Genomic DNA, 72,089 nt, shown 5'->3' with positions numbered 1-72,089 from the left:
GATCTCATAATTGAATACAAGCTGTAACATTTTAAGAGTAATATTGTTTAACCCTTGGAACAACTGCCAAAATCCTGTCAAATATTTGTAATGTGGCTATTTTAATTATCCATTAGAGGTCTTTTTTAAGATTCATGCTCCAGATTTACAGTCTCCATAATGTTGGGGTTTGTGTAAGGAAGAAAACTCTCCAAAGCAAGAAAGCAAGCAAGCAAGCAACCAAAGCCTTAAAAAAAAAAAAAAAAAAGCCCACATGCTTTTCTTTCCTGGTAAATCATAAGACCATAAATAATTTAGCAAAGTTCATCGGCTTAGAATGGGCATATCCTGATTAACTTTGACCATTAAAAAGGACGATAGATAACATAGCCAATGAACCTGAGACGCTAAAACTTATATCATCTTAAAAAATGGAAAAATAGAAACAATACCAAATAAATAATTAGAAATCATTAGCAATTACATTATAAATGTAAGCAATATTAAAAAGAACTTTTGTTTCACATGTCATGCTGAAACCAGTGATGACAATACACCAATATTTTAATTATTGCTGAACAGTGTTTACACAGCATAATTTCTACATCTCACTTCACCCCATAAGCAAGGAGGCTGATAGAACTGCCTGCATTTTAATTCAGAAAAAAATGGACCAGAGAAATGGACCAAATGAAATCAACCAAACAAAAAACCCAACTGAATCAGCCACAGACTCTAGGGCCTGGTTCCTCTTTTAAGACGAATATTCTGATCAATGGATAGCAAAATCAACTTCTAGCTTGCCTAGTTTTCCTCTGGCATAAGCTAATAGGTCCTCTACTGTACTCTCCCCCAGTCTGTCCTCCTTCTTCAGTATTGCATGGTCTTTTGAGTAGGACATTCCAGATTTGAATCACCTGAGACTTCAGAAGAGTGATTAAACAAGACCTAGTAGGATTTTATATATTTTATATAAATATAATTTAGATAAAACAGTGGTTTACCTAAGGAAAAAAAGATAAACAGTAGCAGAAGCTAGAGGACACTAGGCACGTCTTAAACACACTCCTGCCTCATCTAGCAATCTTAACATACCTTAGCTGGGAAGCTGGCACCCAGCTTTATATTCTGAAACACTTCCTTTATGCATGCAGATGTCAAGAGAAATTTCACTCTGGAAGGAGAATATTTAGTGCATATGAGGTAGATTTTCTCATCACTTTCTGCTCTAACAGAGCCAGTCTCTTCAAGTCCCATTTTAACTAACACAGCAGGCACTCTGAATCTAATCATGTGTCTTTTAAGAATATACTGCATTATATTTTGTAAAAACAAGTTCCAATTAACTTTCACTTGCTTCATTTATAGGATAATTATGATTCTGTGATTTGGTATTTGTTTTCATATTTTGGCCCATGGGAAAAAATTGAAGTGTTTAAATTAAGGGAAAGAGAAATACAAACTTCACAAATTCATAATGATATAATGCAGTAGCTAAGTGAAGACATGATTAATTTATTAATTTAGCAACTATTCCTAGGCACTGAGACATCCCTGAGCGATCTGTGTGCTGGAATACTACAATGCCATGGATGACTAATTTCACTTACAAACGCTCAGATTATAATTGTAGTAGGTGGCTTGGAGCACAGTCTTTTCTAATTCACACAAAAAAACCCTTTTTTAATGCAAGCTGAAAGAAATTCTTGACTGTGAATATTACAGAGAAGTATCTCCACTGCTAAATTATGGTTTTCACTGAGTATGCCCTAAGGCTTGAGTAGTAAAAAAAATATTGTCTTCGGTGGCTAGTATGTCAATTCAGAGTGTGAAAGAGCTCTGCACTTCTGGAGTTCCTGTGTAGAGTAGCTGTGTTAATTACTCTGCTTTCCACTGTCCTTATGATGCTAGAAGAGTAGGCCCAGCACTGGCAAAAATTGCTATAGCCTGTAGAGCACGCTGGTTTAAAACAGGTGCTAACAAGACAGAATTGTATTGGGAAGTAGCCTTATTCTCATTTTTATCATGTCCAAAAGCATTGCAACAATTTGAGCTGTGAAACAAGCATTTTGCCCCAAACAAGCATGTACTAATCTAAACTTAAATGGAAATTCTCAATGAGAGGGCAGAAAATATATTCAGAAAATTAAGTGCCACATATATACTAAAAATGTACTTGCTGCTGTATGTGTAAATGTAACAGAAATAAAATAATCCATATGTGTGTAAATTCTATTATTTTTATCTAACAATTTTTGAGAGAAATCTAATCTGAACTGTTGCTTAAACAGCACCAGAGATTGGCAACCACAGCATGAAGAGAAGTTGACTATCAGGGAAACACAGCTCTCTCAGGAGTGCTTTTATTTCCTCATTACTGATCTACAGTTTCATTAAAACCAGCATGGCTTGGTAATAACTATCATTATGTCACCTGTCTTTGGGGTGACATGATCAAACTCAGGTTTTATTTTCCTCTGTTGCAGGTTGACCAAATCAGGTTAATTTTTCAGCTAGTATTGAAAAGAAGAACCAAGCAGTGCAGGCAATTTTACAGGTACTGAACAGTGCAGATATGCAGAGAGCAGAACGGTGAGAAATATTATTTTATAATTAAAAAATGGAAAATGTGGCTAAGATGTTTAAATTTTTTATTCACTGAATAAGAAGGTACTGAACAGAGCTATAGCAGCATGAATCAAAAATATTTCCTTTTAAAAATAATAAACTTTTAAACTTTTCCTTTCCTATTCAACTGCATGGCCTTGGTCTGAGTGGTAAGTGTGACGATTAGCACATAAATAGATAGAACTATCATATAAGAGACAAGGATCAGGTTTAAAATCCGTGTAAATATATAAATTTCACTTGACAGTGACCTGAAATTTCAGTTCTTACACTGAGAAAACATAGACAATAATTGCCAAGAATACAGCTATTTCTGTTTTTCCATTCCTAGTTATAGGCTAATGGCAGTGAGATGCCCTTGTGAAGCCACACTGAGGAGATATATATATATATATATATATATATCTTTTAAACACATTGCAATTTTTGAAAGTGTGGGTTAAATTTGGGTTTATTTTCCTTTTATCAGAAGTTTTCAGCTTTTTTATTTAGTTATTTTAATATCCCAAATTAAATTGTTTTAAATCCCTTAGATAATAGACGGCACTTTTCTACCAACACAGGACTCCAACCCTATCACTAAAGGACCATTAGGACAACTAGAAAATTAGTATCCCCATCAATAAAGACTCTAGTAGGTTAATAATTTTACCATATCACAGACAGAAGTGTCCTACTTAAAAGATACCAGGATTCCTTTTTTTCCCCTTTTGCAAGTTCTAAACATCAGTTAACCCTAGGGGACAATCAGATTCTTGCTTTGCCTATATTGTTTTGTTTCCATTAAATTTTGAAGTTAGGAATTTTTTTTTCAAGCATTTGCTTGTAGAGATAAAAACTTTATTGAGATGTCTATGAAGGCCCCTGTTGAGAACACATCTGAAACTGATTTTTGAAATGTAGCAAAGAGCCTAAAATCACCCTCAGCAGACTCTAAATTGGGCATGGTTGAGAGCTGTGGGAGGGAAAAACCTAACAGAAAGATCCTAGAGGATAATGAAACATTTTTACCTGAATCAGCTTTCATAACTGGTTTTATTGCCTGTAATATTTCTTGATTTTACAGTTTAGTCTTTATGTGTTATTTACTGAAATGTTCTGTATGGTACATATGTCATATCTTGCTGTAATTGCCCACACCTCACCATAAAGAATTCAGATTAATTCTGCTGGCATTTCAGAATGTAATGTCTATAGAAGATTAGCTTCATCTCCATACTACCATGATTCACAGGGAAGATGAAATTTTCTTGAAACATTTATTAGAATTAAATTCTCATGGTATCATTTTCTGATTTAAATGAAAAATTAGATGTTCATTCCCATTTATGGCTTGGTGAACCAAGATGCATTAGTGCTTAAATTCTTCCAACACCAATGTGAGTGGGACATCTACGTGGTTTTGTGGGGATGAGTTTCAGTTTCTGAGTAGAGCACAAAGATTTACTATTCTACACAGAATCTTAAGACACAAGTAATTAGATTCCCCAGAATCCCAGACTGATGCAATATCCTGTATAGACCAAGGTAGCTCAGGTGGATAAAGAGATAAGGAGAAGTCAAGTCCTTGGGTGCCCAAACCACATAGTATTTGTCATAGCATACAGAAGTTATGGAGTCTGTGTGGTATCTCAAAAAAAAAAGTGTCAAGCTTCAGACACTTGAGCAGAAGTATTGTATCAAGGACCAAAAAAAAAGGTGTGGAAATAACAAAATACTTTTGTATCTGGACTGAAATCTGTCACTGGGGTGCTTTACCACTACACATCATATCCTGGCTCATGTGAGGAAAGAGGCAGGTAACATGTCAGGGGCAGAGACATTTTTTGCTTTACATGTTCCTGCTAGATCCCACCCTTTTCTGGCCTGATCACACATTTCAATCCAGGACACTGGAGCATAGCCTCCTCTTTGAATGTATAAGGATCTGCCCTAACTAGTGGGCTGCCATCAGCACCAAAAAGCTTTCTTGCTTGGAATGAGCAGTCAGCAAGCTCAGGAGCTGACCAAGCATCCCTTGAAATAAGTGTAACTCCACTGGTGTCATTGAGTTTGGGATCAATAGCAGTTACCAGAAGTGTTGAGTGAGTAAAATCTGTGTGCTGCTTGTGTGCATGAATTGCATGTTAACATTTACACTGCAGTGAACAGAAATTATGATTAGAATGGAGGCCACAGTGTGGCTCAGATTATATGTTTTTGAAGGTTTCCTTATCGAGAAATCCTGAATCCTTTAAAACTATATACCTGGCTTCATAATTTCACAAAATCTATACTCTTATACCAAAAAGAAAATAAAGTATCATGAAATTTAAAAACAAATTTTTGCTCTTACAATTTTGTTTTTATTTTTGAGGAGCAAGATGCCTGTAATAAAGAATACTTGTCAATTGAGAAGTCTATTACAACTTTCTTGTACCTTGTTTCTCTACAGGTTACTGCTTCTTACTGCTTCACTAAAATAATTACATTTAAAAATATCCATTTTCTCCAGTACTCAGTGTCTGTGCAGGTAGGTCAGTGACTTACCTCTGTGCTATTGAATTTCAGCATAATGCTTCATTTACCTTCAACAACCCACGCACATACACAGAACGCCAGCTTATAGGCATTTTGTAGCACCACCCTTTGTTCTCCAAGCTTTTATCCAGAAAGAAAACTGACCCTACAAACTTTAGTTTATCATTTTCTTATGGTGCCTGGTGAGATAGAGCTCTTTGAGAAGGTAAAAATAGATGAGGGTAATTATCTGGGGAGATGGATATTGTGAGGAAGATTCAAAACTCATGAGTGGCAGATAAAGAGGTGTCAATATTTTTCTGTTTAGAAGAATTCTTTCTCACATACTTCACACAATTCCCTCACATAAAGTTCTAATAAACTTAAGACCATCATTTTTTCACTTTAATTGGAATTTTTCTTGAGGTAATATTTCATCTCAGTTTTTTTAAGGCCTAAAACTTCTGTCCTTATTTACTGTCTTTGAAATAGAAGTAAGGGGTAGAATTTTGACCCTGGTTGAATGGTTGGAAGCCAGAAGGGCTAAATTTCATGTTCCTAGATTTGCACTGAAAATGATGCCACAAAAACGGCAAAAATTTTTATAGAGTAGGCATGACTAACCATGAAAAAAATATAATGCACTCTAAAGTTTTCATAAATACCAATTTGTGCATTTCCTGTAATTATATTGGTATATTACCTGTAAATAATGCTCAATTTTTTCTTAAAATTTGCAAAAAGTTACTGTATGAAGTTATAGAACAACTTAACACTACAGTATTCTCCACAAAATCAAATAAATTTTATTTCTCCATTCTATTTATGTGAATCATCTGTCTTCCACTTAGAAATATTTGTTGATGGTATAGCAATCCTCATAAAACTTTATTTCCTTACTTTAGTCCTGGCACATTTGTTACCACATTAGGCACCATTATTAACTTCAATTTACAGACATCTCTTTGTATAAAAGTGCTGGTCAAATCACTTCATTGGCAAATCCTAGGAGCGTGTCCTTTTAACTTTAACTTCCTTTTTCCAGTAAGGGGGGGATGGGACTAGTACTAGTACTTTCTAGTACTTTTCCTGCCCTTTCTCACAATAAGCTAATGTTTACGAACACTTTTTAAATATTCTCTTTGGTCGTATTATTAGAAGAAAAGTTCTGGCAAGAACACCTTCTTTTCCACCAGAATTTAAGAGATATAACAAGAAATGGGGCAAAGAAGCCCCTGGACAAGCTCCAAAGGGATGACTCAAGGGTGGGTTGCTGGGGCAACTGATCTCCTATTGGATGTACCTGTTAGATATACTAATTAATCTGATAAAAACTGTAGAAAATCCTTTGTCATGCATGCGCAGAGCCATATTTGTGCCCCTGAAAGCTTTCATTGAAGAGTTTCTTTTTATATTATCACTCTTAAACCATTTGCAAAATTTTGTGTCTCTATTCCAGGAAACACTGACATTGTAGCAAATACTTCCCAGCAAGGACTATGGCCCATGGAGCACCCGTGCCAGACCATAGGTAAAGAGTGAGAAGGAAGGAGCAGCAGAGAGAAACTGCAGATCCTGACCTTCTGCACCACTGCTGCCCCTCTGAAGGGGTAGCAGAGGTGTTCAGAGTGATGTAGTGAACTGGATAGCTATTGGGAAGGGGAGAAGAGAGAAGTCTGAAGTAAATTTGAGGATAGGAAAGGGGAAAGAAAAGGTGTTTCTTTTTAAGAGTTTTAAAAGATTGTCTCTTTATTTAGTCTGTTTATTTTCCAGTAACCAAACTAGTAAGTAAATACTTATGCTACCCGGCTGAATGAAGTTAAATTTTCCAAGTCAAATCTAGTTTTCCCATGACAGTATAAAATCATAGAACATCAAGGGGTTGCAATGGCCCTTAAAGATCATCTAGTCCCAACATTCTCTGCCATAGATAGGGACATTTCCCACTAGTTGCTCAAGGCCTTTTCCAACCTGTCTTTGAACAGTCATAGGATTGGGGCATTCACAGCCTCTCTGAGCAACATGTTCCAGTGTCTAACCACCCTCAAAGTGCAAAATTTCTTCCATTAGGAAGAATACATCTAACCTAAATTGACACTCTTACAATTTGTATCCAATACTCCTTGTCCTGTCACCACAGTTCCAAACAAAGAGTTCTTCTCTAGCTGCCCTATAAGGGCCCCCTCCAGATGCTGGGAAGTGGTGTGAGGCCCCACACAACCTTTTCTTCTCCAGGCTGAACAAACCCAACTTTCTCAGCCTGTTTAAATAGGGGAAGTGCTCCAGTGTTCTAATCAGCTTCACCTCCCTCCTCTGGACTTGCTCCAAGAGTTCCATGTCCTTCTTATGTTGGGCATACCAGAACTTTACACAGTACTTCAGGTGGAGTCTCACAAAAGAGTCTATTCCTTAGTAAGTGATTTCATTTCTTTTATCTTGGCCCATGAGGTTTCCCAGCCTCATTTCTCCTACTCTCTCCCACCTCCTGTTGGTGGGTTGAAGCTCAACTTCCAGCTGGGGCTAACCCACTGCAGCTTCCAGTAAGAAAGCATTTTACTTCTTCCTCTCTTCATCCTATTGATGCACATAAATATATCAGTCTCAGAGCTCTTCATCATTTTCTCTTTCAATGTATAAAATGCATATGATACCTTAAGACAAATACCTGAAGTTAGAACAGGCATTTGAACAACAAAAAATATTTGTCCCCAAAATATACTACCCCAAACCCTGCCTGCCATTGCTCTTCATTGCTTAAAGGACAGTAGAGAAAATATAAATATAGATATAAATAAAAATATAACATAATATAATCATTCTCTTCATTGGCAAGGAGAAGCTCTTCCACTGTGGGTCTAATGAATTCAGAGGATCTATTAATAACTTGAAACAGTTATTGGGAAAGGCACCATGTCCCAGGCATGGATCTCATTAAGTAAAGAGGAGCTTGGCAGGATTTTTATATTTGCAGAAAAAGTGTAAGATATTTTGGCAGCCAGCTTAAAAGTTTACAAATATAAAGGGAATTAACACTGTTGGAGTGGGCATGAATGGCAGGGTTTAAGCCAAAGGGGGCTGCAGTGCTGACCTGGGTGAGTTGTGGTTTAAGCCCAGCCAGTAACCAGGAGCAATACAGCCACTCATTCCCACATTGGTGGGATGGAGAGAGCTGTAGGGAAAAAAATGAGGGAAATCTTATATGTTGAGATAAAGACAGTTTAATAGGTATATCAAAATACATTCACACAAGCAAAACAAGAAGATTCATTCCCATGAGCAGGCAGGTGTCCAGCCATCTTCCTGAAAAGATGGCTCCATCACATGTAACACTTACTTTGGAACATAAGCCCCATCACTCCAAATGTTACCCCCTTCTTCCTTCTTCCCCCTGTCTTATTTGCTGACCATGACTTCATACAGTATGAAACATCCCTTGGGTCGTTTAGGGTCAGCTGTCCCAGTTGTGTTTCCCCTCAGTTTCCCATGCACCCAAGCCTCCTTGCAAGCATGGCAGTACAAGAAGCAAAAAAGGCCTTGGCACAGTGCAGGAGCTGCTTAGCAATAACAAAATTACATCTGTACTTCAGTTATGCTGTTTTGAGCACAAATCCAAAACATAACTTACTACTATGTCATAAGTGGCATTTAAACTGAGTTTTAAACATAGCCCATTTACTAACAGACTATAGGCTCTGAAACTGTGTTCGAAGACAAATGAAAAAAAAAATTCACCTTAGGTATATTTCTAATTATATGAACCTCTCTGACAGTCTAAAAATAAACTTGTAATGCAGGAATCCACTGAAAAAATAGCAATGATGGTTTTCAGTTATTCTGAGGTTATACTTGAATCATCTTGTTCTGAAACTATATAAAATCATCAGAAATACTTATCTCATATCCTGCCTTTAGGAAGAAATTAACTTCACATAGCACAGGCTGAACAGATGCATATTTCTTAGAACATGCTGCATCATTCAGCTGTTATTTGTCTCTCTATCACAGAAATCACTCCCTGGTCACTTTGCAAGTAGACTTTTCTAGACACCGTTCTGAAAAAAAAAGTTCATAATCCTACTTATTATCTGCACTCAAGTCTAGTGTAGTAGTACTTAGCCGTCTGTACTAAGGTGTAATGGGTTTAGCCTTTAGGCTTGTTAATTTAATTTCACTTAATAGCATATGCAATTCTATACAATTCTTTAAGTCAATCAAAAGACACTTATTTATAATATCTGCCTCCTGGCCAGAGGAAAATACTACAACATGGCATCAGTCTCATGCTTGTCTCTACAGGCACAGCAGAGACACACAGACATGAACAACAAGAGCTTTAAATTAGCTGGCAGGAGAGTACTGATAAGACAAAACCCTAAGGTTACTTCACCTGTTTCTCCCTTAAGCCTTAAAACTTAAGTGGGAAACCAGTAGAATGTAACCCATAAGGATCTCCTACCCAACCTGCATTATACACATCTTAACATCTTTCCCTCTCTGAAGCAGTATTAAAATCATATTCTTGCACGTAGATAAAGACATTGACTATAGCCACCTATCTCACTAACTGTTTTAGACATTATTAAAAATCTGGTTATTTTTAACCCTCATTAAAAACACTTCTGAATATTATGGACATGAAATGGCAAACCAGTTCTTCCAAAGACATTGACTTAGCTACTCTGATTAGCTTGCAGTATTGTCTTTCATATAGTAAATTTATGCTTTTTTAAATAATGCAAATACAGGAATAAAATATTTTCCAAATATTTGCCTGGCTGTGTTTCGGGGTAGATTAGATGTAAATTGAATATATGTTAGAAAACCAATATCAGTGGGTCTACTAAGTGGTTACACAAGACTCATAACACTGACCCCAGCAGACAGAATTCTCATTATCAGTCTGATGCTAATATGCATGCAAGGACGACAACATTCCATTCTGCATTCATTTGTTATTTATCTTGTTAATTTAGATTGCAAACCCGTAAGGTTAAGGCTGTCTATCTCTTTATACATTATGGTAGAGTGGGATTTTTCTTGGGACAAGATGACTTGTAGAGGTATCTAGATAGGAGCCTTTAGCAATCCTCAGTGGCAAGAAAAATGGTGGATTCTGCACCTAGAATGGAATGGCATCAAGCACAAGTATAAATTCAGAGAAGTGTGGCTGGAGAGCTGCCCTGCAGAAAGGAATCTGGGAGTGCTGGATCTGGCTGTCAGTGGGAGTCAGCTCTGCGCCCTGGCAGCCCAGAGGGCAAACTACATCCTGGGGGGGCATCAAACACAGCATCACCACCTGGGCTAAAGAGGAGATGATCCTTCTGTATTTAAAGTTGGTGCAGCCTCACCTTGATCAGTGTTGTACAGTTCTGGGCCCCACAATTTAAGATGGATGTGAAAGTCCTCGAATGCATCCAGAGGAGGACAACAAAAGCAGTGAGTGGACTGGAAGAAATGTTTTGTAAGGAGCAGCTCAGGACTTTGAGCTCATCTAGTTTGCAGCAAAGGAAACTAAGGAACATGAAGAGGGAAGTTCTAAGCAATTCTCCCTGCTATCCAGTGCAGTGGATATGTGCTCTAGGATAAGTGGGAATGGGTCAAAGATGAGTGGGAGGTTCAGACCGGACATTAGGAAGCATTTCTTTTCCAAGAGGGTGGTAACCACTCAAACAGATTTCCTATAATGGTGGTTAAATCCCCAGACCTTTCAGTGTTTAAGAAACATTTGGACAGTGCCCTTAATAATATTCTTTTTTTATAGATTTTGGTCAGTCATGAAGTGGTCAGGCAGGTGATGATCACTGCAGGTCCCTGCCAACTCTTTTCTTTTCTTTTCTTTTCTTTTCTTTTCTTTTCTTTTCTTTATTCTATGCTTCATCTAATGCTAAGGTTCAGTTTGAAGACTGGTAGAGGGAATCAGCCTCTGGATATTTGTTGTGTCTCTTCATTGGTATGTAGGGTTGGGGAACATCTATAGCTTGCCTTAGACTAGATGGCAAGCATTAGGGGAGGAGAATGTCATCATCAGTAAGCAGGTTGGCTAAAGAGTCTGAATTCCTATGAATAATAATGGCTATTATAATTTCTAATTTTGGATCATGCTATCATATATGGCAATTCAGTTTCCATAAGGGTGTTTATTTCCAAATGTCTTATTATTATCTTGAACATTTCTTCAGTTTTTGTCTATATTTTTACTACTCTAATTTATCCAAATCTTTCTGTTCTGTCTCTCTTGGCTCTCTCTTACTCTGTCTCTCTTATGATCTGAAGCAAGCTGAATGATCCCTCATAAAAAGAACTGCCTTGCACAGTAATTACCATTACTTTATAACCTTTGCCAGCTTCACATTTCAGTCTCAACAGGTAATTAGATCCAAGCTCAGCAAACTTTAACATTTATATACGAGTTACTTTTAATGACAGGAGAAATCCAGCAACTATTACTTGTACTTCCTTTCTCTGTTTTAACATGAAAATACAGAAAATGTTTGAGAACTTTGAAAGAGGAAATTCAGCTGTGCCTGTGTTCAGCTGCTCCACAGAAATCAAACCTGTGGAGTTATGCCAGCTCAAACATCTGTCTCTGATTACAATTTTTTAAAAAATATTTTAGATATAATTTTTAATATAAACCATTCATAGTTTCTTCATGTTGCTTTCTTGTGTTTATACAATATGCTACTTAGAATCACTATGGAATTTCTAGTTATTGATCTGTAAATAATGTATAATTAGATTAATTATCTATGTGTCTCTGCAGTGAACTTGTAATTTCATAGAAAATTGTGAAAAAAAATTAAGGGTTTTGGAAGAGTTAGTTTATGGGTATGTGTGCTTTTTAGAGGGATTGTTATTGTTTGGGGGTTTTTGCCTGGGGTTTTCTTGCCTGCAGTTTTCTCTTCATTTCATAGCAATTTGTGATTTGAATGTGTGTTCTCAGACCACAACAGAGTGGCTTTGACAGTGTCATTTTATCTGTTCTGATCTTTCTGATCTTTCTCTCCTTTGTGTTCCTCCCTAACAATTTCAGATGATCTACCCAGAAAGGTATGTGAGAAACATGAGAAATACTGGCAATTTATGTTAGACAGAAAATCATTCCACTTATCTCATTAAGCTTTGATCCTGCAAATCAAATTCATGGGGCTGCACAGGACATCTGCCCAGTCATAACCCATTACGGGATCAGGATGAAAATACAGACTGAGAAAGACTGGCTGAGACCTGTCACTCAGTAAAAGAACTCAAGTGTTTTTCACAGAAAGCAGATGAAATATATTCTGCTTGATAAAATCAGAGAGCTGTCCATTCAGTTAGTCATTTAATAGGATGGAAAATGAGGCCCATGTAATTTTTTATTACAGGCATAGAAGAAAGACGCTATAATTACCTACCCTGGAAAATGAATTGCATTGTGAGGAGAAATAATTTCATTATTTTGAGACCTTCTGTGACTATCTCTGTATTAAAATATAAACCATTATGTATTATAAATGTCAAATTCCACAAGACAACAGTTTACTAAATGCAGAACTTAGATTTGTTGAAGTTAATTAAATCTAAGAAATCTAAAAATGCTCATGGAAGAGAGCCTGAGGTCTGCCATCTTTCTCTGAAAATTTACAAAAATATATTTTACTGCCTTGCTGGATGCATTTTCAACTTATATTTATTTTTTATTGCATATAATAAAGAATGCACATCTTTCAAATAACTAGAGAAAATAGAAAGTCATTCCTTTTTACTTGTCTTGCATTGCACAATGTGTAGAAATTAAGTCGCATTCCAAAATACCTTGGTTTTAGTGCTACATAAAACAAAATAATGTAGATTGGAAGCTTCTAGATAGCTGAAAGCAAGTGAATTACTAAGAGATGATAGAAGAGATTTCAACATGTCAGGCACAGCCTGTCTCATCAGGGAATAAATATCCAAACCCTTAGGCCTCCCCTACTGAAATCTGTCTTCAAATCAGATGTCAAAGTGTTTTTATGGTGCTATTCTGCCTGATAAAGGGTTTATTGCCATTAACAGGTCAAGATTCTATCATTCCTATTTATAGTGACCACACTTACAGACCAGTTCCATTGAATTTATTTTCACATCTAACAAAAACAAGATGGAAAACTCCACCAGAAATTAATAGACTGTTCTCAGTGGCAGTGCCTGAGCAATAAAATCTGGTTCACTGTTAACAGGCCCAGAAATGTACAGATTAAGGAGGAAATTGTTCAAAAGATCCTTAAGGAGCACATGGTACTAAGAAAGGACAAACTTTTTTTTTGGTGAGAGTCTTGTTCAACAGGAAATACAGGACTACAATAATGGGTTGTATTTTAGCAAATCTTGGGAGAAGAGTGGAAATTATATTTTCAGGGGAAAAAATTAAACAAAAAAGTAAAAAATAAAACATATTTGCTGAAAATAGGTGTTACAGAGAGGAAGAGAGGCATTGTAGCTTCTTATTAGATGAAAATGAAGAATAAAGATTTGTATAAGAAATACACTATGGATGGCACTTCAGATAGTATCAATGTCAATGGCAATTACAAAATTAATGAATATAATAGTTATTTACTTATTAAATTAGAAGTTCAACAAATAATACAGTCAGTTTTTAGGATGCAAACAACTTAATTAAACAAGAAGATATATAAAGAGTTTGGCAAGGGTTCCCCATGCCATAGTGCTTAGGACTGAAGCATGAGGAACACTTGAATTGTATCTTCACAGCCAAGTGACTTTTTTTCCCTCAAGTTTGCCTCTTCAGGCTTTAGGTATGAAAGGTCTTCAAGGCACCAAAGTCTATTATTTATGGAGTTTTGAACCAGAAAGGGGTTTTGAGTGTGAGGCTGTAATGGTCAATGGTAGATAGAGCATTTTTGTAATGTCTCATTTTTGGATGCTATTAAGGAGACATAATGTGGAGTAAAAAAATTAATGGAAAATCCACTTTATCCAGGTAGCTAAACATTAACAGTGTGGAAAAAATTATCAAAGTAGAAATGGAGCAGTGTGCTCTTCATCTAAAACACATCTAACTGTGTCCTGGTATGAATTAGCAAAATTACAACAAGCTGCTCAAGGCAAGTGATTATTCTCCTCCTCTCAGCTTTGTGGCATCACATCTGGAGGGTTGTGTCCATCTTGGGGCACCCTACTACAAGAGAGACTTTGACATTGAAGGTAAGTTCAGTGAGGAAGATTAGGTGACAGAAGCATATGGCATACAGTGAGAGGTTGAAAGATTTGGACCTGTTTAGCCTAGAGGAGAGGCAGAAAAGGCCATTCCTGCAACTGCCTCCTGGGAGGATGAAGTAAAGATAGAGGCAGACTCTTTTAGAGATGCACAACAAGGTGAGAGGCAACAGATTCATCTTTCAGTATGGGAAACTCCATCAGAAAACTACTCTCACTATCAGGGTAGTGCTAAATAAGAATAGACCAGTGTCTTAGGTTGGAAAGTCATGTGTCTGCTAAGGAAGGCAGAAGCCTCCCCTGAAATGGAAAATGTAAACCCCCTCCCTCTGAATAGCTGTAAATTTTAAATTAAGGGGCTCTCAGGCAAAAATATGGGAGCAGGAATAACAGTTCTTTATTAGGGAAGAAAAGTTTTAAAAAATATAAAATAAACAATGCAGTAAGCCAAAACAATACCGACAGAGTCAGAGCACAACCTGACATCCTGTTGGTCAGGGTCTTGGTAGCAGTCCAATTGGAATTGTGGCTGCAGTCCTCCTGAGTGTCAGGTGTGGTTCTGCTGGAGCAGGGATATAGGGATCCTATATGTAGTCTTCCTCTGAAGATCCAGTGGAAGAGGCAAGTGTTCCTCTGGGAAATCCAGTAGAGAACCTGTATTGGTGTTCCAGAATCTCATGATTGTATCCAGGTAGGAATGCTTGGGTCCTCCCTCTGGATGGAGCATCTCCCAATGGGATGCCATAGTTCTTATCAGTCATGCAGTGACTTTAATTAGCCTGTTGTCAGCAGATGTCTCCCCGGAGGGAGGGGTGGTTTGGAAGAGATAAGGAAAACTGCCTGCTTAACAAAAGACAGCTGCCACACAGATGGCAAATAGAATAAAATTTGCTTGACTATCCAGGACAGCCAGCCTTGGAGATAAAACTCAACTGGATAAGGCCATGGACAAGATGATAAAACAGTTTGGGACTGCCCTGAGTCGGGATTAAGACAGAAAAACTTCTGGAGGCCAGTTCTGATCTAAATTATATCTATGTGATGTTTCTGTGCAAGTGAAATCTGGGCTTGAAACTTTCAACCTGAAGTATTAATGAAACTAGATAGAATAAATACTAATGCCAGTCTTTTGCAAACACTAGGAACTTAGAACTGAGAGAATAAAAATTGTAGCAACTTTCACTTAAAAATCACATAATAGGATGAGAACCTGAGAAAGTCAAGAAAATATGTGGGAAGGTATTAGGAAACATGTAAATGCCATGAATTTGAAAATAGGTTGAAGAAAAATTAGTCATATAAAACAGACAACCTGGACTTATTCAAAACTTTATGAATAAGTCTGGGTTTTTTCTTCCTTGCACCAAAATAATTGCACAGTAGATAAAGGGAAAATATGTAGATTTAATAAATTTAGAACTTTGATGACTGCTGTGCAATAATCTCATCAGAAAACTAAGATATTTGAATCAGATGTAGGAGGAGTACATCTGAAAACTACAGTCAAATAAAGCTTTTTAATTATTCAACATCAAACAGTGAATTAACTGAACATGGCATCCCATAGAGGTCTGCCTTTGTCCCATTAGTATTTTCATTAATGATTTACATGATGAAAGAGCAAGAGGATTGTTAATTCTGCAGGGGCAGAGTGCAAGGAATCCAGAGAATATGATCGAAATTATCTTAATAAGCTGAAGAGCTGGATTGAACTCAGATAGACAAAACTCAGTAAAGGTAAATGTAAGAAAAACTGAACTGATATGTCAGTCACAGTTGAAGGGTGCACAAAAAAGGACAAAAACGAGGGAAATAAATGAATAGGCAGCAGTATAGGACGTTCAGGGGATTCCATTGGATCACAAACTAAATGTAGTAGTGTGATGCCTTTTCTTTCTAAAAGTACAGCTTTCATTCTGGAAAGACTTTTTCTGGTTTATTTATGATTGTTGAGGCCTTGGCTGAAGTAACAAACTTTACAGAACAAGTGTTACAAACGATAATAGTGAGCTGGAAGGAATCCACAGGAAAAAAGAAAGTGCTAAAATGTGGGGAATTATGACCTGCCTGCCTGCAAAGAAAGATTAAAATTGCTGGTTTCCTTTAGTCTTAGAAAAGAGACAGCTGAGCGTAGATATGACAAGCAATAGACCATGTAAAATGCCAGTGGGAAGGGGATGATAATAATTTTTTCTCTACTGACAAAGCTGAAAAAACAATGAGTTGTTAATCTAATCTGCAGAAAATGTGGGCTGGATATTAAGCAAAAATGTCAAAATGCTGCACTGCTGAAATTCAGAGACAGATGTTGTAAGAATTTTATGAATTTTCTTCCCTTTTGAATTTAAAAATGAACTAAATGTCTTGGAATTTAACTATAAAAACTTGATCCTACCTCCACATGGAGGCTAAAGTAGACTGGCAGTGGTATCCCTAATGCCTGAGACCCCGATGGGGCTTGTGACACAGTCCACATCTGCAGGGCAGCACATATTGGACAGTGATAGGTGGTGCTTGTACAGAGCCCACCAAGTCATCATAGGAGTTTCATTTGGTTGTTGACAAAGGAAAATGTTCTTCACTCCACCAAGGTTTATTTATTGTCCTAGTTGTCTCAATTTCTAAATTCTGTGTGTAACAAGTATAAAAAAGGCCTTCCCCCCACCCCCTTAATATTCAAATGAATTTAAACCTCTGCTTTGTGAGGCAAAACTCAGGGAAGCACAAAAATAATTTAGGAATGAATTACAAATATTGCATGGTTAGAAAATGAATCAAGAATATTTTTAATAGGAAAAAAGTAGACCAGTAGGCAAACTGACTCAAAATTAGCCCAGCAATTACTCTGATCAGTAGACAAGCCATTGAAGAATGGATTAATTACCCTAGCAGAAAATTAATTAAGTTAGGCAATGAGTCAGATAGGAATAATTTCTGAATTAATTGAGTATTCAGTCCTGTGACTTGTGTAAGAAAGAGCAAGGGTGAGAAGCTGAGAACACAATATATAGTCACTGATATAGCAAGTTAAGATATCAGATTATGAAAGGAAACAGAATTTATTTCTAGCAACACTAGTCGTTGAAACCACAGAGATGAAAATCTAGGAATAATTGATTTTTATTACACTGTCAAATTAAAAAAAAAACAATGAAACACCAATCCTCCAATATTTGGGGAAGCTAAAATACTTTGCCATTATTAAATTTCTGTTATTACACCCCATAAAAATATTTAGTCAGAATTTTAAAAGCTAAGACATTTTGAGTTTAAAAAGTGTTATTTTCCTCACTAAAAAAGATACAAAAGGAAAGTCAAGAGGAACTAATGACTGTGCAGTGCTTATAGCACTCTCTTGTGGTATCAAATCTTCTCCATTGTTCAGAGTTTGCTGGGTTTTTTTGTTGTGGAGAGGGGGAGGCAGACTTTTTTAGTTTATTTTGCTTTCTTGATGTCTTTGTTTGCTTGCTTTTCCCCCAAATATGAGATTTATAGACTGCAAATCCCAGAATAACACTCTACCTTCAAAATCCAGAATATTTATGCAGAATGTCTGTCAGTCAGACCTTCTGAATCTATTCTAGTTTCTGTAAATTATACAAATGTTTCTTGTGGTCAGAGGAATAATGGAAAAACACTTTTATAGCCTAATGCTTAGAGTACTGTTTATTAATGTAGAATGCCTGGTCTTAATTCATCATTGAAAATATTCTGCTTTTTGAGTGTAGAGGAGATATTCTACTGATTTTGCAGTTCTTCCTCTTTCGGGATATCTTTTACAATGGATAACCCTCCAGACAGTCTGTGGAAATCTTCAGAAAACCATCCAGATGCAGAGCAGGTACCTAGATCTGCCTGCAGCTTCTAGTTTCTTCTCTTGCAGGCACAGGCTTGTGTTCTCTGAACTGAGTCTAAAGGCACCACACAGAGCTGAGGTGCCTCTCACCTGCCCAGACCCTGCCCCACTGGAGCTCGGGGTGCTCCAGACCAGCCCGGGAAATGGCCGAGCCTCCAGAGGCAGGAGCCAGGGAAGCTGACTAACTGCAAGAAAAGGAAGGCAGCCTAGAAACAACACAATTATTGGGCTGCCACAAAAGTCTACATCCAGCCTGGGACCAGGTGATGAAATCAGACAGCTGTGTTCAGTTTGTGATGAAATTTGGAGATCTGTGTTCAGTTCAGACAGCTGGTTTTCAGCTTTTAGACACACTTGCATTCGGTGGACAGGGGCTTAAACAGCAAGGAGAACAAGCATGTTGCAGACTGTCTATTGTGGCAATTTGGAAGTCCTCTAGGACATATTGCAGTCTTATGCTATCTATTTAAATTAATAAGTGACAAGTGCCCAGAACCAATAGAAGAACATCACTGGTTTAAGACAGGACCCGTTAAAATGTTTGCATTAGACAGGAAAAATTCTTTTAATGATTATTTTTTTCATTTAATGTATCTTTTTTCCAGTAAGCATCTGTCAGTCACTTGTTAGTTGGATTGGAACAGGTCTGGGACTTGAGTCAAATTTCACTCCAAACTTAGTAACATAATGCTTCTCCACCAGTTAGACTGGTTTTCTGCAAATTCAAAATGCACTCAGTAGTAACTTTGTTTGTGGGTTGAATTTTACTACATTAAAATTAATCTGAGTTGCCCACATTTGAAAATATTCTCATTGCATGGGATAAATAATATTCTTACAGTGTTTAAGTCTTTTGAGTATGCATTTTAAAGATGTAACTTGAAGATTTTTAAATCTGCAGTTTAAAATTTAGTATTTTAATAAAGCTCACAAAAAGAATTTGTTCAAATATTAAGCTTTGGTTCTAAATTTTTATTCAGTTCAGCTGTTATGTCATCTGTAAGAATTCCTGGCATGTGTAAGGAGCCTAACTGATTCAATACCGTATGGAAAATGTTCTACTCTTCTGTAGGGATACTTCTTCAGAAGTGTGATAAAGGCACCAGTGGTATGCTCTCCCTATAAAAGAAAAGTATGAAGAAAAGGCATTCAGTTGTTACCATGGTGGCTACAGAGCAGGATCTCTGTAGACCCAGGCTGTATCAGTCCTTCTTTTCTGTTCAGTTATGACTTTGAACTGTTTCAAAACTTCAACAGACTAGTCAGGGATTGAACTGACATTTCTCATGAAAGGAAGAAACAACAAGACATTTTCTGTTCGCTGTTGAAAATTATATGCTAAACCCTAGTTAGCAAACACATTCTATGCTAATCTGAATTGCTGCCTCTGTCCTAAAAAATGAAAATTTTTGCTTTTGCAGTTCTGGAGAGAAAGTTGTTTTTGCAGCTTCTACTTGCTGTGTTTCAGTGTTGTCTGAAAGTTGGCAAAACACATCCCATATTCTACAATAGTTTCCTGTGAGTGATTTGACAGCTACATTCTTATTCCAACCTTAGAGGCCCTGTTGTTATTGTGGGGTTTTTTTTAAATTTCTACCCTCATTTTTCTCAGCATGTTTTATGTAATTGTTTCAATTTTTCTTTGATTATGAAATTTGATTATGCAGACACAACACAGAGATAACAACTGTAGACATTCATTCATATTTTTCTGTGATTACTTGCTATACAAATACATTGGTACCCACATCATCTTGTATGAATTATTCATGGCAGTCTCTGATGTACTTTATTTAGAAACACACATGTAAACAAAAGCAGAGGAAAACTGGAAGTAGATAAAAAGATACTCTTCCATCTCCTTCAGCTTCTGATTTTTTCCCCAGGTGTTTTTCAATGTCTGTTTGCCAATTCCAAACTGCTGCACTGCCATTTTTGTCCTTTGATGCATGAACCATAGTCCATGCAGGGGTCACAAAAAGCACATGCCTTAATGTTTCAGACTTCCTTAGACTCAAAATTGCCTTAGAATTTGTGTAAGAATTTGCTTTAATTTGAGGACTGTTTTTATCTCCTGGTAGGTCAGCATAGTTAATCTGGAAAATTTACTTTATAATATGTGTACATATATATATAGATAGATAATATTTTTTTTAAAATTAATTTGGCTTACTCTGTCAGGATTACAATGAGCAGATCTTTTTAAAATATATGTAATGAAACACCATGCTATTGACAAAATTCAGTAACTCAAATGTGATCCATATTAGTACTCTTGAAATGTTAAATTCAGTTTAAACACAAATCTTGCATCTTTTTAGTGTAGTAGACCATCACTACTAATTTCATTTCTGAAATAAAGCATACTACGTGGTTTTAAAAGATCGTGGAACTGATTAAAATGTACACATTTAGATCTCCGATAGTATACATGAGTTGTTCATTGCTTTGTTTTTCTTCATCTAGAATTACACAACAAGAAAAATTATGCATTTTAGAGAATTGTAAATTTCGGTGTTATTACCTTTTAATCCATATTCAATTACTCCAGTTTTTCAAGTGTGTACAATATTGAACAAAAACTCCTGAATCCTTTAGCTGTCTGAAAAACTTTGGAAACTGTTCCAGTAGTAAAAATTGCTCTGCAACCTTTTATGTGTGTGTCCATGCATTTAAAATCCTCTAGTTTAAATACTTGCACAGGTGTGTAGTACCATCAAACACAGCACAGGCATATTTACTTGCAGAATTCCTACAGGGTCCAAAAGCCACTGAAAATAATTGAAATACTCCTATTCCTCTCAGCAACCATTAGGTTGCACTCACAGTAATTATTACAATATTTATCTTCTGTCAAATTAAGCTACAAAGCAACAACAACCAGAGGTGTTGCTCATAATATGTACAGTCAATTGCAATTTAATATATGCCATGTTTATAATTTAGAAATAGAATTATACTTGTTAAATTGTTATTACAGGCATGCCATAAGGATATTTTTTGTATGGTTAAATACTAAAGTTTATTCATGTTTAATATGCACTGAAATAATTGCTATCTTCTGTCGTTAGTATATTTATTATGTTTCAGCCTCAGCAAATTCTCTCAAATTTAATTAGAATGAGAAAAAAATCTACCAATTCTTATGTGGCTGTCAAGATATAGTCCTTCACCAATCGTACTTCTCACAAAAAAAAACACGCAATAAAAAAAAATTCTGTTTGTGTTTTTTGGTACTTATCACTTTGCCTCACGAGTGACAACCCAGATGGGAGTTTGGAAAGATGTGACTTCAGGGTGGTACCACGACATGGCCCTGCATTACATGGGCAGGCACATGAAAGCCAGTAAGCTTTGCTTTCTCAGACTGACAAAAAAATTGCTGCCAGATTAGAAAACTTCTGCTCAGACAGCTGAACGCTTCTAGTTTGTCAGATAAAGCAGGAGCACCATTCACACACAAAGCAATACAAGACCAACCTCTGCTGAACAGAAAATATCCGTGTCAAACCCGTGTTGAGTGTCAGGAAGGTAGTTGTGTCTGTCAGCTTGCATGAAGCCTGAATTTGGAGTATCACAAACCCTTCCATTAAAAGAACTTTTTTATATCCTCTCAACAGTATGCTGCCTTTCCAATAATATTGCTCTGTTCTTAATAATGGGGTTTGTAAGTAAAATTAGCAACCTAATTGAAGCAACCTCTGAAGCTAATATTTTCCAGTATCTTTTAACAAATAATGGTTGAAATGTTTCTTATTTATTTTGGCAGATAAATAAAACCACCATAAATGTATGGAGAAATAGGGTTAGTGTGCCTAATAATGGGAATTCATCACAAATAATAGGAATTAATCTACCCTTATGATTAATATTTAATGTGAGCAATTTTGACTACTGATTAGCTCTATTAATAATTAATGCAATGTTATTGTGGATGATTAAGGCTATTTCTTTAATGGGATTCTCAAATCCCTTCTAAGACCTCAGTATTAGCTCTTTATGATATCTATCCATGTATTAGTTCCAGCAGCCTGTTACAGAAAGCTTTGTAATTACAATTCAACCAAACCTGGAATATCAACAAACAGAAATTGTATTCCAACTGCTGTATAAGAAACAGTTGCATAAGAATGCTTTAGGCAGCTGAATTTTTTTTTCTTTTTAGCTGGCAGAATTATTTTAAGAAATTTCCTATTTCCTACTTTAGTATATTTCTATTTTGAAGTAGTACAATCTCAGCTAAAATTAGTAAGCCTCCATGAAAAACAAAATAAAATTCAACAAGCAATATATTTAAATATGTGAAAATGACAGTGGTTTCCTCAAACATTCTAGCAGCTGCTATAATTGTAATTTCAGATTATCTCCATCAATATGTGGGGATGTAGTTTTGTGTCATCAGATAAGACAGAAAATAAATTCTGCCTGGTTCATGACAGAGTTGATAATTACCATAATTCATTAAATAATCTGTTTTAGGTCTTCATTGATCAAAATTTATTAGGCTGTTGTGGCGGGCTGAAGATTGCTGGCAGATAAGACCCTACCAAGCTGCTTGTTCACTCTCTTCAGCAGAATCAGAGAGAATGTAAGGGAGAAACAAGAGAACTCATGGGGTGAAATAAAGAGAGTTTAGCAGGTGAAGGGAAGCTTTTTCCACAAGAAAAACAAAACTACAGAATCCATTGACTACTTCCCATCATCAGCCAGATGCTTGACCAATTCCAAAAAAAATGAAGGGCTCCAGCATCCATAATTGTTGCTTGGGAAATTAAAGACCTTAATCCTTCAGTCCCTGCTTCATTCTTCTTACCCTGGATTTTTATTGCTGAATACAGCATCATATGGTATGGGATATTTTTTGATCACTGGGGGTCTGCTGTCCTGGCTGCATCCCTTCCCATCTTCTTACTCACCCCCAGCACACTCACTGGTGCAGGGAAGAAAGAGAGAAACACGTGACACTCTGCAAGCAGTACAACAGACACAACACTCATGTGCTATTAATGCCATTTTTCTCACAAATATACCTGTCACACCATCATACAGGCTGCTATGAAGAAAACTAAATCCATCCCAGCCAGACACAGCATACTTAAACTGAAACACTAACCTCACGTGTGTATGCTCAAAAGTCCAAAATCATTTCTGCGAAATTCCACATCTGTAACAGAGTCATTCTTTTTGTTCTGAGTTTATAGAAAAAGTATTTAACCATGAGTGGGGCTCCAATGTGCTGTTGCAGTGCAAATATATGACATTACATTTTATTTAAATCTCAGTACATTTGAAATAAAGAAATAAAAATTTCTTGGTACTAATCAGGAATGAAATTATGCTCTGAATGGCATAAGGTAAGGCTCTTTTTACAAAATTGCTTCCCTTCTAAACTGTTAGAGGTTTTTACATACTCTGGGTTGTTGCCAGTGACCACAGAGAACTAGCCCAAATTCAGTGTTTGATATCAGGAAAAGAGCCAGAGAAATAAATGAACAGTTATTTTAACACAGATGAGGTAGAAGACTTGCAGGAAAAGGTAAGAAATAAATGAAGCAGGAAATATACAGTCTTGTTTTACTTATTCCTTCTCCTGGCTATTGTTTCATGGTTTCTTACACCAGATTCTCAGTATCCAAGGTAAGAGAAAACTTGACATAATTGAAGGTAGGTAGTTGATCATTCAAAGGAGTTAAATCTCTGTAAAACAAATTTAACCTGAAGGTCTTGAAACTCACATTGTTTATCAGAGAAAAATGTAGAAATTACAGTGGATTTATCCATGAGTTTAATGACAGAAGCAGCTTTCTAATGGTTTCCAGCCTTTCAACATTTTAAGCATTTTCAGACTTATGTTACCATCCCCATTTTAGAATATAAGATTTTTTAAAACTCATTCTTCAATGTACTAATTAAATCCAGAATATATATACCTAAGACATATACATTTTCAGGTTAATTAAATACACTTAGAAGACATTTTACATTTTTATCCAAAAAAAGTGTTAAAATGGACAGTGTCAAAGTGTCTATCAGTGGAACCTCAAAGATATTATATGAAGCTTCATTATGAAGTCCAATGGTTCTCAAGAAACATTAAAAATAAATCTACAACTTAATAACATTACCTGTTACATATTTCTTTGCCACAACTTAAAATAATTCACATTTCTTTTTAAAGAGCTGGGTTAAAATCTAAGCTGAAATATTAAAGAAGGCATTAAATACATCTTGGGTTTATGCTCATTTAGGCACTTATTGCTGATTTTGATATTTTTCAATAGTCTAATTCTAATGAATACAGTTCTAGAGATAAAAGAACCTAATAAACTCTATAAGTAAATTTATATTGAGAATAATCAGGAGAAATAAAAACCAAAATAGGCATAATGTATTATCTTCAGACTGCATATGTTATTTCCAAAGTACATCCCAAATATTTTTCTCCCTTGAAAGGGTGGGAGAACAAAACCGAACAGGAAAGGAGATCAACAAACCGAGCACAATACGGGCAGAGTATTTACAGGAAATACATATATTTATTTGTTACAAAAGATTCATACAGATTGTGAAAGGAAGTTACAAAACTTACTAGTACCACAAGACAGCTGTAATTTCTCTTCTTAAAACGTAGAAGGATTTTCACATGTCCATTAAAACTACTTTGAAAGCATGAAGACAGTTTAGCAGTTTTACTTCATCTGAGCAATTGGCAGTCTTAAAGGCACATAACCACATAATTTAGAAGAATAATTGGGGGGCAGGGGGCAGGGAAGAGAAGGATGAATGGAAAAAAGAATTGAAATTTGCGTGCATACATCTATAATAATATCTGTTTTGGCACCCACAGATCTCATGCACAGCATGAGTTCAAATTCATACAGACATTAGCACTTAGGGAGTCCAGAGGAAAAGGTGAGGAATTGTAATAGGAACCTGCTTCCTGAGGGAAGCAGAGGCCCCTGTATGCAGACCAGACCCAACTGAGGGAAGTCTGCAGTCTCCCAAGGGCTCAGACAAGGAACATTACTTTAAAACTCCCCAGCCTAGCGAGGCCCTCTGATTACTAGCCATTATTGGTTGTTCAAACTGACATGGATGAAATAACAAAAACTGAGGGCAAACAAAAGAGACTTCAGAGCCTTGGGACAATTGGTACAGGGATCAGGAACACGGGTGATTTCCTTGATTGTTCTGGTAACAAGGAATAATATTTCTAGGAATAGGGAGATCTATCAGGTTGATGCATGGCTCTGAGGTTGGTATAGTGGAAAAATCTGGGGGTTGTTGACAATGGTCTGGGGATAATGTACTCAAACAGTTTCTCTACTGACACCTGAGCTTTAAACTAGCTTGGAAACGAGAAAGAGCCAAAGCCAGGCTGGCCAGTGATGACAGATGGGACGGTGTGCTAAAAACACACACTAATGGAATCCCTCAATATGCTTAGGAGGTGTTAGCTACAATGTACCCCACCCAGAATCTTTCTATACTGAGGCACATAAGGAACAAAGACAGCCCCTGGCTTTGGCGAAGTCCCAGAGATTCAAGATCATTGACAAAAGTGAAAACTGGTGGGATGAATCCTGGAGTGCCCTGCTGGATGTTACAGGCTCTTCAGGAGGGACAGGTAGGGCAGAAGAGGCTGGGGGTTGCCATTATGTGCAATAGAAGGGTTCAAATATATGAGGTTTACAATTGGCAATGTCACAGTTGAAAGCCTCTGTGTAAGAATCAAGGGACAAAAAATACAGATGTCATTACAGGAGTCTTCTGTAATTTAAATCATCTTTGAAACAGAAAAATAATTTTCTAGTGTTGGTAGTATTACTACAAAAAATGTCATTTGACAAAATAGCAAAATTGAAACTAGAATACTGACTGGAAAATAATCTGAATTGATGGTATCAAAGATGGGTCTGGCAAGAAGCCATGTAGGAAAATCCTCTACATGCCCTAAGATCTGTGCTCAAATACAATCTGCAGGAGATACAAGAGTGCAGACAGCTGAGATGTGGCCTGTTCAAGGATATTGTATCCTGATGGGTCACGAAGTTTAATCGGTTAGCATGTACACTGGAAGGATATGAAAGAGCAGTGCAAGGGACCCTTATTTCGTTAATTAATTAACCACTAGGCCAGCATTCTTTGGAGCCTTACTGCAGGTCTGGTGGCCATGTGAACATATGGATAGCAGATGTCCCACATATTGGTGTCAGTACTGTCCTTAAAAATATCCAGAGGAAATCACATCAGTTGGTTAAAAAACTTGCAGGGCCAAAACAGTGAAGGTCCTTCCAGTCAGGCAAATCTTCACCATAACACCCACAGTGGAACAGATCTGCAGGCAGATATAGAACGAATACATCTGAGAAGAAAAGAGGTCTCTCTATATACAACATTTGTTTAATGTCAGAGGCCAAGTCAGATAAATACAAACCAGCTCACATCCAAGTTCTACTTTTTTAGTAAAAACTTGAACCTTGGAAAAGAGAACAATTATAATACAATTTTAGTAAAAGCATATCGAGAAGAAAATCAGAAATAAACCACTTCATCTTTGAAGCTGGCAAAAAGGCTATTAACTTAAAGGGGGAAGATTGACAGATAGTATTAAAATTAAAAACTATTTTTCATTTTTCTTTTATAGACTGTCTTCAGAAGATGAATGTTCCAGATATATTAATGACTATGAAGGCTAAGTCCATGAGTTTTTCTACAGAGTAAAAGTCCTTTTAAAGTCACATGATACAAATTGCTAAACTATATTTATTAAATATGGCACCAATTCAACTACTGTAGTATTATAAGCATTCCATCAAGTTATCTTCAGCCTGTTTATGTAAACTGAAAATAAACACAATTATATATAGTAGAAAAAGATTATATCTTTTTGACAGCTACATTTAGATTTCATCCTCCATTTAGCTCCAAGTCCATGTAAAACTCCTGCCAATGACCTTCATAAAATGAAATTTTTTGTTCCTCTGTTTATTAGCCAGTGGTTCTAAATAAAAACATTTTTAATATATGCAGATAGAGCTCATAATGATTTAGAACATTGGTTTTTGCATTAGTAAATGCCTTGCTACCTCTAATTGTACTTAAATTCTTTCTTGGGAAATAATAGTAATACAACTTTCAAGTACTTGTACAGCAGGTAGCTAAAACATTTAAAGGTGGCCATGCTGACCGTTTTTAAAACACCTCCTTCCTTTAAAAACAAAGGTGACATATAGATAATATTTAACATAGAAATCAAAGGAGTGTAATTCCCTACAGAATTAGGAATCATAAGTGAAAGTTCTTTTTGTTGTCCCCCCAAAATGCTGCCTTATCATCATCAAGGACCATATTTCAGAGCAAGAAAAGCTTATATCCATGAGTGATGCAGTCTCAAGTTGTGTGATCATGTAAAAAAGCAAGAGTGTCTTTTAGCTGACATTGCCGTATGCTGAATCAAGAATCTGCTGTCCTTGTAAACCTTCTGAAACCCTGAAAATGCGAGAAGTTCAGATGAGTAACTTGCAGTCAGTAACAAGATGTTTTTACTCTACAGCAATGCAGTAGAGATGCATTGCCTGCAGACATACTGTAGCCACATCAAGACCTGAAAAATCAAAGTGAGAAAAAAGGTATTTTGCCAAGCCCACTTACCCAGCATTTTGCTTCATGTAGTCTGCTTTTGATCACTGAATTAAGTCATTCATGAGTAGACAGAGTACACACACTACACACCCATTAATCTCTACAGTAAGACCTATCAGATAGGTAGTAGTGTAGTGTACTGAAACATTTATAACTCTTTACTGTATTTTTGGAGTGACTTCAAAGCATAAACAATAATGCATGTTATTGATCAGGTCCCAGAAAAGTTCTTCCCCTGGGAGATAGAGGAAAAACAATTCCCAACATATTCCAAATAATATTGGACTCTTTTGGTGAATCTCTTCTTAGAAGGGAGAGAGGAGACAATTGCTTGTTTTCAGTAATCATTACATATTAAGTCAGACGACTCATCTTGAGAGCTGCTTAATGTAGGATAACATTTTAATGTTTTCTACGCAACTTATAGTTTACAACTGCATAATGTGATTCTCTGCCAAGGGATACTTGTAAGATGTCCCTTTGGGGCAATATCACTATATCATAAATGAATTCTGACCTCCCTGCAGGAAGAAAAACATGTATGTAATGAATCTGATTTTTCAGCTAGATACATTCAAACATTTTGAAGTTTGCTTCAAAGCTACCTTTTTAATGATGCTGTACACAGATTGTCTGGTTTTGCATTATGCTGTAGGGTAATAATTAAATTACAACTTAATTACTTGAAATTTCTAATACCGTAAAAATATATGATATTTTAGGATTAATACAGGTTTTTGCCTAGATCTTTATTCCTTTGTTCTAGCTAAGCTTTCTAAACCTTGTCTGTCATTTTAATTTCAACACTCTTTATCACATACTTTGTCAAAATATACCTGTTTCAGTGCTTCCATTTAATTTATCTAAGCTTATTTCTGAAAGCTATTGTTAATGTTACTGCATAAGTTTTGAACTCATCATTAAAATACAGCTTCTATATTGGCTTCTGCTGTTCCACAAAATATAAAGCTATTGAAGTAGCAATCAGTATCTTCTATCTGTTGCTCTCTCTATCCCAAAACCACCAAAACTGTTTCATAGCCCACAAAGATACATTTTATAATGTCTCTAAACTGGATATTGTCTGAATCTAAACTTCTAAATTCAAATTCCTTTAAAGTGAGAATTTTGGGACTGTAGCATCATTTAAATGTGCTATTCTATCAATATTAGTTCTCAGTTTTTTTAACAGTTAACACAGGAAAGAATTTCCTAGATAACTACAAAGTAAGTGTTGGTTTTCCTGTTCCAATTTTACCCAAATTTTACCGTTTTAGTAGGCAGAAAATGTAAACAAAGTTAATAAAAATCATATGTCTTTTCAATTAATACCATATATTGAACACAATTTATTTTAGTTATTAATAGAGATACGTAGTCATATTTTATTAGACATTTAATTCCACTAGGATTAGATGAGGCCCCATTAAAAAAAAAAATGAAGAAACTTGAACATAAATGAAACCAGAATTTAGTGGGTCCAGAAAATATAAGCCATGAAGTTTGAAACAATTAAAATGTAGAGTTGGTACTTTATACAAAATCTACTGTGTATTTAAACAAATCTCAGAGCACAAAATAAATCCAAATTATTTACAGGAACGATTAAGAAGCATTGCTTTTTTCCATCTCACATTATACAAACCTGGTTTGCAAATAGAAGATGGAAAGCAATTTTATTTTCAAAACTGAAATATTATACACATTAACCTTTGAAGAAAGCTAAACCATTGTGAATGTAATAATGGGGAGAAAAAACAAATAAACCCCTATATTTCAAATGGATAACAACCTACTTGTTCTGCATTTAGTATATTGTTTTGTTTTCTATTTCAGTATTTAATATGACTATACACATTTTTAATTAATATATTTTATCTTGTCTTTAGTCTCCCAAGCTCTGAAGCTACTTCAGTGTGAAATCAGAATTTATCAATATTGATCTCCTTCAACTAAGAATTTTCTTCCTGCTTACCCAGAAAATAAAAGACTAATAATTCACTTGCCAAGTCTTCCCCCAAGGTATGGCTGATTAATACTGTCCAGAATCTTTAAGCAGCATCAAAAATGGTCAGCAATAGAAGCCATTGCCTTCTCTACTTTGTGCCATTATCTCACAGGCCCCATGGAAACATCCATAATTAAAGATATAGAAAATATTAAAGATTGTTTTCCTTCACTTACTGATTCTTTGGATATTGTTCTTAAATAATATGTCATGCCTACTAAGCAAACATCAATCAACAGAGTTTTATCTGAAAACATACATTTTGAGTGTGTGATACCAAGGAGCACCCCTTAAAGTATCACAGAAGATGAAATGCCCAGAAGGCTTCCACGTGCATGCACCACTGTGCCCAGTGGACCTTTGGCATTTAAATATCACTTAGAGCCAAGCAGATCAGTTTTATAAATGCCCAGAAGGCTTCCATGTGCATGCACCACTGTGACCAGTGGACCTTTGGCAGTCCTTTGGCATTTAAATATCACTTAGAGCCAAGCAGATCAGTTTTATTCAACTGCAGATCCTCAGCTGACCCTCCTGAGCTGCACAGACTAAAGCGTGCCATCCTCCATTGTTGGGACTAATCAGCTTTGCAGCTCCCTTTTACAGATGACACTTAGAGGTGAATACTCTGCAAGGAATTCAGTTTGCCCTGAAAACAATCAAGTTCATATTTTCTCAAGATGGGGATAGTTTTTATGGCAATGCATTCACCTTTCCTTTCCAAGGGATGCTTAGCTGTAAATTTAAGCCCACTTGTTATCTACTCAAACCTCTAGGGCCATATTGCTACATAATTAAAAGCACAAAGAATATACTTTTAAGGAAGACAAACCTCCAGCCATGACTCTTGAAGGGGCAAAGGTTGGACTGGTACTGGGAAGAAAACCCACAGCATTTTGTATAGATGTAAATCTGAATTAAATCTATTCCACATTAAAATCAAAACCGACAAACTTCCTCTTAACTCTGGTAAGATGAAAACCTACTGCTTTGATTGGTTTTGTTCATGACTAGAGAAAAACTAATTAATGTACATTTCACATGTTAAGCTGTCTCACAGCTCTGTGATCCCCACTGGTAGCCTCAGGTACACCTCCCAAAGCCTCCAGCCACCTCTCCTATCACAAAGTCATTCTCTTTAGTAGCTACACTTACTTCTCTAATGTCTGTGGGTGGGCTGCCAGGCAGGGATCTGATGTACCAGCAGGTACAAAGAAAACATGAGAACTCCATCACAGGACTGATAAGAGCATTCTCAATAGTCAACTTCACGGTAAAAAAAAAAATTAAAATGAGGTACATCATTTTTTCTAGCTTTTGAAGGCAAAAAATCTACAAACACATTTTGTACTTACCCCTGTATTGCCAGTGCTTGCTCATCACACAAGGCTCCAAACAATGGTAGATACACAATTAACACAAGCATCAGTCTCCTATTACTCTAAAAACTCTTATACTTTTCCCCTGACTGTCAGGGGGCTTAAATGACTGACACCAAAGATGAACACAAGCACCAGCCCTTTTCCCACCTATAATAAAACATTCCTACTTCTCTCCACAAACTACCCACAGACCTCATCTTCCACAAAACTAGCCAACCCACTCTTTTATAACACACATCCTTACTGGACATAGCTGTGACCTATTAAGGGCAAGGCTGTTTCCACCCTTTGGTAATTAGTACAGCTGCAACTCATCAGGGCAAAATTGCCTGCAGCAGCAGCTCTATTCTCTTGCAATCCATTCTCCCACACCCCTGTACTATCAACCAGAAGTTGCTTTCTTCAGAGGAAGTGTCAAATGGGTGTTTAAAGTGATGAAATAAGAAAGAGTGTGATGAGATTCAGTGTAGTGACTTCACATCCAAACTTGACTTAGATACCTGGAGGCCCTAATCCAGAAGCTTCAAAGTACACTCTGTATAAGTCAAGATCTAACATTTGAAGAAGATCCTGGATCAAATACGAAAATCCAAGAAAGAATAAAGGAACCAAATAACTGACAGTATATTCTCTGAAGAAAAACAAAGTAATGCCAGTGAACATCTGGACAGGAACACTTGTATTTTATTTTGAGCAATAATTAAATAGATACATGAGACAAAAAAAAAGTATACCTAATTGTTAAGAACGAGAAAGGAAAAGTTTGAAAAAACGTGGCCAGGCAAAATGCAAGAAGGAAATTAAGCAGGCTAAAAAATAGATTAACATATTGAAAAGAATACACAAACTAAATAAAAAATTATGTAAATACGTCAAAACCAAAAATCTTATTTAATATAATGCCTGATTACAGACATTTCAAAGGTTATCTCAGGTATGATAAGTCTTTAGCACAGAGGATCCAAAGTTCCCTCACGTAGGTTTTAACTGATTAGTTGGACAGATGCCTCCTCCTCCATGCAATGAACTTTTTGTAGCAGAGACGTAAAAGGCACTAGGCAACTCAAAGAAAATATACAGGAATTATCAAACAAAGCAAAATGTCTTAAATCTCTTTAATGAGATGTCATTTATTTAAGACCTAAGTGACTGAAATATGAAATTGCAAATCTGCAGGCCAGAGTGTTTTACTTGCCATTGCAAAGTATTGCTGTGCTGGATTACTAAAAGGTTTGTATATAATTCCCATCTAGACAGAGGAATGCTGGGGAGACTCTGAGAATTACAGCACAATGACACTGGCTTCCATCCCTGATAAAACAGCATAAAAACATTGGGAGTTATCAAGGAAGGGGATGAGACCAAGACAGAGGGTGCAATTTTTCCACTATAGAAAAATTGCTGTTCCCACATCTTTGCTGTTGTGTACAATTCTCATCCCTACACCTCAAAATAATCCTAATGCTTTAGAGAAGGCACCAAAAGGAGCAAGGAGAGAACCAGAAAGGAGTGTAGCGATTCCATTTTAATAGGACACAGCTGTGGGGATACATGGTTAAGACTTTCTTTTAAAAAGCTGAAGTAGACCTTAGTATTATTTATAAAATCTCACAGTATGGGAAGTGGGGTCACTTGAGAAAATAATAATGAAACAACTTAAAGACAGATCAAATGGCACTTCTTTGAGCTGTTAATAGATATCCTCCATAAGCTGCTGCCAGGAGTCAAAAACAGCAGCAGCCACTTCAAAAAGTGAAAATATGGACTATCCCTAAACTCAGGGTGGAAGGTGTGGATGAAGGCTGTACCTGCTAGCAGAACAGCACATCTCTTCTGTTTGCAGGGCAGCAGGAGGAGGCAGGCCATAGGGAGCAGCCAAACTTCTGAGTGCTACCTAAGCAGCATATTTTTCTGCCCTCATCAGAGACCGAATATTAGGCTAAAAGAATCCCACTGCTGGCCCAGAATATTTCCAAAGTCCTTATACAGATTTGTACAATTTCAACTATGCAAAGTTTGAATATTAAAAACTGAAAACTAAAGGTGAACTTCCTGAAAATGACTGGTATGTCATGATAAAATAAAGTACAAATGCTTTTTTTTTTTTTGCTTTAATTTTGCCGAGTTAACTTTTGGAAGATGATTATTACTTGTCACTAGAAGGTAGTTCACAGGATTGTAACACTGCAGTATTAAAACCATCACCAGTTCCACTATGTGAAATACTCTTAAATTACACAATATTCCAATAATGTGTGTTCTATCTCTTGGACAAATTGACCTTCTCTCATTCACAGTCTTTGAATGAAGAACATTTACTGAAGATATTGAATTGCATGTTATTATTGCCATGAGTAGTCTTACTACTGCTGTTATTAAAAATTAAATAGTCCTCTGCTTTTTTTACACTATTTTTTCATATTTGCATTCTAAATTTATTCATTTTAGTTTTTGAAATTATCTTGATCATTCAGAGACAGCAGAGCCATGTCCGTTTGCTAAGTGGTCCCATCCAACCTGAGGAATAGAAAAGGTGAAATTGTATTAAAACACAACTTCTCAGCACATGAAGAAACGTCCCTAAAATTCCTCTTTCTTCTCTTCCTAAACTAAAAGTTCTGTATTACTAGTCATAAATTAGAATTCTAGACCATTAAAAAATGAACAAATAATACCCAAATCCCAATGTTTTTATTCTTATTTAAGTGATGGATTATTATTTTTAAATGACCTGTTTGTTTGAGTTTTTGCTACACAATAGGGCAAAGTGGTCTTAACTTCAACTTTGTTATCTATTTAGATAGTTAGATACCAACATTTCATTATTTGTCAGTTTAGTCTTATAACCACTCTGAAGAAAAAAGAAAAACTTTTTAAAAGTTGTTGTGGGTTTTTTTTGGTTTTATGGGGGTTTTCTTTAGGGTTTTTTTGTACAGTATTAACGTTGCTAGACCTGGGACGGAGCAGCACTTTTGTCTTCTTCGAAATTGTGACAATGGGTACTAAATGTCTGTGACTGGGACATCTTTTATTCTAAAATAACCACAGGGTCCAAAATGGCAGCATTTCATTACTCATTTTAAGCATATTTGTCAGGAGTATAACACTAAACATTAGGTAATTGCAGTGGTCTGAAGTTTACTAACATCCAGTCAGACCCTGAAAACTTGATCTGTGTGTGCTGGAGACAGCAGCTGACCATGAGCCAGGTGTGCCCAGGTGGCCAGGAAGGCCAGTGACACCTGGCCTGTGTCAGCAATGGTGTGGCCAGCAGGACCAGGGCTGGGGTTGTCGCTCTGTACTGGGCTCTGGTGAGGCCACACCTCGAGTGCTGTGTCGAGTTCTGGGTCCCTCACCCTAAGAAAGACATTGAGGAGAAGAGCAACGGAGCTGGTAAGGGTCTGGAGCACCTGAAGGAGTTAGGGTTGTTTAACTTGGAGAAAAAAAGTCTTAAGGGGACCTTATCACTCTATTATTCCCTGAAAGGAGAGTGCAGTCAGGGTCACTCTCTTCTCCAAAGTATCAAGCAAAAGGACAAAAGAAAATGGCCTCAAGAAAAGGGGAGGTTTACACTGGATTTTAGGAACCTTTCTTCATTGAAAGGGTTGGAACATGCTGTCTAGGAAAGTGGTTGAATTACCATGCCTAGAGGTAATCAAAAACTTGTGTAGGTTTGGCAGTTAGAAACATCATTTAGTGGTGGGCCTGGTGCTGACGGGTTAATGGTTGGACTCAATAATATAAGATATAATAATATCTTAATTTTCCAAATTAAAATATTCTATAATTCCATGATTCTTCTTTGTTAGAGTAGTCTGCTTGAAAACCAGACTTGAAAATTGAAAATTCCTGTAATCTCAGTATCATAGGTTACCTTAAGAAGGTTTGGAAGAGTTGCTTTTCATTAGCTCATTGCCCCCAGTTGTGTTCAAATTCCCAGGTAAAACTTCCAAGGTGCTGGTAATGGGGTTTTTTTTTATTCCAGGTAAAACTTCCAAGGTGCTGGTAATGGGGTTTTTTTTATTTCATCTAAAAGTTAGATCAGTTATAGACATCTCAAAAATGTCTGAAGGAAAAGTAAAGATGTCTGAAGGAAGAAGAATACCAAGGAATTTCTTTTCAGACAGTGGTAGCACTGTAAGCATGTTCTACCTTCTTGAAGTCAAAAGTAGATTTCAAGGCCTGTGAAAGCCCTCTACCTAACATACAGAAAGAAGTGGACAATGCATAATGCACAGTGAGTAATTTATTGCAGAAATAAACTATATTTTTTGAGCCAGAAACAAATAAAAATATTATTTTATTCTTTAGCCAAAAATATAAAAAATCATATCTAATAAAGAAATATTTATTTCTTAGAGTATGCAGATTTTCTTTTCTCTTTATATCTGTATTTATTCATCTTTGTTGTTGGTTATCCATTTGTCAGTTCTGGAAAACTAGGTTGGGTGGAAACTGCAACAGCTGATATATTGCTTCAACTGAAAGGCTTAATTTTATTGAAAACAGACAGGCTCAATCTTTTTATAAGATTTTCAAGCAATGTGATTTAATTCAAAACATACAGATAAAGGATCCATCTAAATTAACTTAGGCCACATATTAGATTGGACACTTAAGTCACATAAGTAAATCAGTATAGATCATTCCTATCTAAATTACTGTAGCTTCAGTGAAATCAATCAAGTGAATACAAATAGTCCAGTTTGACAGTAGTGTCTGTACTTGCCACAGCCAGCATATTTCAAAATTAAAGTTATGCTTTCAGAGTGGACAGTAGCAGTAAATGCACTCTCTTTTGTTACTGATATTGCTATAAAACACGAAACAAAATAAAGCTTTGATTTAATTGTGAAAAAATGCAGCCCAAAATATAAGTATTGCTTTACTTTTCCTCTCCAAATAACTACTTTAACAAAATAAGTGCCTGAGTTGTTTGAAGAGTTTTCACAACATTTACTGGATGCAGGAATAGAATCTACCCATCTTGCAAAGCAGTCCCCAGATTTAGAACCCTTTCCACTCCTCAGACTTGTGGTAGGGAGGACAGAGGCTGCAATAAAATGCATTTATTCTGGAGTCCTAGCTCTGAAGAATGTGACCAATAATAAGAGACAAGTTCTTGGCCTTTTTTCTAATCATTAGATAAATTAAAGAGAAAGAGATTTAAAGATAGGCTGAATTATTTAAAGAAAAAGTGTGAATTTAGGTGCCAAGATAGCTGCTTGCTCAGCAAATATGGCTGAGCAGGGATAGAGATCTGGAGTGCTGTGTCCTGTTCTGGACTCCTCAGTATAAAAGGTGCATGGAGCTCCTGGTGCAGGTCCAGTGGAGGAAACTAAGATTGTGAAGGGACTGGAGCACCTCTCTTACACAGACAGGCTGAGGGAGACGGACCTGCTCAGCCTTGAGAGGAGGTGACTGAGAGGGGACTTCATCACTATCAGTATTTGAAGGAAGGGTGTCAGAGGATGGATCAGGCTCCTCTTGGTGGTGCCAAGCAATCGAACAAGAGGCAATGGGCAGAAACTGAGGCACAGGAAGTTCCTGAACATGAGTAAGAACTTCTTTACTATGCAGTGACCATGCACTGGAACAAGTTCTCCAGATAGGGTGTGGAGTCTCCCTGTCTGGAGATAGTCAAAAACCATCTGGACACAATCCTGGGCAGCGTGCTCTGGGGTGCACAGGGAGGTTGAACAAGATGACCTACTGTGGACCCTTCCAACCTTACCCATTCTGTGATTCCAAGAACTTCAAAATGAGCTCTGGGATGCACAGGGAGGTTGAACAAGACGACCTACTGCGGACCCTTCCAACCTTACTGTGATTCCAAGAACTTCAAAAAGATGGAGAGTGAAGGAATAAAAGGATATAATACAGATGATGACCCTGGTGATAGGCCTGGTGCAAGCTTTGGAATGCAAGGAATAGAAGTGAGGGGGAAAATAAATAATTACTTGGTTTAGTATTGACTAGAGAGAAAATATCAACACAGAGAGGTCTTAGAAAGTCTGTTCTCTCAAGTGATTTAATTTTAAGTATCTGACTAAGTAGCAGTTTGGGAAGGGGTAGAAGATGAGATAAAAATGTGTTTTGTATTTTTGCCATGCTATATAGAACTTGTTTATTTCACTCACCATAATCCAGGAGCAAGGCACAGTATTCAATAAATTACCTTTCCTCAGGTAAAAATTGAGGTGGCTATTGCTACCTAGAAATCTGACTCTTGTTGCAGACCCTAGAAATTAAACCAACAAAAATATAAATCCATATTTGAACTGATATAGCTCTGAAATCTGTCCATTTGTCTGAAGATTTCCAGTGGACTTCTTTCTCAGTGAGACAAGATAGCCCCAAGTACGTACTGCATCAGAGCTAAGGACAAACATGCTGTGATTGCAGGAACAAAAAATATTAACAGATCTTGTTTTTGGCCTGAGGACTGAGAGGGATTGAAGACTAAAGAGTTACAAAGATCTGCTTGTTTCCCATAGTCAGCCTGAGAGCAGGAACAGAAGAACTGAGCAAAGAGACCTGTATGAAATTGAAAGCTTTAGAAAGGAAACGGAAATTATAAACAGAAAAGGAGATTAAATAAGAAAAGGAGCAAACAGGAGAGTGAGAAAAGTTTAATTTAAACAAAAAACCCCCAAGTATATATATATATATATATATATAGGGCCATTTACACTAGATGCCTCAGAAAAACCTTTAATTTGAGGTGAGTCATCAGAATTTGCTGAAAATCAAATATTTTACCACAGTGCAAACAAAGACTATAAACTGAGCAGTTACTTCAGATTTTTTTAATAGTTTAGGTAAGTATCAAACAATCTTAATATATTTAGGGTTTGGATTTTGGTTTCTTTGGGTTTTTTTAATGGAATTGGGCACAAGTGGAGGTTGTATAAGTTGTCAGCTGTCAGCACGGTGATTCAACAGAAATAATAGTTTTTCTTTTTAATTGGGAGACTGAGCTTTCTCTATTTTTCTGATGCTATTTCACTCATGTATTGACTGGCGTGGCAGTATTTGGAATAAACTGTATAAAGTAAATGAGCCCCATAACCTTGTCAAAATGAATGAAAATTGTAACAGCCTCTTTAGAGGCAGAGGATGGATCCTGAGGTCTGGGTTCAGACTATCTATTTGCTGTACGCTGCTAAAGTGGGGAGAAAGGGGAAATGCCAAGGACCATTTGGGTCTGATGTGATGCTGGGACTCTCCAACTTGACACTGTCTGCAGGTAGTCCTGAATCAGTTAGACTCTTGATTTAGCCTCCTAAAATGACGTGTCAAAAGTTAGGTTGAAACCCTGGAATATGTGAAAATTCTACTTTCTTAGAGACAAAAAAAGTACTAATTTCAGCAGAGCAAATTTTTCCTATGCTTGAAGATTTTACATATATATGTAACACCAGCATATGTGTGTATATATATATATATATATATATATATATATATATATATATATATTTACCTGTGTCTGTCTTGTTTGTGTGTAATATATATATATATATATATATATATATATATATATATATATATATATATATATGTATATATATATATATATATATATATATATATATATATCCTTACCTGCCTTTGTCATGTTTGAATGCATATTACCTCTCAATGTGAGATTTTTTAGCAATTTAAATGTTCACAAGGTAAAGGAGGAGTTGAGGGACAGGAGTTCTTGATTCTCATTAATATAAACTTGAACATATATTTGATTTCCTGGATATTGAAAAAAGATTGTCAAATATTTGTAAAAGTTAATGAGATGTGGAGAGGCCAAACATGGCATAACACTCTAATCTGCCATGCTGACACTGCACTAATTAGATTTAGAAGAATTGCTGCAAAATTAAAATTCTTTGTGAAGAATACATTTTAAATATCACCAGACTTGTCACAGATTTCAGTTCATGTCCATTTACACAGATTCAGAAATCTCTTGTCCTCATTACTGTAAAATCTATATTGAGCTGATAAATAGAATTGTTTTAAGAGACATGTAAACAGAGTTTTCCAGAAGAAGCATCAGTTATCACAGGCAGCATAACAAAGTGGGACTTAGAACCACAAGGTTAAAAACTAGCTGAAAGCGATTACACTATGACTTATTCTATATGTCGTTCTATATGTCCAATACTGTATATATATATATATACACACACACAGTATACTAAAATAAGCATAAGGCATATATATTTTAACATAATATTCTACACTACATTTTACATATTAAGTTATCTTACATTTCAATATTAAGTTATCTTAGAAAAAATGTCTTGCTGTGTCATATTCTATGTTTCTTTATGACTGTTGCTTACTCAATTTTATACTGGAAACACATAAAATCTTCAAGGTTTATAAGTGTTGTGGTTTGGCCCGGAAGTGAGTTTCTGGAAAAGTCGTGGTCAAACCAATCAGTGGCCAGATTTGAAATTGGCACCTGTGGGTGGCCACTGAGGATTTGGATACGCCTCTGAGAACACACAGGGGTTAAAAGGAGAGCATTCTGAGAGAAACTTCCTCTTTGGAATCCGGGGTCAGTGAGTGGAGTTTGACCTCTCCCCTACCCAGCTGCGTCTGGGTGGGGCAGGGGGAGGCCATGAGGCCTGAGAGAAGGGAGGCTGGAGCCCCGAAAGGTGCAGGGGTGGAAGAGACCTGGGATGTCTGGGCAGCCCACCTGGAGAGAGTGATAGAGACTGTGCTGGCAGCACAGCCGGCCAGAAGCAGGGGATGCAGCGAGAGAAGATGCCCGGCAGCTGTGGGAGTCCTGGGCAGACAGAGGCGAAGATTTTAATCCCTTGGTAGAATAATGGAAACCTTACAAATACTGATCCTCCTGAATCAGAATGAGGAGAGATACAGTGTTAAACAGAACAGAGCAGGAGGGAAACCCATCTCTTTTTTTTTTTTTTTCTATTTAATACTGAGTATAATAATAGCTTTTATTGCTATCATGATTTTGCTCCAAGAATTTAAAACATTGCTGTTGACATGGAGTTGTTGGTTTTTGGTGGGGTTTTTTTGGGTTTGTTTTTTTTTATTTTGTTTTTGGTTTTTTGTTGTTTTTTTGTTGTTGTTGTTTTGGGGTTTATTAATAGACTGAAGTCCAAAAAACCCTGGGTAATATCACAGAGGTTATTCAAAATGCAGTATATGCATTACAGTTACATTGCATAGAGGACAATTCTGTGTAACTTGATAAGTGTCCCTGTATATAAAATTCACAGGTCCTCAGCTCACACTCTGACTGCAATGGCATCAAAAACAACAGTGCTTATGTCAGCTGAAAATATTCTGTGTCCCATCATTTGCACTGCAGTGTGTATGTCTCATAGATGAGGATTATTCTTCCTATGGTTTTTTGTTTTTTTTTTTACAACAGATCCAAACCACTAGACTCCAAACATAAATTCTGGGCTAGTTAAATCTCAGCTCAACATTTGAGTGTACTTACAGGTGATCCATATATTTGTGCAGCACTGAAAGGTCAAAGAATTTATGGATACACAACTGTTGCCAAAAGGGCTTTGAGAGCAGACATTAGTTCAGGTGAGGTTATAATATGATTTTCTTGCTCCCAGGAAATTTACTTATTAAAGTGAATATTGACTGTTCATCTTTGCTCACAGCCCACAGCAATATCAACTAAAGAAGCCAAGTGATCAAAAATGTATTCTGAGCCTGGCAAAAACAGCAAACATGAAATAAAGCCTTGTTTTGCAACAAACTTAAAGTGCCTATAGCCTATATCAGAGCATGGAATTCTGATTTTCACAATTTTAGCAATGAAAGAAGTGTGTGAGTCTATAGAGGTTGAGAAGAATATTTTTTTGCTTCTCACACCAGCTGCAGCAGCAGGAGTGCACTCTTTCTCCTGCAGCAGGAGTTACCCATGTTCATCAAAGACATTCCTTTTTACTTTGTATCCACTTTCTGATTTCTCTCTCATCAAAGAAATTATGAAGTGTGTAGTATTAATGGCAATTCTTTCAAAATATGTTATTTATAGTCATACCTGAAATTTCATCTGCATGGCACCTTTGGTTCAATTCTTTATTTCTGGTCACAAACTTCAGGAAGGTAGCAGATGAGAAAGGGCATGTGAAACAACTTTTATGGGAGTATAAACTGGGCAGTAATTTGTTCTTTAATTCCTCCTCACTTGGGGACAATAAAGCACAGAGGAAAAAAGGCAAGCAGTCAGCAGCTCCAGTAGTATCCCAGTGTGATACCCTGCCATAGCCTCATGGTCGAGACTGACATATCTTTTGTCTAATGGGTCACAGTATAACAACTCCCTATGTCTGCCCATAATCACAGTATAGTGGTTTCTTAAATTTTAAAGTTAGCAGAAGGGGAATAGATAAACATGTAAATAATTACTCCTAAATTAATTTTCCTCTTCAGAAAATTAAACCTGGATGAAAACTTACACTATTGTTCAAAATTCACCAGGAAACATTCTAGCCTTGTGATGCCCTCAGACAGCTAGTGGGTTTCTGCAGGGCTCCACCCTAGGCCCTGTGCTCTTCAACATCTTCAAAAATTACTTGGACACAGGACTGGAAGGGACATTGAGCAGGTTGACAGACAATACAAAACTGGGAGGAGCTGTTGACTTCCTCAAAGTCGGGGGGCCCTGCAGGGAGACGAGACAAATGAGAGGGCTTGGTACCTAAAGGGAGACTATAAGAAAGGTGGAGAGAGACATTTTACAAGAGCATGTAGTGACAGAACAATGGGTAATTGCTTCAGAATGAAAGAGCACAGGTTTAGATTAGATATTAATAAGAAAGTCTTGACTGTGAGGGTGTTGAGGCACTGGAACAGGTTGTACAGGGAAGTTGTGGCTGCCCCATCCCTGGAACTGCTCAAGGCCAGGTTGGATGGGGCTTTGAGCAAACTAGTTTAGTGGAAGGGGTCCCTACCCATGGCAGGGGGTTGGAAGTAGATAAATGTTAAGGTCTCTTCCAACTCAAACCATTCCATAATTCTATGAAAATTTCAATCCATCTGCATATTTATGACAACAAAACTCTTCCAATAAAAACTTTTTTAACCAATACTAGCAGGTACACAAATAAAGAGAACTGTAACAAATAAAAAGAAAGTGACATGAAATTGCTATTCCTGCTCAACTGTTTTTGTCTTCCTTTTGTTTCAATATGAAAAATCATTATCTCTTTAAGGCAAAATTGAAACTGTTTGTAACCATAGCAGCTACATTTAGTCACAAGTAAAATAAATTTAAATGTGAAGGCTTGACATATGATGTGCAAATCCTTAATCCATCTGTGAGAAGAAAGCCACAAATACCTGTCCTCTCCCTTGCACCCTCCTTCCTACTGTATGGCCAAAATGAGGCACCCAAATTCAGAGCAGCTGTCATTTAAAAGGAGGCATCCTTCAGGTTACTTGCCCTTGACACCCACAGCTGTTTTGAACTTGACAAAGAGTTTTTTCTCCTTCTTTAGATTATAATGAACAGTATCTGGAGACTAATGGCAGAATGTGTAAGTATTCCCTTGTAAAAAAAAAGTTTATAATTCAGATTTTAAATAAAAATTACCTTCATGTCATGGAGTCAAGTTCATGAATCACAAGAGCCCTGTGTTTAAATACTTAAAATATTCTTTTCCTTTAGACTTCTACTCCACAACTTTTTTTTCTTTTTGTATTTTCCTCCTTTTAAATCTTTAAATAATTACCTTTTTTCTGATTTTTTTTTCCAACAATGACTGCAGTTTTCTATACCTTTATTAGTATTTCCTTAGTCCATGTGACTGGTATAAGAAATAAGATGCAAGAGAAAGAAATATCAGAAATCCTGGGACCCTTACTGGGTCCTCCTTGCATGTCTAATATGTTCTCCACCCTATTTCTGGTCTCTTCAGCATTTCTTCAAGCTCTGATTATATTTTAGCTTGTTTTTTCATTACAATAATATGTGTTCTTGATCTCCCCCACTGTGTAGTCCCACTCCAAAAGGTGCAGAGAACATGCAGCTGTGCAGCTGCTTGTGGTGAAAAAGAAACAGCAAAAGTTAGAGCTTCTGCAAAAACTCACAAAGTAAATTACTCACTTGGCATGGAGATTCATATGTTGGTCCCATCTGGTATAAGCACTCAGCAGTGTATTTTGAGTAAGGGGTAGAATGATGAGAGGGGAAGGAAGGGGAAGGGGAAGGGGAAGGGAAGGGGAAGGGAATCACTAGTCCTGGCTTCAGTACTGGTGCAGCTAATGGAGTTCCCAGAGTCCTGAGGCCAATGCCCAGGCTTCATGGGGGGTACCTTTTTATAAATAAGTTTTTTTCTGTCCTGGAAATAAGTTTCTATGCAAATCAGTTATCATGTGCAGCTTGTTCTTCTAAATGATTCTGGAAATGGGTTGGGGACTTTGGGAGTGTTTGGTGGTCTTGACCACCACTTACTGGGTCCTTCTTTGGTCAACAGTCCATGCCTGCTTCTTGACCTCAATCCTGCCTTTGCACTTTACTTTTTTGTACTTATCTCCAGAAGCCAGAGCAAGGATATCTGTCCCAGCAAGGATAGCTGTCCTATCTCTGCATGGTCCCCTTCTCCAACTACATCCTGTTCTTTTTCACAGCATTTTATTACCATAAATTCTTGTGTTATTACCAACAATCCTTGATTGGCTCCACATCTATCTGGCAGTCAGTGTTTGAGACAGACACATTAACCTTTACCCTCTGGACTTCTCCACCCACTTGCACAATTTTCCCAGCTCCATTTATATCTCACACTTGCTGTTCTTCAGACACGTCACAAAATTAGTCTCTGGCACCCCAGTGCCTTCTTCCCAGAGGATCATTTTATTATACCAGGCATTCTCCAGTTCACTTCAGCTCTCTGTGTGGCTCAGAAGTTCTTATCAGGAAAGTCACAAGGGGAAGACGTCTCAGGCAGAAAGAAGAAAGTCCCTCTAAAACCTTCGGCTTTGAAAACAAGAACAAAACTAGTTTATGTTTTCCTCCACTAAACTAACTATAGGAAACCATAATTTGCTAGAGTATGAATACATACATTTTTCTTCTTCTGCTAAACCCTCATTCACATTTAAGTACCAATGAAAGACAACTAGCTGTGGCTGGGAGCACTTACCCTGAAAGGGGTCACCACAATGTGGGAAGCCACGTTTCATCAGCCTCACCTTCTAAGCAGCAGACCTGTGTGATTAGAGGGATGCTCTAAGTCTGGGAAAAGTGCTTCATATGATTGCCACAGTCTACCAATTCAAAATTTCCTGATGATGTTCATGCTCCAGATAGTGTTCTGTACAGAGAATTATACATTATCTTTGCCCATAGGCAAGGTGCTACAGTCTTACCCTGGAAAGGGTAGAATTTGTGCTATTGGCAACAAAAGTCAACCCCATTCACATGGAAATAAAATCTTTCTTCTCTCCCTGAAATTTTATTTTTAGTTTTGGAGTCCACTGAGCTGTGCAAGCTCATATAGCTCTTATCCATTTCAGCAGTAATGGAAGGAATATTCCACAATTATACTTATTCAAAGAGGCATCAACCAAGTATTAGCATGACTAAAAATCATACTAATGCTTCTTGACTGCAAACATCATTTAATGCCTTTGTGGGATAGACCTAAACTGCTACAATGAGTAGCTGAGCAATAAAACCCCTATGGCATTTACCTTCTAGTATGTGTCACTTCCCATGAAGCCTGGAGCTTCATCTTTTTCTGGTCCAGTTGCACATCAACAGAAGAGAAAATGTTACAGTTTTGGACACACATGGGTAAACTATGTATTTCATCCTCAATCAGTTAAACAGGAATAGCATGAAATTTGAGAGTGGTGACGTACAAGGCAAAGCAGGTAGAAAGGGTGCACAACTTTCAGAGACATAAATAGGTTAGAATTGGAAAAGGTCACTATACACCTGTATGAAGAATTATCTTAGGTATCATATTTTCTAGATTTGCAATTATTCTGCTAAATATATGGTCTATCTCAAAATATTCTTTAAATAGTTTTAACTGGGGTGAAGAAATGTGAGTTTTCTCTGAAACCTTAGGTTGTTAAAAGAGAGACCTGGAATAGGGCAATATAAATGAGCCTAAATTCCCTGGTTTTATCTGAATTTCCAAATCATAAAAGTGGATCTAGTATACAAAAAAAAGCATGGGTTATAATACGGCATCATTCATTAAAGTATTACATTAGGCATTGTATCTATTCATATAGATGATTAGATTCAGGTGACATTGAAAATACAATATTTCACCGGATTATAGTCTTCTGTTAATAAGTGAGTTTGGATTTTAGATTAATTTTGCTTCTGCCTCTTTCCTTCTGTGTTTCTTCATATCAGAGCAATCACTTGTAAACTATTAATCTTGCCTTTGAATAAAAGCCAGATATCCAAGTGACAGTGATGAAACATTAATTTTAAAATGCTCAAGTGGAACATTGTACCTTTGCATTTTACTTCACACTAATAAGCTCAGAATGAGACAAATTCTGCAGCTTCAGAGTGCTGCTTGAGAACAGTAAGTAGTTCATTCCCACAACAAAAAGTCAAGCACAGTGGTGCCACAAATGATGCAGTCTTGCCCCAGAGTGACTGGCTGTCTAGCAGTGGGGAGAAGGCAGGAGAAAGCAAGAAAAAAAAAAACAGGAAGAAAGAGAGGAGAAGGGGGGAATCAGACAGGAGTTTAGGCAGGCCAGAGGATCCAAAACTATTCATATTTTAGAAGCAGAAGGCTAGGAGGATTTTCCAGATCCTCAGGCCCAGGAGGAAAGTAGTAGTGCCTAGTTGTAGCAGGATGCTGTCCCTGAAGTGGGGATAAACCAGATCAAACTGTTTGCAAAACTATCAGTGATGAGTAGAGAAGGGGGTATCATGCTGGTTTTGGTGAAGAATGCTGAAACCTGCTTGACTCATCAGTCTGGAAATGAAACTTCTTTCCAGTAGTGAGGTGAAGATGTGGCAGACCTGATAAGGTACCTGATAACAGAAGCAACAAGTTACACTATACCACTACTAACTTATCTAAAGGTGCTGAGCTGACACAGCTGGTCTGGAGACATATGAGTGACAGTCTTTCACTTTATAAAAGCCCAGTCCCACTTTTTAACAGCATTCTTCCAACATATCCTTTCTTGGAGGATTTGTGGATATTCCTCCCTTGAGTGTAGACATCCTTCAGGGTTATTTGTTACTCCTCAAGGCAGAACAAAGGAGATTTGCCCAAGGTAGTTTCTGAATAAGATCAATCTCTACCTATTGTTTTTGCTAACTTTAATTTAATTGCTTCAATATTGCTTCAGAAATAGTGCACTATACCATAGTACTAGTTACAGCTACCTATACTGTGTAGTAAATAATTCTGATTAAGATCTTTTAGTGCAATCATTGTCATAATAAATAATTTCCTTTTATAGAAATTTATTTTGTTTGCTGTCCTTAATCATGCAGAACAAACTTCTATAAAGATTCAGTCACATCTATATAATCTTTTTCACAAAAACCATTGGCAGTCTGGGGCTGTGATCCTGCACCTTGTGACTCAACAGGAGGGCTTCTCTAATAAACTCTGTCTGAAGCCCCATTCTGACACCCAGTCATCCAGACAGTACCCATGCTGCTTAGCAGCTTGCTCCACTGCATTGCAGAGCTGTACAGTGAATTTGAAATATATCTTCCCCTGGGGAACAAGAAAATTTTGTGGCTTTACTGCTCTATTTTTCTAAATTTTCTTTGTATGTTACTAAAATGAAAACATAAGCTTTAAGATGCCATTATATAACCACTGTTTTTGTATAATAATGTGCCTGTTTTTCTTCCAATACCTGCAGAGGCTAAAAAATTTATGAACTATATTAAAGTGGTCAGCTTCATCATTCAGTATTATGTCTAACTAAAACAGTTATATTCAAATGAGGGATTAATCTGTTGTTTATATGGCAATCTGAATTTCTAAGATACAGTGTGTTTAGGGAATTCATTTACTTCTGAATCTGAGCTTATTGTTTAAGTTCATAATGCTCTTTTTATTTTGTTTTAATTGTTGGGGTTTTTCTTATAAAATTCTGTTTTTCAAATTTTCATAGGATCAACAGTCCTCAGCTTAAAGAAAAACATACTAAAAATAAACAGCCTAAAAGCAAAAATACAATTTTGTATATTTTTCTTTATTTCTTTTCAGTCTTAGAAAGCTAATCACTCCTTCTGTTTTGCAACACAGCAATCAACCTATAATAGCAATATTCCCACTTGAAAAATCAGATGAGGCAGAGTACATGTGATTAGCTTGCCTGAATGTCAGCACAACACTGAGATGCCCTAAACTCTCCAATTCTTGCACCAGGCAAGCAAACACCTGCAGATAATAAGCCTTGTTGTACAGCAGTATTTTTAGGGCATGCACATGATCTTAGGGAACCTTTGACAGCATTAGACTCCTTTACATGGAAATGCACCAAGTTAAGGACACATCCAACTCAAAGACTGTAGCATCTAGAAGTCATTTGGAAATTCAAGTCAGAGCTGGACGCTGCTGCCTGGATATGAAGAAGCGAAGCAAGTGTGATGCCAATGACTGTTCTAGAAGTTGTGTTTTCACTCATTGTTCTCATGACAGTAGCAACAAAAAAACCACAAACCAAAACAAAGCACAAACCTGATTTAAAAAATTAAAAGTAAATACTCTCCATTTAATTTCTATGTGAGAAAGGAAGAATTATGATATATTTTTGCAGGTAGGGGTCAAATATCTCTCTCGCCAGGACATGTCTCAGTTTGTGAATGTCAGCCACAATTTTAAGAACTTGCTTCTAGCTTAATTAGAATAAATTTTTGGGCTCCTACTCATATAAATTTAACACAAGAAAATCAGTTTAAAAACAAAAAGCAGGTCTTTTTAAAAATATGTGCATAGAGAACATCACATTTGAATATTCATTGACAAAATTTTATATGTCAGCCTTAGTGTCACAGATTTAATATAACACAATTGAAAATTAGCAGTAAAATAAATAAACCAAATTACTTAGACGGAAAGAATTTACACTGTTAATACTTTATGCAGTCCCTTATTAAAAAACGTATATAACAATGATTAAAAAACATGGCTTCGGGCAAATAAGTAAAAATTTTGTGCTGACAGTGAAAGTTCAGTTTACATTGAAAGAAATTTGTTCATATTTTTTGTAATGAGGAATACTAATAAGTCTTTCTTCTCTGAGTTTCATGCACAAAAATAACCCTACGAGTTAATCAGAAAGTAAACTTTTTCTCATGCATTTTTCTTAGTATATTGTTCAGCATTAAAACTGTGAAAGGGATTGACTGGGTAGATTTTTGACCTTGTAGAAGCCTGAGCAGGAAGGAGCTAATGCATTGCTTTGCCTCAAGCACCAATGACCATTCAAGCAGGGAAGTCAGAACAGCATTTCCCTGGAATGGAATGCTGCATATGAAGGTATGGCAGCACTTTCTGGAACCAATTTACCTGTTCAGGTCCATGAGAACAGCACAGTACACAGCACAAGCACAAAAGTGGGGTCAAGGAGCAGGCAAGACCAAAAGAAGCAGAAAAAGACCACAATAGGACCCTCAAAGCTCCTCAGCCACTTCCAGAAAGGACAAGAAGAATGGACTGCACATGATAATTCATTTAAAAAGCAATAAACTTAATCCCTGGGTGGAAAACTTACCTAAAAAAGGTATTTCCACAAGGCCTGCATGGTGGCCCCAGTACCCTGGACACCCTCTCAGCTGGATCAATGCTGCACACAGCACTGGGGATGCCCTTTCCTCTCCTACTTCATCTCCCTTTCATTTTTCTTTCTTCCTTCTTTATTTTTATTCTTTGATTATGATGATCATGATCATGATATTAATGATGATAAGATAGAAGCAAAATATATACCAATTTCCATGGCTTTTGCAATTCTCTTTCCACCATGGTCATCTACGTATCTTGGTGCTCCATTCCTCCCCTCACCAGCATTTTGAAAACTGTGCTTTGCACAGTGCAGATCTCGGTAGAAATAATTGTTCTGGCTTCTGTAGAACATACTGGCTTCTTGTTTATTAATCTTCATGTTTGTTATGTCCTAAAAAGGGCCATGAAAATCTGGAAATTATCTTATTTTGTTCTTAATTCACAGGCTTTTCCTTCAGCAGCAGAAAGCATTTGCGTTTGAAGACGTCATGGGAGGGGCACACAAAGCACTGACACACAAGGAGAAATATTTATGGAGGTCATCAATTGTTCAGATATTCCAAATATTGCTGTCTCTGACTTCAACATGTCTTAATTCAACATCAACTTATCCTCTCTCTTCACATCTGAACACAGAGGATCTTTTTTGTAAATTTTGGAATGGCTCCATTTGGATAACCACAAATCTTTTGTCTGCTTTTAGATTCAATATGAAACATCTACCTGTCAGTGAGTATCAGAACATGTGCTATGGAAATGTCAAATTAATTAATTAAATGCCACACTATGGGTGCAATAAAGTTGTATGTGCTTTATGTAAATAACAACCCCTAGGAATTTACAACTGCTAAATTAGCTATAACCTTTACTTGAATTATATAGCTCCAAACTTCAGGTTTTAATTAAGTTTTTCCTTGTGCAATAATTTTCAATATGCTTCTGTTGAAGTCAAGAATCAGTTGAAAAACTGTACAAAGAAAAAATTGTAATTTATGTTGGAAAATTTCAGGCACATAACCCAAACAAAGGCTATTCTCTGCAAAATACAAGGAACTAATCACTTAGCTGGAATCTTTCAAATAAAGTGGCTTTAAAATGCAAATTCACATACTTGGAGGTGAGGAATACCTACAAAGTTAGCAAGCCTGGAATAAGCAAAGATCTAGAGAGATGTTAGCATCTAAATTAAAAACCATCAGGGTATGGACTTTTGGGATGCTATTCTGACAAAGAGGCTTATTTAAAGCCAAGATTAATACATTGTAATTTGAGACCTTTTGTCTGCATTGCCAAAATGTAAAGTCTATTTCTGTGTCTTTACATAGGTAATGTCAGGGGTCGGGTATCTCCAGAGAGTGATGCAGATATTCAATAAGGTGAGTTACCCACTGAGGCAGTCTGTCTTTCTGTGTAATTACTGAACTCCCAGTTTTGGCACACCAATTTTGTTTCCTAAAATGAGTTGGATAAATCTAAGCCTGTGTCTTTGAAAGTGAGTTTCTCCAACAGCTAAAAGATGCATTTTTGTATTCTCTGACCTAAAAGATGCATTTTTGATCTGATATCCTCAAAGTAAGATGGGATGGTTTCAGAAGATGTACCCAGAAGGGAGTTACACATTGGCCATGGACAAGTCACTGAATTCAATACAGAACTGAGGGATATGGTACAGCCTCTAGAATAAAGAGACCTCTGAAGCAGTGAAGAATGATCAGGATGTTGAGGAGTGGTTAAAATCCTTTGATTGTGTCAGGCAGTACTTCATGCACCAATCCAGCAGTGGTTTCACTGTGGTACCTCAGCAATGTCCTCTCTGCCCCATGCCAATGCAAGTCATATATCACTTCTGAGGAACATTCAAACCTAGAAAACTCAATCTGAACAGCTGATGGGTTTACAACAGCAAATCTCCTTGAAAACAGGAATTTGGGCTATAAATCTCCAGTGTTAGTCTGACTAGCTCGAATCACAGCTACCTTGTGACTGTGTGGTGAGACACAGCAACTGTGTGACAACACATGGGGCAAGGAGACAAAAGCAGACCTGTTTGCAGGCTATCACCTTTGGGAACACTGCTCTACTGTTGCTAAATTTAATGTAGTGCTCAGAAATCTGATGAAGCTCTCCATCCCATGTAGTTTTTTACATAATTTTTTTATCTTAAACAGGATTTTCTTGGATTTCCAGTCTGATGGATAATAATTTTCTAATTTTTGGATTAGATTATTTTCCTATTTCATGGCTTCTCTATTTTTTACCATAAACCCAAGAAGGAAGGGTTAGAGATCAGTCACCCCAAACTTATTCCCACCTTCAAGAGTCCCTCAGTCTTCAACCAGTAATAAACTTCATAGAGTTAGCACATTCAAATTTTTTTCCAGGTAAGCTTTCAACATTCAGCTAGAATTATAAGGTCCACCAAAAGATGTGTTGCACAAGGATCCAAGACAAAGAGAAACTAAGGCACATGGCAAAGCAGACTCTACTGTTTAAAGAAAATAATTGTTCCCTAACCAGTTAAGTTGGGAAAAAACTCTTGGTCTAAACATCAGTGAGGTCTGACAGCCTTTCAGCTCAGGAAGGAATAAATAGCTTCTGAGGAGAAAGGGTAATGCAGACTCTAAATCTATCTGATGGTGTGATTGCAGGGCTCTGATGGGAGCTCATTTATACAGGCGAGCTGCTCAGTGTAAAAACTCTCTTCATGCTTTAGATGCATCTTGAAATATACGTCACTCACAAAGACATAGCTCTTTGTCAGAAGGAAATCAGCAGAATTTTTAACTGCTTTGGCTGCTGAAAATTTATTATTGTATTTAGAGTTTACCCAGCTGACAAAGGCAAAAAAAATAGCTTAAACTGTGAATGTTAAGAAGCATCAGATAATTGGGTGTACATCTGTCTGCAAGTCAGTGTTTGAATATGAACTTTTGCACTGTCAAGAAGTCTGCTGCCTGCTAGACAGAATGGGTATTTCCTAGCTGTAAATTCTGATAATGAAAAAAGTGGCTTACCCTGAAGTCTCTTAATAGAGATGAGACAGAAGCATCAGATAGGAGGCTGATCAGGCATTGAGCCTGATTTTGAGAAGAATCAAGAAAAAAATATGAAACTTGTGGGTTGAAATAAGATCAGTTTAATTGAATTTAAGTAAAATAAAATGTTATTAAAATAATCATCATTATAATAATTTAAAAAGGAGAGAGAGTTAAAACCCAAGAAAAACAGGGGATGAATAATACAATTGTTTAAAACCTGCTGAGTAGTGCCAAACCTGTTTCAAAACTGCAATTGGCCCCCTTCCAAGTACCTTCTCCAGTTTATATACTGGGCATGATATTCTATGGCATGGGATATTCCATTGGCCAGTTCAGGTAGCTATTCTGTGTTCCCTCCCACATTTGCTTTGTCTCCTCACTATTAAAACACAGGAAACTGAAAAGTCCTTTACTCAGAGTAAAAACTGTTCAGCAACAACCAAAATGTAAGTGTGTTATCAACATTATACTCATACTGAATCCAAAACACATCACTGTAGATTTCTCAGTGGATCCATTAGGGATCTATTTTCTCATCAGAGGTGGAAGGCAGATCTGCTGGTTGATGCCATCATAATACCTGAATTTTGAATTTGGCCACATTTTTGTCAAACCCTTTGTTATTTGCAAGTCTTGTGTTTCCCAGTAGAGAAGTCCAGTGCAGTGAGGCAGCTGGCCATGAAGCCCCACACAACCCAGCTTGTGTGTAGGAAGAAGGGTGGAATTCTCAATGCATCCATGTGCCACACTATACTTGGAAACCATTCTGACAATGTTCAAAAACCTCAGCTGGGCGTGTCCAACACAGCAACACATCTTGCAGCCTTGAACTCTGCAGTTCTCCAGTTCTACATGCTTTGATATGCAATGAACTCATAATATGTGTTTATGGCAACAGTGCTCACCAAGCTTAGGACCATGATAGCAAAGTTGAAATACTTTGCCTTCACTGCATGATCAAACAAATGTCTTGAGGAAAAAACAGAGTTATACAGACTATCACACACCTTTAAAGCATATTTCTCACATAATGATAAAGATTGCCTCTAGTATGTTGCTGCTGGAAATGTTCTGCCAGGTTTCTATAGCAACCTTCTGCTATGTAAATTAGTAAGAGCTTTATCACAAGATTTTAGATTGTTGGATTTGGGGAAAAATTTTGGAATAAGAGCTGAAGTGAAAAATAAGCTGGAGAAGCATCTAAAGGGACCAATTAGTAGCTAGCCATGGTCCAGTGGCAAATGGATACTAAATGATTTCTTAAACTACATTTTTCAACATTATTCTATTTTCCCCTAACAGACTGTACTGGCAAAGGTGGTGGCACTGAGGCTGAAGAAATTCCCTTTTAGGCCTTATGCTGTTTTAAAATAATCCACTTATATTCTTGAAAGGCAGAAATGCAGAGGTGCAGAATCTATAAACTTAAGGCACCTTAAGAGGCTAAAAGCCAAATGAGCAACCACAGAAGAGAAATATCTAATTCTAAGATTACCTCAAAGTTGTTGAATGCTCTAAACTTTTGAAAAACACTAGAAGGTCATTTTTAACACTGTTCTGCTCAATAAAATAGCAGTGTGACTGCCAGGGGATTCTTTTTCTAATGAGCCACTTCATTTCAAAATGGACCATGAATTTCTGAATTTTCTGAGTCCGATCCAAAGTATATTGAAAGGCACCTGGTGACTTTAGCTGATTTTGTATTAATCCCTAGTATATTTATGCATGATTATTTAGTTTACAGATAGTGATGACCTACTGGTTAGAGATCCCCAGCCTCATTAGTGTTTCTCAGTGAAATTATTAGGTTTACAGACAGAATACAGTAAAATGCCCAATGGTTTTTTTTTTCCAGAAGACTAACAGACCTGTCAAAGAGTAAAGTAAAATGTAGGAGGAAAGCAGCTTTTTCTTTTTCTTTATAAAAGCAATATGTCTGTGATTGCCTGATGGTACTTTCTCATGTTAACTGTTGCTGTTATTGACACCAGGTTATTACACTGCAGTAAAAGGAAAAGAATGTATTGCCCCTTGTGGATGGGTTAGCAGGTGACAGGAGCATCAAGAGCAAAAGGTGAAGTGATTCAGAGGACTATCTGCCAGATAATATGTGTCCATTTGCAAAATATTTGAAAAGTCCTATATTTAGATCATTGGAGGGCACAATATTTTTCCCAATAGAAAACATTTCAGTCAAAAAGGTTGTGCTGAGCTAGCTCTTTCAAAGAAGTCTGGGTTTTGCTAACAAATAGACCCTTTAATGGTAGAATTCAGAGTTTTTTCCAGGAATTAAAAAAAAAAAAAAAGGAGAAAAGAAAAAAAAAGCATGAGGAAGAGAAAAAAATGTGAAACAAGAACCTTTCCAGTAAAATAAAAAAAATGGAACAAAGAATGTTTTCAGTGAGGATTGGAATACATAATATAAGCTTTTATGTGTATATATCCATCTTAATGATGCATGAAAAACCTTTCATATACAGAGTTTTGCATTAGTTATTGATAAATGCTAGGTTGATTCTTTTGGAGAATTTTATGGCAAATGAGTTTGGGGATTTTTTTGTTTGTTTTTCCACTATAGTTATAGAAACTCTGCCTACATTTTTTTTCTTCCTGAAACATAGAATGATTTAGACTATATAACAAAAATAATTGAGATTACAGGTGGAAATGCAAACCCTGATTCAACACAAAATTCACAGTAATATTTTTTATTTATTTATTTGATTACTGCCTGACTTACACCATAATCTATTTGGTAGAAAAAATCTTTGTGTATTAAAGATATATCCTGTTATTTTAGAGGTCAAAAATGAAGCTGTCACTGACATTTTTATAACATCAGGGAGATTTCTAGGAAGAGCAAAATTTATATTCCTGATACCTTGCACTAAAAAAGTCATAGTTTTTATTGATAAAGTTGCTGCCAAAACATATTGAGATTTACCCATGCTCCAAATAATATATAAATAGTATTTTCATCTTTAATAAAAAAACCTTTGTGGAAATTTATCTATTAATATTTTCCACTGTTCTCCCTTTTGGAGCTATTGTTTCTTATTTCCTACAGGATCTGAATTTGTGCCATCTGCATATCAATAGTCAAATAAATTCAGAGTTCAATCAGTAAACAGTTAATGTTTTTTTAAATATGGAAGTTAAATTTAATTTTACCTTTTTCATTAAAAATATGATCCAAAAATTACTTTCTTGTTCTCATTAGATAAGAAAGGAAAAGTTTGGATAAGAAAGAATGAAGTGAAACTGCTATCTGGTAAAAAATTGTAATTTTTCAGCCTACTGCTTTGTATACAGGCCTATTGTTGGAACAAAGAGGGGAATAATCTAAAAATAAAAAAGCTTTATAGGGAAAAAGAAAACAATACATTCTTCTTATTTTTAATTAAAGATGTAATAATGAAGGGAGGGACATCTTTTCCTAAACATTTGAATAAGAGGGTAGGACAGAAAATTCAGATGCTTCAAACCTACATTGAAAGGTTTGACTTAAAGGATATCCCAGCATGGAGAGCTTTGGAACTACAAACGACAGGGTAGGAAAATGGCAAGAAACTGGGGAGGAGAGGGGGTTGTTGGTATTAGGATCAGAGTTGCTAGACAGTAAGATGAGTGAGAGTCTGGAGGAAGAACTTTGAGATTTATTGTGGTCCTTTAGAAAGTTGCCAACATAAAAAAGATTAACATCATTCATCAGAAAAATCACATTTCTGAGCGTATCAAAACTAAAATGATGTTTCAATCAGCAACAAATCAAGGATGATAAAATCTGGTGTCATCCTTGTCATTATTGATATCAGATGACATTTGCTAGGTCATAACATTTGACATTGGTTTGGCAGCCTGAATCTGAAACCCAGGTGGTCTGTTTGTCTGAGTTCAGACTAATGATTAATCAATAAGAATCAGGCACCTTTAAGGGCTTCAGTTGCATACTCTGTAACTTCCTGGGTACCCTCCTGGACCTGATAAGTCTTGCAGGTAGAAGCCAACAACTATTTGACATGACTGAGCTCATCAAACTTGTAAAATGCTTCTCTGAGGATTCAGATGATTTTGAAAAGAAATTTTGGTACCTTTCCATGTAGACATGGACAGCTCCAAAGCTTCTAAAACATATGTTTTCTTACATTCATGTAAGCTCCATTGTACAGTTTGGGTGCTAATCACATGAGATCTCTGCCCTGGGATAGGGTTTAGATTCACTGGATCCCACTTTAATGTCTGAAGTCTCTACATTTTATGTAGACTTTTCCCATTTCCCCACTGCATACTTAATCATCTCAGATCTGTGATAGCTATCCCGAATCTCATTACAAAGTCAGGCAAAGAGAAAATCAAGGCATACCATAATGCTAATTAGCAAAATCAGGCTCTAACTGTATCTGCTTTTCCTTTGCTGTTCAGATATGCAAGTAAGAGATGTCCCAGCTAATTATTTAAAAGCTATGACTTGCTCTATTGCTTAACTCACTCACTGAGCCAAAGCCTCAGTAGAGGCAGAGCTGATGGATACAGCACTAATTCCTGCTGTCACACTTTGAGAATCACTTCCTCTCAGCTTTATGTCCTCCATGTCGCCAGTCGTAATTGCCTTTTGCATATGGTCCCATCATTGATTTTGAATTAATGTGGACAGTGGTGCTTTGCAGGGTGGGCTCCTGACATGTGAGTGTCTGCTGCTTATTAGCAGAGGTTCTTATGCAAGATGTGAAGCTCAGAGAGGTCAGTACTATGCTGATTTCATTTAAATATTAAACAATCTATTCGTGTCATACTCTCCTCTGACTGGAAATCAATGGAGCTTTACTGCTCTGAAATGGAAAGGGTATCTTGACAAATCAGGTCTTTTCTGTGTGCAATTCAATTAATACAGTACAATGAATTATACATAGCCAGTGAACAAGATGTTTGACATGGTCATAGAGCTGCAGATGAGATTTGGTAGGTGACCTACAGGCTCAGATCCTCCTCAGTGCATAAAGATCCAGCTCTTATTGTGGATTATGATATCCAGCAGACCTCACAGTTCTCCTTCCATCAAGATGCTGAAAGCTCTCCCTCTGTGTTCATAATTAATATGTTCTATATGTAACAGAATAACTTGCATGATTAACAGCTCCCCTTTTACATACACGACTGCCTAACAACTAAACAAAGCATTTATAATGACAGAAAAAGGGCAAAGCAGATAGCAAGGCATTATTTTCACTCCTTGTTTCAGCTTTGATACAACAGAGATAATTTCCTTAAATAATGATTTTTAAAAAGAACATTATTTGCATTCCAATTAAATGTCCTATACTTTAACAGTTGAACAGAATGCTACCATCCTTGTTTTTATACAATTGAGGCAGAGAATTCTGATTCTGATCCCACTCTGCTAAGTCAAAATCGACTGTACAATAAGAAACAAAGCACAAAAGGCTGAATCTCAAGGTAGAAGTGCCAGAGTGAAGCTGTAAAGCATTAATATTAACCCATGGTTAGATTTTGAACCCTGAAACATAAAAAAAATATCCCAGGATTTACAATGCTTTGTTTATTCACAGGTACTCAAACCAGACAGAATTACCAGCTCAGAATTACTGATTAAGTCTCTCTGCTAACCACCGTCATTCTGAACTTATGGTAACTATTTTTGCATCTTCTTCTGGAATTCTAATTTTATACTTAACAGAAATTATTCAAGACCTGGATAGATATGATGTTAATCCTTCCAATTTTGGTAACAAATAATGTAGGTGATTTTACTATCATCTGTCCAGAGCTCATTGCTTATGTGTGTTTACTCTGGATTTCATATAATTTGTGTAACTTTTGAAATAAACAGATTTATAAAAGAAACAACATGCATATTTCAGATAGGAACATGTTCTATTACCTACGTGATAGATCTCTGGACTTGATGAAGACATTCTTACTGAAGGGGTAATAAACAGTATGGTATTATCTGTATAAATTGGGTGATAGAAGAATAAAATCCCATAACATGTTACTTTTTTTTCAGGAAAACAACATTTCTTCTTCTGTATCTCTGAATTCATAATATATGTTATATAATTTGCTACAGAAAATCACTTTTGCAGCAGAAAGCCCAGCTGTGTCCTTAAAGGAAATTGTTTCATAGGGGAACAGTGCTCTCCAGTGATCAAAGAAGGGAACTGTTTTAGTCATAAAACAGGTAATTTTGGTCTCCTTTGTTTTCTAGGTTTTACCTTCTTTTTTTCCACATTGATTGGTGAGATTATCTTCTACAGAAATATTCACATTTTCACTTCCAGGATTTTTTTTTTCCCTTTTCTTAACATTTCTTGTGAGGCTAATTGTTTTATACATTTAGTTCTCCTTGAAATTTCCACATCTCCTCACATACTTTTCTGAAAACTTAAAGCATTTCTCTGCTAAATCACATTAGTATTAGCAAAATCTTATTTACAAATAATTTAGTAATCATTTTTGTTCATGAAAATTATAAACCTATGACTAATTAATAATGAAAGTTATTGGAAGTATTCAATTCAAAGTAGTTTGCTTTACATTTTATTGAGAAATAAATTCCTGTAGAATTGTCAACTAGAGAACTACAGAGAACCTTATGTAAAGTTTTGCTAATTGAATACTCTTGAAGATTAAGGGAAAAGAAAAAAATGATAAATCTTTGTTTTCCTGTTAATCTTGTCTCTTTCTAAGAGCAAAATATTAAAAACATGTTAGAGCTTCACTTTATGTGAAGAACATGAGCTTTATATCAGTACACTTAAGCCAGTAGAGAAAAGGAACAAGACTCTTCTTGACATTTTATGCATCCATTAGTCAGATAGCTGGTAAGCTCAGGCTTCTGCTGCACTCAAGAGAGATAAATAGCTACACCATCCCTTTCTGAGGGGTGTGAGAACAACCATCTTCCAGAGATAACTTAGTGACTACAGAATGAACCTGGAGTACTAGTACAAATGTCCATCTGTAGATGATGATGGTGATTAGCTGAGATGAATGTGCATTATGCTGGTAGCTTTGATTCAAGGTACTAGATTCTGGACCAAGAAAATAACCCAAAAATTTAGGAAAAATCCTCACTAAAACCAGAATTCAAAGCCATATTTTGCAGAATGTGTTTTGAACACTGAAATATAGTAGATTCATTATTGCACTCTTTTTCAGTTGCCTCTGTTCTCATGCAGACAGTCCTGTCAGTGTGGAAATGCAAAGATGTAGTTTCAAATAATGTCACTACATCACAGCCTCCAGCCAGGTAATTCTTCAGAAACAGTACAACACTGTTCCATGCAGAAATTTTCTTCTGGTGACTTTCACTAACTCTGAGCTATGGAGCCAGTTCCTTTTCAATCTTCAGTCTCTTGAAAGCACAAACATATACTTAAGAGTATGTGATTGTATTCTAAGTAGCAATGACTGAAAAATTTTCAAGTTTCTTAGGATCAGAATCCAGATGCCATTTCTGGATTAGTACAGCACACTGCACTAGGGTGGATCTGAAGTACAAAACAGTTGGTGTTGAAGCCTCAAAATCCTCATTGTATGCACTTCTGAAAGTTTTACCTCAGTTGGGTTCCTGTCTGGCCCTGAGACTGAATGGCCAGATTGTATTAGCTGTATTAGTGACACACTTTCTCAAGCTTGGTTTCAATCCAAATTAATCCAGTTTGAGTATCCCACTGCAGACTCTCCATTGTAAACCACACTACAATGCAGAACAAAGTAAAACAGAAGAGAATTATTAGGAGATATTTTCCTGATATGGGCTACATGAATTTGAACACATACAGTGGAGACACTTGATGTTGCATGAGTGTTGCTAGATTTTATCTTTAAAATGCTGATGGGACATTTGAAAGCCATTAAAGTTTACAAAGTGATGATGTCCTTCTTAAAAGCATCTTTAAAATAAAAAATTACATCCACACCCATGTGTGCACTTTATGCAACACCTTTGCTTTTTAGAGGCTATTTCTATAAAAGTTACAGTCAAATATCTAACACATATCTATTAATTTTCCAGCTTCACTTTTTGAAAGATGATTTGAAATGTTTTAAAAAGGCCTTGTGACATTTGCTTTAAAGCTGTTAAATTGTTTTAATTGGTAGCAGAGTATTTCAAATGTCTTCCTATACACAATAATGTGTATTTACTGTAAATGTGTGTTTACTGTATATTTGTGTTTACTCTATTAAAAAGGTTTTGTGTGATCAGCCTGCAGACCTTGAAAAGACTTTTTATCACTAGCAAAATTATATCTTGCTCCTAATCTATTATGAGAAATACCTTTCAACTTCAAAGTCAAGATTTTGTTGCCAGATATCACAAAGATAACATATGAGAAAAATACAGTTGTTTTAACCATTATGTTTTAAGGACAAAAAAGAAACAAGATATATGGATTGATATAAGGCAATAAGACGCAATGAATACTATCATAGCACCAATACTTATGCTGCTTACACCTATTTTTTGTCCCAGACAAACTGGCCTAGTTCTAGCCATGTTCATACTTTTACCAGCCAGAACTGTGGCCACAATCAATCTTTTCTTTGAGAAAAATTCTTAGGCCCTGCAAACTGCCATGTTGTAACTAGTTATTGTTTATGGAAACGATCATGGGTTCATGACCAAAAGTGTTCCAGGGTCCATTCTAAAACTTAATAGAAAATGGAATCATTTGGCAAAACCCATGTCCACAACTGGCCCAGTTTATTTTTTTGAGTACTATCATTTTAGTAGTATTATTTGAGACTTACTTGCACAGTGCTACCAAAGATTTAATCCCTGCACATTAATCTTAGTCAAGATCCCCTGTTTATAAACATGGAAAGCCACTTTGAAACACAAATACATGGTTTCAGGGGTACTTGCTATTTCTGTCATCTCCTTATCTTCATAGCAATATGAATTCTCTTTAAAAATAAAATCTTGAATAAATATAATTTCACTAATAGCTCAAGGGAGGTGATCACAGCACCAAGCCTTTCAGAGTTCAAGAAGTGTATGGACAATGCTCTCAGGCACATGGTGTGATTCTTGAGGTGGTCCTGTTCTGGACTTCAATAATCTCTGTGGGTGTGTTCCAACTCAGGATATCCTGTGATGATTCTGTGATTCAGTCAAATGAGATATCTTCAACTGAGGAGTTTTTTTCTGAATATTCAGGTAGTTGAAAACTAGACAAGCAAACCAGGAAACTGATTCAAAGACTATTTCTCTCAAAGTTCCTCTCCTCCTCGCTCACTCTTTCTCATTCTTCCTCTCCTTCTCTTCCTCCTGTGACTATTCTAGTGCATTTTGCTTAGTCTCCTTCACTCTTGCTTTCATTGCTTTTGTGGGAGTTACCACATTTCATCACTAAAGATTGGTGATATGTGAATAAAATGTTTTTCTCTAAATAGTGATTTCAGCATCAAAAAGAAATATCTTTCTCATTCACAAAGAAGTAGAATAAAAAGAATAGCACCTTATGACTTTGCAATAACTTATGTATCATTTAACAGTATCTTAAAACAAGTACTGAGAAAAAGGAGAAAAATAAAGAGACAAGAATTCAGACTTGCATTTTCCTTGTGGATGTTATTCTCTGAACAATAAAGACAGTTCCTTTGAAGAAAGCCACTCTAAAAAAAGATTTCCAGGATCTCTACTGAGAGTTCAGAAATCTTCATCCTTGATTCCAGTAAGATATTAGCTCATCCAAAAGCAAAGTATAGCACAAAATCAGGTCTCTTCTGAAGATCTATTTGTATTCAGCACAGTCTTCTTTTTTTTCCTGTTGCAGACATAAGAACGTAGTCACATGTAATTTCTGATCTAAAAATGTTACAGAACAACAAACTTGCTCCTATCTTAGGTATTCACATATGTTGAATTAAAGAAAGATAGATGAAGGTTATTTTTTCATTTTCTAATAACTGTGATGATATCAAACATGTCCTTGCATCTGAAGAGGAATTATATTTAAATTTTGGTTTGCATTGGTTTTGTTAACAAAAGAAGTATATTGACATCTAACCTTTGAAAATATAACTTAGATTTACATAATTAGTTTTGAGGTAAGGGTCCCTGTTTACCTATATCTGTAGTCCTACTTAAATATAAGTTATAAAAATAATCCAATAAAGTCAATAAGCATCAAGGCTGATACTCTTTATTCCCCTTTAATTATTTCTGTGGAAGATGGATGGTCTAACCTTGGCAAATTTAGTCTCTTAATCTAAAAGCTGTTCCTCATTTTAAAACGGTTTCCTGCAGTGACTAGGACTATTTCTTGGTACTTTCTCTTAATTTTGGTGTTGTGAGAACTCATTAGCAAGCAACCATTGACCTCCCACTGCCCGGTGAGCAGTGCTTAGGCAACAACTTTTGTAAAGTCACAACTTCAGAACTTCCAGTTTTCCACATTCCTTCCTATAAACAACTTAGTCAACCATCTGATTCATGTCTAGAGGTGAGCTCATCCCCTCATCACCATGAGCTGCCATCTCACATGTAACAGCTCAGTTTCAGAACCATCTTTGCAATGATTTTCTAAGCTCTTAAAGGGCTTGCAGACAATAATTCTCCCTTCTGCCACTCTTCACACTCCATACTCATATATATAAGCAGTCCATTTGTCCATAGCTTAATCCAGGTTTAAAATCCATTAATCTTTACTCACATGGTCAGTCTCCTTACACCACTCCTGTACTCCTTCATACATTCTCCATTTCAATTTTCTGTCTGTACTGTAACTCCCAACTGCAATGTCTTAGTGTTCAAAGCTTATAGTACTTGACAGCTACTGGTAGCTATGAGTGCCACAAAATTTTTGAAGTTATTGAGAATTGTTGCTTATATTTCATTGTGGCTCAGTATGCACAGAATTTTCCCACTATATTTTTTTTCCATTCACTCATGTTAGTAATACCACCAAAGTCTTCTTCTATGGATATTCTGAGAGTTTTCTGTCTATATCACAAAAACTGTTACTGATTGTATTAGGAAAATTTAAAAACAAGTAGCATTTTGAAAATTCTGTTTCTAATCTTATACCCAGATGTTATACAAGTTTTATTTCTTGGGTTACTCTGTATACTAAAAATCACATGGAGAGTACTGAGCATTACCTTTTCTTGTGATTACTAATTTATTTGCACTATTTGTTTCTTGCACATCTGCTATTTACCTATCTACCATTTGTATATTTTCATTCAGTTCTCTTTATTCTAACTAGTTCAATTACAGTTCTGTTTGTCTTTCTTTTGATTTTCAGCTTTGATATTCATGTTCATATTTTGTGCCAAAGACTGAAAAATTCTCTGAAATTAAAAGATTTTAACAGTAAGCCAAAGCTATTGGAGAAAGTTTTAATAATTTCAAGTATTCTGAGGAGGTTTTGTAAAAGGTAAAATTGAAATATGCATCAGATTCAGTTTTTTAAGTACTTCAGCACTTGCATCATCAAATCCCATTGTCTTGAAATTAGATCAAATTGCTGAAGTGCCTGCAGCAGATTTAAAAATGCAGAATAGGCTCCAGAGTCACTTAGTGAATGTCTGTACTGCAGATGAACTATTCATGCCCCAAAAGTTGCACAGAGATCCACCAAAGCTCATTTATTCACCATCTATTAAACCACTCTTTTCAGACCAGTGTCTGAAATAATGCTATGATTTAGCCATTTATACATTTAAGTTTGTACTGGGGAAGGGTAATCTCGGCCCATCCCACTCCTACCAGTTTGATACCAGTGACAAACCAAGATGCCAAGCACATGGAGAGGGATTGCAGGTCAGCAGGAGAGCACCTGAAAGGCAGCACAAAGGAATTCCGTCCACCTCCGGTCAATAAGGCAACTTCACCTGAGCCCTAACTCAAATGCCTCTATGAAAATGCACATCAAGTGGGGAAAAAAAAGGAGTTAGAGACATGCACACCAGCAGGGCCATGACCTTGCTGGCACCATGGAGACGTGATGGGATGGCTCCTATGACTGGAGCACTGAATTGGAAGGACACAAACTTTTTAGGAAAGATAGGCAAGGAGGCAAGGAGAGGATGTCACCCTCAGCTATCACTCAGCTGAAGTCCATAGTGCTTCCTTTGGGGATGGATGATGAGCCAACAGAGTTTATGGGTTAGGACTAAAGGGAAGGAATGGACAGATGATGTCACAGTGAGGGTCTGCTAGAGGCCACCCAACCAGGAAGACCAAATGGATGAGATCACCTATAGACATATAGGCAATAAAAAAAGATTAATCGTTTATAGGAGATAAAAAAAGCTTAATTGTTCACAAGCCCTGTCCCTCATGGAGGACATAAACATCCCAAGACCTATTGGAAGGACAACAAAGCAGGGCATAAGCAGACCAGGAGGTTCCTGGAATGCATTGATGGTAACTTTCTTCTCCAAGGGATGGAGCCAGAAAGGAGAGGTGTTATGCTGGACCTTGTTATCATCAACAAGGAGCAGATGGGGAATATGAAGCAGCCTGGGCTGCAGTGACCATGAAATGGTGAAATTTGAGATCCTTAGGACATTGGGGAGATCACACAACAAACTCACTTTCTTGGAGTTCAGGAGAGCAGATTTTGTCCTCTTGAGGTACTCTACTTGGTAGAGTCCAATGGGATCTAATGGAATGTGTCCCTGACCGTAGGAGGTGGAACTAGGTAATTGTTTATCACAGTCTGCACTAGCTGTGACCCCTTGTTTGGCTTGGCCAGGGGGAGCTGGCAAAATAAGGGACAGGAACGATGGCTTGTCTGAAAAAAACAAAGATTTCAATAACAAACGTGGAAACCACAGAGTACGAGGGCAAGATGCAAAGACCTGGGGGGCCTGGCCCTGCAACCAGGTATGGGGGTCTTTGAGGGCAAGGGTCCAATCACAAACGCAAACTCAGAACATGACCTTAGTTGTATCAGATACTGAAACAACTGAGAACAAGCACCAGAAACCTGACCAAATATAGGATAGTTCTGTTAACATACTGACTCCCTTGACCCCACTCTTCTCACCATGACCTGGCTACATGTGCTGCCCTCAGTAGCCTGTTTTCCCTGTATATGCTATTGAGGCAAAACCACTATTCATCCTGGCTGGATGCAATTCCATAACTGTTAATGTCTCTTCCCAAAACCATTCTATGACTCTGTGATTACAACACAGCCTGAAGTACAGATGACTCCTCATGTGTAAATGATTGCAATAGATGCCATGGTCAAATCATCTTAAAACTACACTCCTCACAAATGTTTCTCACAGTTAAGAGGTGATGTTTTCAAAGAGTTGAGAGCTGAATATCCTTTGACAGGAGCAATTTTCTTTGTTCACACATAATTTTCACATAGAATGTACATTCACAGATGAGAGGTGTTTGATTTCTACAGCACTTGAATCCTTCTCAAGGCCATGTATACAGAGCTATACTGTAGCTCTAATGTTTTAAGAGTCCACTATGCAATTGGAAAAAGAAATATTGCTACTGACTGGATTCCTGAAGATAGAAGTATCAGGTTGTCCTATAGACATTGAAGATAATGAAACATGATATTTTTCATATTTGAGTCCTATTACATTTATGTCAGCCACATCACCCTGGTAAAATTACCTCTTCTCTGCAGCAGATGATCCTTTATGGAGTACACATACAAGAAGAGAAAAGCATGTGTTAAATTTGAACTATGTGCATATGAAATGGCTGCTTGTTACTAAAGGGAATGTGTAATGGCTGATTTCATGCTCCATTGTCCTCAAGTGAGTACTATTTTGGCCCTTTCTCCCTTTAGTCAATACCACTTTCAGTAAATTTGTAGGGACATCATTAATTATCTTCAAGAATTCTACACAGCTTTCAGTGAGACTAAAATTGCCCAATATATTTCAAAAATATCGAGAAAGCACTGACATACAACCTTAGTGGAATAGACTTCAAATTAATATCATTTCATCAGGAAAAATATGCTAAATTTTCCATTCATAATAACCATTATCAGCAATTCTTCTGAGTACAAACATGGTATAAAATGTATCAAATTGCATGTAGGAGTCCTCTGTTAATGGGGAATGAACATTAAGTTCATAGATAAAGAGTTATAACTTTAAAAACAAGGAAACAAAAAGAAAAAAATCAAAAACCTAAATCTGTTCCAGTATGTGCTTGATTTCTCTTCTCTATTTATTGAGCTGTTGAATAAGTTATTCACCCACAGTTCCCAAAGTATGATATTTTTCTGCCAACAAAACAATAAAACAATACCAGAATGTGTTTGGATTTTTTCTGTTCTTTTACCTAGAAGCCCTTCATATGTTTTATTTATATTTTTCCATCCCAAGTAACACAAAATCAAACATTTATTATGTGCATTTCCAAGCAGGATGCTGAAGGTACAGCTCCCAGAAGCTTCTGTTTTAACATTAAAAATTTGAAAAAACAGAGATTTAAGAGAGGCTATTTGGAGCTTCGTCTTCTTGGTCTGTTGACAAAAAGCAAGCAAAGCTGGAATCCTAGCTGTAACTGCTCAGCAGTGGTAATTTGAGACAAAGAAATGATCTGGCACAGAGGGAAAGAAGGTCCGGTTACAAGAAGGGGTTGGAAGGCTGGAACCAGGAGTGTCAGAAGACAAAACACGCCTTGCAAGGGAGTGAAGTTTCATGCCTTGGCAAAGAGGTGAGATGCAGCCTCAGCATTGCCTTGTAGCTATCCAGGAGCAGGAGACCTCAGGGGCTCAAGCTCAGTAGCCACCTTTGTGCAACAGAGCTGGCCTGGTGGATGCACCCCCAGCTGGGCTGAGGCGCTCATGGAGCTGCTCTTGGGGCTGGTGCTGGTGCAAGGGCATCCAAGGAAAGTCCTCATGACCCATATTTGCAGACTCCATGTAGAAACATGTATTGTGATGGGACTTTAAGCAAGCATTGTTCATTAATCATTTTCTGTTAGATTTAAGCACAAATGTGTTTAGTTTTCCTTGAAGGGTACCATAAAAATTCTCCAGCACAAGCCTCTTTAGAAAGAAGGTTTATTCAGAGGATGATTTTCAGCTAGTTTTTGTCATAACTGTTCTCTGTCAGGAGAAATAGTCCAGTTTATTAGCCTTTATGGTGAGAGATATTTACCAATCCCCCATGTAAATTTGTGTGGTTCTGCAGAAGATCTTCATTGAAATTTAGCCTTACTATATATAAAAATGGCAAAATGTGTGGGTTAGTTGAAACATTCAATTTTATTTATTTTTTAAATAAAATCAGGATTATCCTGCAAGTAGGATAAGGGCTTGGTAGCCAGTGTCTGGAGGGCTCCATAACATGCCCTTAGACCTCACAGTCATGCAATATCATGGTCATGGTCATGTAATAGCTGAGACATTTGTACTCCTCATGTAAATCTATTTTATGTGGCAGATATTTTTTCTTTTCAGTTTGTGACAAAGTGTTTCTAACTAGTGGAACAGCTGTCACAAAATGTTTCTAACTAGTGGAACAGTTGCAGTTGAGTCAACTCTGAACTCTTCCTCCATGTTCACATCTCCTTTGCATATGGAATGCAGAAAAAGTAAATTCCTCCTAGCAGAGGAATATAGTGATGCTTTCTAGGGAAAGCTAATGCTTTCCCATTCCTTCTCCATTCTCACCTACCTTGTGTGTCAAAAGTATTCTACACTGGTCTCCAGACTTGCCATTTGTCTACCATCCTTCGTCATAAAGAAAATGTTTGATGTGAATGAAGGATTCCAGGGATTCCTAGAGGAAACTTGTTTTCCAGAGAAATAACTAAAACCATCACGGAACATCATGTACATTGTTATTTAAAGTCAAGTAAAATATGTCATCATGCTAGAAACGTTATTCAGCTTTTGAAAGCTCAAAATTCAGAAGCCCAGGCAAGGGGCACTAAAGGAGAAAACAATTATTTTAGCATGCTTTTGCACTACAGTGGTTGTGGCTATGCTTGGCAACTGATTTTTGAGGACTGCATCAACACAGGAGTGCATGCAGAGCCCTGGTTACAGTCCTGTTTATTTATCTCAATGCCCATAGTATTTCTTTCAGTAGAAAGAACAAAAAAGTGTTTAAAAATGTGGATAAAATTCCTCTTCATTTGAATCAGGGATAGCTATAACAGCTACATTTTTATGGAATAGAAATTAAGTAGCAGTATAAAGTACTACACGGTATTGCCCTCATGAATTTGAGAAGCAGCAGCCTGAGTAATTTGCTGCCTTCTGTCTTGTGGTAACTCTTGCACCCTGCATGAGCTAACTTTACACTGAAAATGCATTTGTCATTGTATCTGACAGCCATCTCTCAAGGATTGTCAGTCTATTGGTCTCTTTTCAGACCAACAATCTGCTACTCTACTGAGAGCACTCTCTACTCCCACCAAAATGTAATTAAGATTATCCTGTATGAATGCTTTCTTTCACCCCTATAAAATTTGAAATAAACTACTACACGAAAAGTGCTCACATAGGTATATAATTAAATCCTTTAGTAATAATCCCTTTATTTAAGTCAGTGCAATATCTTATGAGCAGAAGACCTGCAGCTCGCAATTTGAAGTCTTGGTTATTATTCAGGAAAACCACTGTGCCCACACAAAGCCATCTCCAGATGGAAGCATATGCAAAGATTTGGCCTGTATCCATCAGAACTTGGATAGGATGTGGGTGAGCACTGACTGCACTTGCATCAGGGACTGATTCACTGAGTAGCTTTCCACATCAGCTAAAATGATGATTCAGGGCATGGTATTCTTGAATATGCTGCATTCATTAAAGACAAGACATAGTAGCAAAGGATACTAAGTGAGATTTTTTTACCTAACTTTCCACAGCATAAATAACCTCAGGGCTGTTGATGTCCTTTCACCTCCTTAGAGTGTCTCTGTATTTTCCTTTGCATGTAGGATTCTTCCCTGGCCTCACTCCTACACAGATCTGCAATGCTATTTTCCCTGGCAAATAGCTGTCACATTCCACTCTAGAACAAACTGCTCCTCTTTGATGGGCATGGTGCTATTTCCAAATGAAGTTTGCTGGCTGTTATATTATTCTTCAGGGTGAAATTAGATATATAGTCACATAACATTAAATTGAATATTTTCACCTGAAAACAGCTTTGGTAATTTTTGTCTGGTGAATGCCTTAACTTCTGGTTGCCAGATCTTCCTTATGAGACATACTTATAAATTCCACACAGGCCCTCCAATATTCTACTCAATAATCATGAGGTATCTACACCAAATGAACAACACCAAGGAAGAACTGGTCCCTGAAGGGCTAGATATCATTCGTAGTATTGTTATTGCACTAGTTTCTAGCATACTATTAGCCTAACTGAATTAGCATTCTTTCCAAACAGTTCACAGGCACACTTTGTGAATTAGCCAACATAATGTAGACTTTCAGTGTAGTTTGAATATAGCTGGCCTGAATTGGAAGCAAAGACAGTTTAATAGCAAGGACATAGCCAGATTTTACACCCTGATCTCAGAATCAGAACTACTGTCCCAGCCTAAATGTCCCCTTAGGATCAAGTGATCATTTTAGTACCTAGCCATGCAGAGTGTAATAGTAAAAGATAGTAAGCAATTTGTCTATGTACATGTCCAACAATCCCAGATGGGCATAATTTACACCTGTGGTAAACTCAATTTTAGTTAACAAATCTATCATACATGGAGATACCTTGCAACATGCTTGAGAAATCAGGTAGATGAGTCATAGTTGGTCCCCTTGAAATCCAGGTGGGATATAGGTGTCCTCCAGCTCCAGAACTAGGTATGAATGTTTGTAAAAAAAGTCTACATCTCAGTTACACAGCAGCAAGGTAAAATTAGGTTTTCTGTAGCAAAAGTAAGAATGGAGAGATCTTGCAAGAGGTCTAGAAGAATCCCTGAGAATTTTTGAGTTCCAAATTAAGACATTTCCATTTAGGTATCTACATGGAGTAGTAGGAGTTGATACATCATTATTGTCAGTAAGGAACTGAGTTCAACTGACATGTCCAAACGTGTGCTTATTGTCACATTAAAATATGGCAATAAGCACAAAATAGCCAAGATATTCCACAGAACTGGCATAAATGGCAGCAGACTTATGGAAGACATCTATCTGGATGAGTAACTGGAAGCCAAGAACATCTAAGCAACTGCATAAAAATGCAAATATTTTCCCCTAACTAGTGCTTTCTATGAACATAAACTAATCAGACCATACAAATGGCTCATGGAAAAATGTGTGATGTAGTTGATTTTCAGCATCCTATTGACCAACCTGAAGGTCATAGAGCCCAAGATGGAAGCAAAATTACACTTTACACTTTTAGGAGATTCTGGGGCTTTTCCCTTTTCTTCTAGCTTCAGATGTCAGTTAGAGAATATGGTAACACTAAGGCACAAAACAATGAACAGGAATAACTTGCAAAGACTTTTCTTATTTAAAATGTTAGTATTCAAGCTCTGGTGTCAGTAGTGGTAGAAAGAAAGTGTTTGTGTAAGATAAAGCTACAAAGACAGATACTGTTGATAATAAATATAGTAAAAAAGGACAAAATATACATTTTTGTAAAAGAAAGCAACTTTTTATAGCCATTTATTACTAATTATTCCCCAGCAATAAATGAATATAATAGTCAAAGTTGTTAGTATAATTTCCTATTAATCAGGAATGCCAAGTAGGAAGGATCACTTACCATTTGCATATCATTTAAATTAATGCCACTTTCATGTATAAAGAATACAATAAAATGTTAACAAAATTAGACTTTAAGCTATCAGTTGGCAACACATTAGCATCTTTCTCATAATGCTTTAAAGTTGAAAGACACATAACAAGATTGAATTTCAGGATCTTTGACAATCATTTTCCATTTCAGGACAAAAGAAATGGCTGCCCATACTCACTACGCAAAGGAGAGTTCAGCCTACCCAAGCCAATGGTCATTTTATTTTCAACTCACCATGTACTATCCTATCCAGTCTTTTGGAAGAGTGATTTAATTTACATCACTGTGGATGGACAAACACATCCAGATTTAACCTTGAGCTACCCTGACTGCTTCTCATAGCCTGTGTATCTCTATCGCCCTTAGTGGAATCACAATAAATTAAAATAAATTAATAAATAGTTGTTAGTGTGTATTGCTTCCCAAGGGAAGGGGAAGATGACAGTGAGGCAGGCAGGGCACTGTCCCCTCCAACACAAGGGCAGTTTTACAACACTCAAACAAGAAGAGCAGAGCACACTGCCTGTCACTGTGCTGCTTGTTGACTTTTGTGTCTGTCACCAAACATCTCTGTCGCTCCCTTATCTCCCAACAGGATGATATGGGTTACAGCTGCACTTTGAGCATAGGCAGCCAGAGAGAGGGCGTTGCAGAGCTTGTGGGTGCACATGGGCCCTGACATTATTTTCTGGAAAATATGTCATAAATGAAAGAAAAATTCAACATGTAACAATAGTCATAAAACAGGTTTAAAACATATTTCTGAAATCTGAAAGAACAAAGAATTTGTACATTTGAACACATTAATCTGATGTGTTCATGGATTGATCCAATGAGGTCACTCCCTAGATTCCTTCAATGAAACCCCGAAACAATCACTAATAATTAGAAGTGAAATACAGTGAGCACTTCACAAAATTGCCTTTCTCCCTCTCAGCCCTGCCTCCATAAGGACAGGTAGACATCTCCTACTAAGGGGGTTGAATATGGATCACCAGTTTAGCAGTATTTTGCAAGTTAGACTGCACTGAGTAGTCTGCATATGTGGAAGCAGCTGTAACAAGCAAGGTAGATGTTCCTCCACTGATCAAAGTCAAGGGTGTTTAGAGCTCAGAATCTGCAGCTGAAGGGCATCTTGCAGCTGTAATCACTCCAGGACAATCAACTGTGTGGGATGCAATTCTATATTGTAAGATGACACTAAAAGTAGTCCTCTAACATCTTGGACAATTTTTGCCATTTTTGAGAAATATATGTTTAAGTTGCAATACATCTGTAATGACTGGAGTGTTCTGCAGGGCATCCCTGATAATAAACTATTTCTGTGACTTAAATTATGAAAATTCCAAGTTCCATTGCTGTCAGATTAATTTACAGGAAAATGTA

The sequence above is a fragment of the Passer montanus genome, unplaced genomic scaffold (genome assembly GCF_014805655.1).
Source record: "Passer montanus isolate IOZ18808 unplaced genomic scaffold, ASM1480565v1 scaffold19, whole genome shotgun sequence".
Classification (NCBI taxonomy): Eukaryota; Metazoa; Chordata; class Aves; order Passeriformes; family Passeridae; genus Passer; species Passer montanus.
This window is presented reverse-complemented; position numbering follows the sequence as displayed.